The sequence below is a fragment of the Vicia villosa genome, linkage group LG3 (assembly GCF_029867415.1).
Source record: "Vicia villosa cultivar HV-30 ecotype Madison, WI linkage group LG3, Vvil1.0, whole genome shotgun sequence".
NCBI lineage: Eukaryota > Viridiplantae > Streptophyta > Magnoliopsida > Fabales > Fabaceae > Vicia > Vicia villosa.
In genome coordinates this window covers 131,816,905-131,888,993 of record NC_081182.1, presented here as the reverse complement: position 1 = coordinate 131,888,993, position 72,089 = coordinate 131,816,905, and the positions used below count along the sequence as shown (strand labels likewise).

Genomic DNA, 72,089 nt, shown 5'->3' with positions numbered 1-72,089 from the left:
AACATATGTTTAATAACATCACAATGAGACGAAACATAAACATCAACTGGCTTTATATAATACTTAAGTTTGATACAAGAGAAATACAAACAAAGGCAGAGTTTTTCTATCGCAGTGTATCTAGTCTCTGCATCATTGAGTACTCTACTTAAGTAATAAATGGCTCTTTCGATGCCATTTTCATCTTCTTGTGCTAACATGCTGCCTATTGTTTTATCTGATGCTGAAATATACAGACGCATGTGTTTCTTCCCATTTGGGGGAGATAAGATTGGTGGATGGATCAAGTATTGCTTGATTTTATCAAAAGCTTCTTGATGTTCGACACGCCATTCGAACTTTCCTTCCCTTAGACGAAGTAGAGGGGAGAAAGCTTGTGTGCGTCCACTCAAATTAGAGATGAACCTTCTTAAGAAGTTTATCTTCCCCAGCAAGGACTGTAATTCTTTCTTCGTGGATGGAGGCTTGGTTTCCATAATAGCCTTCGTTTTATTTTGATTAATTTCTATCCCCTTTTTATGAACCACGAAGCCCAGGAAATCTCCAGCCTGCACAAAGAAAGCACATTTGAGGGGATTCATCTTTAAGCCATGTTTTCTCATTCTTTCGAATGATTGGCTTAGATGATCTAGATGATCGCAATCTGAGAAAGATTTAACAACGATGTCATCTATGTATACTTGCATGAACATTTCTATAAAATCGTGAAATATAGAATTCATTGCTCTCTGGTAGGTTGCCCCAACATTCTTTAAACCGAACGGCATCACAACCCACTCATAGGTGCCTATTGCCCCTGGGCAACGAAAAGCTGTTTTAGACACATCTTCTTCTGCAATGAAAATCTGATTATAACCAGAGTATCCATCCAACATACTTAGATACTCGAAACCTGCGGCTGAATCCACTAACATTTCTGCCACAGGCATGGGATATTCATCCTTAGGAGTTGCTGCATTTAGATCACGAAAATCTATGCATACTCTTAATGAACCATTCTTTTTAATAACTGGTACAATATTAGCAATCCATTCGACATACCTTGTGGTTCTGATGAACTTACACCGTAGGAGTCTTTCGACTTCTGCTTTAATCTTCGAATGAATTTCTGGTGCGAACCTTCTAGGAGTTTGCTTGATGGGCTTTTTTCCTTCCTTTATAGGTAACTTCAATTCGACCAAATCGCGCCCTAAACCAGGCATCTCATCGTAATCCCATGCAAAGCAATCTTTGTTCTCCTTCAGCAACGCGACCACTTTCGACTTCAGCGTTGGCTCTAGTTTCGCACTGACATATGTTACCCTCCTTTGATCTCCATCTCCGAGATTTACTTCTTCTAGTGGATATTGGGCTAACTGATCGGTCACCATTTCTACCTAATTTCTATCATGGATTCGGTCTAAATTTGTTGATTCGGTAACACTTTGATCAATGTTTTATTGTTTTTGTTTAAGTATTTCATGTTTGATTGTTTTTATGTTTACTTTGCATTATTTTTTAATTAAAGTTATTTAGATGCTTTTTATGCCGTTTGGTTAGTTGTGTACGAATTTCAGGTTTGAACAAGTCATCTTAAGTGTCAAAGCAACTATGAAGGAAGGAGAGGCAAGAGAAAGATGAAAATTCAAGGTTCTGGGGTCTAACACGGCCGCCCGTGCTTCCACGCACGGCCCGTGTCAGGAGAATGGCACTCTCCATACAAAATCCAGGGACCACGCACGGCCGCCCGTGCTTCCACGCACGGCCCGTGACAGGATGGCTGGGAGCAAAAATAAAAATAAAGAGCAGCACGGCCGCACGTGCTTCCACGCACGGCCCGTGTCAGGAGAATGGCACTCTCCATACAAAATCCAGGGACCACGCACGGACGCCCATGCTTCCACGCACGGCCCGTGACAGGATGGCTGGGAGCAAAAATAAAAATAAAGAGCAGCACGGCCGCCCGTGCGTCCAAGCACGGCCAGTGCTGCTGTGAGCGTGAAAACTTCCAATTTTAGGGCTTTTTCACTAAATCTCCACCTTGAGGGTACTTTAGACATTTCATTTGCCTGAGATTGGTACCTAGACTATTTAGTTGAGTTTGAGAGAATTATTTTGGGACTTTTTTGCATCATACCATTGAAGATCAAAGTTCCCAATTATCTTTGTAATGTCTAAATTCTTTACTTTGTCTTTCTTGAATATTATGAGAGGCTAAACCCCCCAATGCTAGGGGGGTGGTCTTGATTTGGTTTTGTAATAACGATGAATCTGTGATTTCATCAATACATTGGTTTATGATTTTCAGTTAAATTATGCAATGTTCTTCTTGTTTTCTTTATCGGTCAAATAAGGATTAATCTATGGCTAACAAATACAGGACTGTAGTTGTTAGGGTTTGTGCATAATTTGATTATAGTAGATATCACCTAGGACTAGGGATACCCTATAATTACCACATAATCTTGATTATATAAAAGCTTGGTTTCAATTTAGGTTCCTAAGGACTTAGGATTTAGGTTGGAAGACCAAAGGTTTCCTCACTAAGGACTTAGGAGGAAACACCCTAAAGATGTGGTAACTGAATATTATGAACTTGCTGAAAAGATCTTAATTCTGAAAGTGTTACATGCCAAATCAACCACTCACCCTAGCATCTCATATATTTGATAATAAAACTCCTTTATTTTTCTCATTATTTTTCTTTGCAAGGATTAAATTCCCCAAAACCAAAACATTAGTTTTTGTTCAATTGAATTATATTTTACGAATCTGTATTTCCTACGCAGTCCTTGAGATCGACATTCGGGGAATTTCCCCTATTATTACTACAGAGGCAAACATAGTACACTTGCTATTTTTCCGATCAAGTTTTTGGCGCCGTTGCCGGGGATTGCCAAAATACAGATTTTTAACTTAAGTTCAATTGAAATTTTGTTGCTCTGCGACTAAAATTTTATTTTCTGCATTTTTAATTTTTTTTTGTATTATTCTAATAATTGTCTAATCTGTTTATGCGAGGTAAGGCCTCAGCTGAATTTCTTTTTGACGCAGAAATTGAAAGAACCTTGCACGCAAGGCGCGGACAAGCTCGTCGAGAAAAACTGGAATCTGAAGAAGAGATTATTTCAGTTCATTCTGGTTCAGATTCTGAAAGTGAAGAAGAAGTTATGGGCGAGAATCCACCGCCACCTGAGAGGCTTCTCGGAGACTATGGTGCTACGAACACACCGGGTGGTAGACTAACAATTGTCAACCAACCGGTAAATGCGGCAAATTTTCAACTGCATCCGAGTACAATAAATCAGCTGGAACGAAAACCTTTCACCGGAAAGGTTAATGAAGATGCAAACAAGCACCTACAGAGATTTCTGACCATGAGTACAACTCTAAAAATTGAAGGGCATACAGAAGAGGCAAAGAAGCTGAGAATGTTCCCGTTCACATTAGCCGAGGAAGCAGAAGAGTGGTTCTATTCTCTTCCAGCAGGTAGTATCACATCATGGGAAGAGATGGAGAAGGCTTTCTTGAATGAGTATTTTCCCGCATCTGTATTTATAAGGAAGAGGTATGAACCCTTAGGAGATGCCTACAAAAGATTCAAAAGAATTCTAGTAGCATGTCCCACTCATAATATGGACAAGACTGAACAAATGCAAGTATTTGTCAATGGGCTCAGAATGAAAACAAAGCAGTTGATTGATACAGCAGCTGGAGGCTCAACAAATTTCACAACAGCCTCCGGCATCATCAAAATCATTGAAGCAATAGCTGCAAATGAATAGTTTCTTTCTTATTGAATAATCTAGACCACCGGCAGCCATTTCGACCAATTCATGCTCTGGGACTGTTGTGAAACACCTTGATTTCAATAGTCGGAACCTATTTAGGTAATCATCAATTGGTTCTGTAAACTTCCTCTTAATGTTGGCCAATTCTTTCAGACTTATCTTGGTTTGGCCCATGTAGAACTGTTTGTGGAACAACCTTTCTAAGTGTGCCCAAGCATCTATCGAATTTGGTGGTAAAGTAGTGAACCAAATAAAAGCATTCTTTGTTAGCGAACTAGGGAAATATTTGATCCTTAAATCTTCGTTCCCTGCTAAGTCTCCTGCTTCTGTCAGGTATCTGGCAATATGTTCCACAGTTGACTCGCTAGTTTCGCCTGAAAACTTTGTGAACTTGGGTACTTTAGTGCCTCTAGGCAACTCTGTCTGCATGACATAATCTGATATGGGGGATGTATAATTTGGACGTCGAAGTCCAATACTAAGGCCATTATTGGCCATAACCCTTTCTATCATGGCAGTTAAGTTATTTTCCGTAGCCAGATTTTCTCTTCTGACTCTCTGAACGATTTCATCTGGGTGTTCGTTCCTACCCACTATCCTTAATCTGGGTCTTACTTCCTCCATCTCCTGTTGAACAGGAACAGCTCTTTGATTCGAAGCCTCTAAGTCTATTACTTGGTTCCCTTCGATCGCCGCTGTTCTTTGTGGGGCAACTACATTATTAGTGGTTGTCCTAGACGGAGGGACCACATCTTGAATACGTTCCATAATGGGTTCTTCTTCTCGATACAAGGGCTGCTTGTCCTTTCGTTTAGGGTATGGAACTCCCATGAAATCTGCCATTCGATTCATCTGAGATGATATCTTTTGGAAAATCTCCACATTCTCTCGATTCGTACTAGTAATATTTGTTGCTAGTGGATTCAAAATTGAAGCCAGTTCCTTGGCCAGGACCCCTAACATATCATGGTTGCTTGCATCCATTTCTTGTCGGAACGCTGCTTGATTACTTGTGGTGAAATTGGGTATTTGGGCAGAGAAGCCAGTATTTTGTGCACTTCGACCCACTGAACCAACATTTGGCGAAAACGTCACATTGTTAGTTGCAGTATATGTAGGTCCTGCCCCTCGTACGCCTGTTCCATATGGATATGGCATTCCGTATGGGTAGTTTGGCCTCCATTCGAACGCAGAGTTCGACCCTGGGTTGAATAAGTTATTTGCAGCATTTGTCGAGAAAAGTGGTATCTCGTTTGCGCTTGTAGATGCAGGTGCGGTAGTCGACACTGAAACTGGAATAGTCCCTGATGGTTCTGTATTATTCTCAGGTATAGCCTGGGAACTATCCGTGGGTCTCGATCCATTTGGACCCGGTGTATCCCGCGCTCCTTGAGTTGAAGTCGAAACGTGCGCAGAATTTGCCGCTCCTGATCCTGAGCCTTGTGGGGGATCTTGATCTCCCCCTGCATTGGTCGTGACGACCATTTTCCTGTTGTACCATTGTTTGGGAATCGGTTGTGCACTGTTTGTTAATTTACCGTTCCTAAGGTTCATACAAGGTCTTGATATTGTCTAGACAAAATAAAACAATTGATTAAAAACAATCTGCTTGACACAGTCCCACTGGGCGTGCCAATTTGTTTACGGTGATTTCCAGTAAACAACCGCTAGTCTTCCAAACTATAATAAATATGATTTGGTTACTCGCAGGATCGACTAGATTGATCCTAGGACATAGTCAAAAAGATTTTTATTCGATCCATGTTTATGATTTGTCTTGAAAATAAGAATTACTCAATCGAAATAATAAAGGTTAGCAATCACTTAGTTATACACGTAAATATAACTCCAGCGAAAGGTAAGTCAAGATAAAACATAAAAAAAAAACTGTAAAAGTGCAAGAATCTTAAAGTGCAGAAATGTTAAATACTTCAAAGATAAATAACATGAAAATAAAGAGTGCAGGAATGTAAATGGCAAGATGTAAACGAAATGCAATAATATCGAAAGATACTTGAAAATAAAGGAAAATACACATGTATTAAAATGGTGGTGGTGTCATACGTACATTTCTCAGCGAACTCTTTCTCTTAACACTTGATACTTGAGTAATATGTGAGTGATTTGTACAAAATGAACACACTGAATCCTAACATTAGAACCCTTATTTATACTAGTTTCGACCTTAACGGTCCTACGCTAATCTAATGCCACGTTTCTCATGAGAATCCTCGGAAAGCCATCTGTCTCTGGACAGTTATGAAAACTTCTTCGAATTTCAAATCCTCCCGCCTTAATCCTCCTTCGACGCGTGGCAATATAACTTAACCTTAAAATACAACGAAAAACACGCTAAGTATCAGTACTTAACATATTTTGTAAAATTTGTCTAAGTCTCGAAGATATACACTCCTACTAGCTTCAACATTCACTATCTCCGTTATGACTTTAAAAATTCTTCATCCTCGAAACATGGCCATCAGGAGCCATTTTATCTTCAAAGACGGTCATCAGGAACCATCCTCCTTCGAGTCTTCAACCTTCGAAGGATCATATTTGCAAAACGAAATCTTCAGCTAACACATACTACCCTGTTTCAGCTCCAAGAACTCGATTTCCTTCCTTCCCCACACATCTTCAGGAAAGTACTTCCTCAGAAATTCCCTCTTGAATATGGCCCAAGTGATCGCGATCCCATCAGAATCCAATTCAGTCCTAGTAGTAACCCACCACTCATCAGCTTCTTCTGATAGCATGTGAGTATCGTACCTCACCTTCAGATTTTCTGCACAATCGATCACTCGGAAGATCCTCTCGATCTCTTTCAACCATTTCTGAGCACCATCAGGGTCATGGGTGCCTTTGAACAGTGGAGGGTTGTTCCTCTGAAAGCTGTTCAACTGCCGGTCAGCACCAATCGCAGCTCCATTAGCATTTCCTCCCAGTACACCAGCAATCATGCCCAGAGCCTCTGCAATAGCTTCATCGTTCCTTCCACCTCTTCCAGCCATTGTTCTGCTAAATCACAAAACAATCTCGTTAGGATAAAAGTATCGACAGTGTTTACCTCACACTAGTCGCATACAAGGGAATACTGACACTAAGACTCTGACTCTAACGACCGACTATGCTCTGATACCACTATTGTAACACCCTTCTAAACCTCCGCAGAAATTATAATAAAGATCAGAGTGCTTATACAACCAGGATGTTACAATTAATAAAATAAGTAAAACTTTAAGTCATTTGTCATGCTTTATTAGGAATAATCCAAATTTATCGAAACATGTATTTAGCACAGCGGAAAATCCATCCAACAGCGTTATCAAACATCTCCAATAAAACAACGGTACATAAATCAATAACGGCAAAACAGTGTATCTCAAGTAACTCTAAGACTATCGATCCCAGTGTTACAATCAGATCATGACTCGACACGAACTACGGACTAGCCTATGAGCTATCCTCACCCAATCAAGAAGCCGCTACTCCTTAATATGAAATCATCAAAGTAAGGGTGAGTTTCATTCGAATTAATAAGCATTATGCAGTCATAAGCAATCAAATTTCATAGCAATTATCATCCACTCAACCAGACATGTAGTCGGAATTATTACAACAAGCAAGCATCAATACATAAGTATCATCTATCACATCACACAAACATTCAGCTATATCAGGCTATAATACAATGAATGGACTGACACTAATGCATGTGGTACCAAAATTCGTGAATCACATTCACAGGACTTCTCTCTTCGATACTGCCCTTTAAGTCGCTCACACCCCACATGGGCACACGACTAACCTCATCGCTCACACCCCACATGGGCATACGATGACTGCTTGCTAATCTCCGCACAATGGGAATTAGCCACCAAGGATCCGCTCATCAACGAGTCCAATGTAAATGATTTATGAATGAATGCACACATATCACATACTTATATCATCACCGATCTGATGCTTAACATCGTCTTATTCCTCTTACCAATCACGTCACAACAAGTATGTACATGTCTAAGCATCATTCAATCATTTACATCCGCATACCACAACAACATATTAACATGGACAGCATATTAATATTTACAATCATCAATCATCCTCAACACATTTACATGCCCCAATAATCATATATACTGGCATATATACATATGCCATAATTCAATTCATCAACAATTAACTCGAATAAGTAAAAATAAAGTTGGCCACTGCCCATTTTATCACTTTATCAAATAAAGCATCTAATTAGCTTCGTAGCGCCCAAAACGGCACATAAATCAGATACTCGGATCAAAAGTTATGGGTTTTTAAAATAAAAACATTTTTCAAAAATATACAGCAGAACCCGGTTCGTCCCTATGTGGGAACCGGTTCCTGACTACTTCCCAAAACTCGTCTCTGATTTTTACTATGGGGAACCGGGTTGTCCCTATCTGGGAACCGGTTCCCAACAACCTAGAATTCTCACGCCTCTGTTTTTATAAGGGGAAACCGGTTCCTCCCACACGGGAACCGGTTCCTACGTACCTGCACAGCCAAATTCACCATTTTGACAGCAAAATACCCTATCCCATTTCCCCAATTCATTCACACACGAACATAACCCACAAACATCATCAATTTACACACTATAACACATTCCAAACAAGTTTTAAACATCCAATAACAACATATATCATTGTTATTATCAAAATCATGCTAAATTATACGGATTCATCAAAACCTAACAAAAGTTCCCAAACCCGACACGTACGATTGAACTAAACGACAATCCTAATCAATCCTACTACCTACAATCACATAAGGTTTACTAACCCAAAGAATCCCCCCTTACCTCAGAGTCGAATCTTCGAAGGTCTTCCTCTTCTTTGGCTCTTCTTTCTTTCACGTACTCTTCAGTTCTCAGACTTCTGTCCTTTTGCCTCTAACCTTCTCTTTTCCCCAATTTCCTTTATTTTTATGAAAAAATAAAATATCTTAATAGGCTTACACAGTTAACACCCCCCCCCTCTACTAACTACCACACTAAGCCCAATGCCAATATTTCGTCATTTTCCAAATAATTCCCAACAATTATTAATTCTAATAATTTAATTAAAAGTTTAATTAAATTAATAAACAAGAATTAACGAGGTGTTACATAGGAAATGGGGGATTTTGAAGAGAGTTGCAGAGAACAAGAAGAAGAAAATGCGCCTGAAATGGTAAAGGGGAAGAAGAAAATTGCGTGTATTAATTAACACATCAGCGACGTTAACATCACGTCGCAACTTTGCCACGTGGTTTACACGTCGCTACACTCAAACGGTCATAACAATTATTACATACTCTGCCACATCTGTACAAGTGGCCGAGTTATTTTCCCAAGTAAAAGGTTGCGACGTGGGGATAACGTCGCTACAAAATTTAAAAAAATTTCAAATCTCCCTCCAGCTACAACGTTAAAGTTTGTATTTTTTTTATTTTTTTACTTTGTAGTAGCGACGTGACTCACACGTCGCAACTGTTTAAAAAAAAAACCCTCTGACAAGTCTGATTATAACGTTGGACTGATTTTTTTAATATAAAAGTTTGTTGTGACGTGGGTAACATGTCGCAACCTGTGACGTGTAAAACACGCCGCTAATATATGTCGCAGGAGAACACGTTTTTTATAGTGGGGTATCAATCAGGCGTCATTGAAGAATACATATAATAAATCTCAGTTTTCAACCCTGGTGAATGATCTTTTTAGTAGTGAATGTTTGTTACTGAAGCATAAAATGAAAGTTGGGTTTTTACTAACAAATTGAAATTGTAATATTTAGTAGAAAATAATTATATAAATAAATTACATAAAAATGCATAAAAATATATTATAGGGTTTAATATATTAAGCCCCCCGTCATTATATCTTGGATTTACCACACCCTTTTACCTTATTTGCTGACTCGGCTTTGATTTAATTGGTGATGTGGCAAAAGCTACTTGATGACATGGAAGCCTCAATAATTGCCAAATACCCATTTCTCTCATGTTATTTTTAACTCATATGTTAACATATCTAGTTGGTATATAAAGACTAATTCTGGTTTTATAGCAAACGATGTGGGACTAAGCTACATACCAACCCAACTTTTCACAATCTGCATTGCAGGTAAACCTTATCACTACAAAAATTTAATCTGAAGAGTGAAACACCTCAGGCTACCCTACACAACACGAAAAGGTACCATCCCCAAGCCATTGCTGAGAGTAAGATTGTATGTAATTTGAGGCTAGAAGCTTGCTTCCACATATTACTTTATTTGTTTTTCTATTAACAGTTGAATATGGATAGTATGTGATGTCAAGCGATTCTTTCTTTATTCTTGTTTTTTTATATAATGGAACCTTGCTTGGCATGCTTTAAACAGGTGTTTCAAGAATAATTAAATAATCAATATGAGTCAAGAGTCAACATCAACTCAGCATAGAAAGTTGCCACTTGCTTGTCTGTATTTTTCTAAGTGACACAATTAATTCATGAATTTGTAAGTTAAGTAACATACTGATATGTATATGTTTGACTATTTGGGAATACTATTTTAGAAATTTTATTGAAAGTCAAAGGAAGTGGAAACTCACTGCAAATTTTACATTCTCTTGTTCTTGGACAAGCATGCCACCATATTCCAACAGCTTTTCTAGGGTCATCTTAGGCTGGTCAAATTGTGGTGGTCCTTCCTTTGAGTTCACAAGCCTCTTTCCAATTGCATCAACACCTATCCCCGAAATCCACTTCCTCACTTCGTCGTCATACACTCTAGCCCTCAATGCACCAAAGAAATCTGCACTAGCAGCACGTGAATGATATAGTGTTTACAATGATTGTTAATATCAGACACACCGATATATAAAACAGACAGATAGATAAACAGATATATAGATTACCTCCAAAACAATTCCCTCTCCCAAGCATAACTAGTCATTTTGATGACAGACAGCAAACTGATAAGTGAAAGCTTCATGGATGAAGAGGATAAACATGAAGTGAAACAAACGAAGAGTTCACTTGTGCTACTGTTGTTACTTGTTGTAAGATGTGTTTTTCTGCAACTCATAAGTTAAAATGATTCTAAATAAAACTTGAGTCCCACATCGAAAATAATATAGCTGTATAACAAATTCAACCAATAACTAAAAGCATATACACTTTCACTTTATGGTTTTTCTTTCAAATATAATTAATTCTTATTATTAGAAATATACATATGTATAAGAATGGTGAATTGTAATGATTATTTTATAATTTTATGAATATCATTTAATATTTTAATTATTTCCATTCTCATCAATTAATTAATATCTCATACCTTATTCAAACTTAATTTATTAATATGTTTTAAAATTGAATATTTAAGATGGATTTTCATAATTTCACTAAAATATAAAGGTACTCGTGAAATATTGGTCTTTTATATTTTTTAATATTATATTTTTATTATTATATTTTTATTATTTTGAAACCTTATAATGTAATTTTTTATTGTTTCTATTTTATAAATTTACTTTTAATTATTATTTTCTTCCTTTTTATTGTTAATTTTTAATTGTAGTTGTATTTGGTAATTGTTAATTATCTCTAAAGTGTATTTATTGGTTAAACTTTAATATTGTCTATCCAATTTAAATGTCAATGCTACGAATTTGATAAAAAAAACAAAAAACTTAGGTCTTAATTTTTTTTCATTCCATTCTTCATTAACGACTCTTAAATTTCCTCTTAAGATTAAAAAATTTTATTTTGAATATGAAAAACATAAAAAAAATTAGTAAGTTAATTTAATTTCAAACAAAAACTCTTGATAAAATTCATAATTTTTCTTGTTGAAAACCTTAAAGTTGTTAATGTTCATGTAGAAATTTTTAATTTGTTTATCATGGATTTTTTATTAGATATTAGAATCGGGCCTCCAAATTGTTTGAGACGGCTCTGCATATAGTATTTAATTGGCAACATATATTTTTGGTCCCTTAACTATACCCCAAGGTCCATTCTGCTCCCTTATCTCTAAAAAGTGTTAAAGTAGTCCTTTAATTGTTCAAAAATTAAAGGATCACGTTAGTCCTTTTTGTCAGCTCTGTTAGTCAAAGTCTGTTAAAAGTCTACGTGGCAGTGACATGTGGATCTGACCAAATACTGTGACGGATTTAGCGTCTGAAAAACAGACGCTAAAGCTATTTCTAGATTTTAATTATTTTTGTTCATCTTCTTCTCCAAATTTTTCCTTAAAAAAACCCAAAAATTTAAGGATACAACAAAAACCCAAAATTTCTTAATCAAAATACAAAAATCAAAGAGATCTCACACTGTTTATTCAAAATTTCAAACAACAACAACGAACAAACACTGAGTTCGTCATCATCATCACCACCGAACCATCCAACATCATGTTCATCATCACGTTCAGCAAACAACAGATTTGATATGTGGGTCCAAATTCAATAACCAACACCAACTTATAATAATTAATAAACCAAGAACTGTTTAAATGATGCTCTAGACAATCTTAACACGTTAAATAATCTATAGTATTTCATATGAAAAGAAACAAAAAAAAATAACTTTTTTGGTAACGAGATCTAGCTCACAAAATTCAAATCCACACAAATCCAGAAATTTCAGCTTCAAAGATCACTTTTTTCAAAAAGAAATTGAGGAAAAACTAAAAAAATATTTTTTTTCTAAGGTAGATCTAAAAATCCCAAAAAATAAAACACTATGAGAGACAATAAGAGTCAGAAAAATAAACCTTTAGAAATAGCGTTCTGGATTTCAACACATTTGAGAACAACGTTATGGTCGTTAATCCCCTCCTCTTCCTCAATATGCGAATCGTTGTACCCATTCTTCCCCGGCGTTTCAGGAACCGTCTCCCTTCCAGCAGTGTGAGATCTCTCTCTGATTTTTGTATTTTGATTAAGAAATTTTAGGCTTTTTTTTGTTATCTTTAAATTTTTGGGTTTTTTATAAGGAAAAATTAGGGGAGGAAGATGAACAAAAATAATTAAAATCCAGAAATAGCTTTAGCGTCCGTTTTTTCGACGCAAAATCTGTCATAGTACTTGGTCAGATCCACATGTCACTGCCACATAGACTTTTAACAGACTTTGCCTAATGGAGCTGACAGAAAGGACAAACATGGTCTTTTTTGAACAATTAAAAGACAACTTTAACACTTTTTAGAAATAAAAGACCAGAATGGACCTTGAGGTATAGTTAAGGGACAAAAAGGATATTTTGCCTATTTAATTTTAAGGGTATCAATCAAGCGTGACTGAAGCATATATAATAAATCTGATTTTCAATCCTGGTGAATGTCATCTGTTTAGAAGTGAATGTTTGTTACGGAAGCATTAAATGAAAGATGGGTTTTTTTCTAATAAATTGAAATTGTAATATTTAGTAGAAAATAGTTATATCAAAAAATTACGTAAAAATGCATAAAAATATTTTATCTTAAAACAATTTTACCTATATTTTTATAGTATTTTTATTTTTATACTATTCACTTTAAAATAATAAGTTGATGTTTTAAATCACTTTAGAAGAGATTATATCTTAATTCTCTACCAGTACTTTATATAACAATTAATTTAATATTTCTTTTAATAACTACTCATTAATAAAATCATAAGATTGCACAAACTTTTTAATACTATCTATAATGTATGGGAAATGGGATGAGAAGAAGTTGGAAATTCATATGACCCTTATCATACATCACAGTTTCACAAAAAGTAAAATCGTATCATCTTTATCACACCTTAGGCCATCTCCAACGGCCTTTTTAATGGGTGCCGTACGCCAGGTGTCTAAAACATCGAAAATTAAATTCCTACACGTAAGCGGACCGTGCAAGTGCAAAGCAATGGTTCTTTTATTAAAATAATAATAAACTTTTTAGCTGTTACTCAATGTTCCAATGAAATTTAATATACAAAGTAAAATTGTGGGACCAATATGAGTTCTTTAAAATTGTACCATTGGAGTAGAAATTGAATGAGTTATTTTAAGATGATGTAGTTTAATGGGTCCCACAAAAAACCCAAAAATGAGTTGCACCATTGGAGATGCTCTTATATTAATAGAAATTAGTAAAATCACACTACATTCACACCAATACTCATAACATAAAAAATCACAATTATCAATTACAAACCAAACTCATTAGTATCAATTCACATAGAAAAACAAAATAACAAACACTTCTATAGATGAACACCCTTAACACTTGGTGGTGGAACCTTCTTCAAAATAACAGTAACAAGATCATTGAATAACAGAAACTCAACAGCTGCGTAGAATACGACGGGCAAGCAAATTAAAATATATAAATAGAACAAGATACCCCCCTTTGGATATTTATCTGTAAGCACAAAGAAATGTCCGGAACAAAAAGAAACAAACATAGCAACAATGGATACAAAGAGAGAACTCAAGCCAAAAAAAAGCTTTATTGGCAATTTTATACGAAAATCTTCAATTTCTTTTCGAAAAGTGAGTATAGAAAGGAACATGATGAGTGATATTCCAGAGAAGTAAAGTCCAATTAATGAAGATATAGAGAATCCTTCAAATGCAGGTTGTCCTTGTAATATTGGTTCTCCTGTTTGCTGATAGCCACCAGGTACACTGCCTGATGTCGCAAAGGAAACACCGACAATGAGAGCTGCTACAACAGAGCATGACTCTGATGTACCTTTCAACCATTCAACACTTCTTTTTAGAATTTCTTGGTGGTTTTCCTTAAATATCTCACTCGGGGTTTTTCCTTCTTTGTTACCTCTATTTTGGAAATGCTTTGGTACTATTCCTTTTATGTACTACACCAAAAAAATATATATTAATGCAACTTAAAAAATGTGACGAATAAAGATAGAGTGATAAGTAATAATTAAACTCATAACTCTCTTAAGTTTTTGAAAATTCTATATAGGTTAGCCACAATTCAATTGTCACAAAACAACAAGAGATCCTATATAACTATTATTTAACTGTGAAAAATTATATCAGACGATACTTAACAACAACTTAACCATGGAAAATTTAGAGTTCTATGTTGTAGACCACTTTACACACTTTCATAGAACCTGATTAAACTATAAACATACCTTATACCACTTAATGTCCAACATCAATTGCATGGCAACACCAGATATCCTCCAAATATTTTCTCCCCCGGGTGAGGTATATGCTGCCAAGTGTAACATGGTATTTTCACTTTTATCAATTTGTTGACTTAGGTTATCAAATACTCCTTTAGGTGATCTCTCCAGGAAATGTTGAATAACATGCGGTTGCCTATTCTTTACTGCCAATAGCAATGCATTTTCATTTTTTGAGTTAGTGTCATCGATCACACTAGTAATATTTGATTCAAGCACAATCATCATGTCAACTATTCCATGACATGCTGCAATCAAATATGCTCTGTCCATTACATCACTTTTCACTTTCTTATCATATGTAATTGCTAATGTCGAAAATGTTGTATCTTGTCTATCATTATTTTGTGAATTTTCCATTTTTTCATTTTCTGGTGTCTCTTGCATTGAGGTATCATCTGCAAATATTGAAATAACGATCATTTCATTCTTTACATTTTAATTATATAGTTATCTTGATTAAATTTTTGTACTTAGTATTATTTACCTCCTAAGAGTCTCTCTCGGATTATTTGAAACTCTTCGCGATCATCTTCTGTGAAAATTAGCGGATCATCCTCACCACCCACGTATGAATCAATAGGTATTTTCATAAATTCATGCAAGAGCTTATTACCATAAATGAGTTTCTTCTTAATAATCTTTATTTCCTCAAAGTCTGCAAAAATAAGTAAGCAAAAGAGCACTTATTGATCAAGTTATGGAAACTAACTTATAAATGCAACATCTAAATCAACGTGTATTATAAATGTAAACGGAAATCAAAGCATGTAAAATTAAAGTTAGAAGCGTTGAATATACATACGAAATAGTGACGGGATTGACCATCCAAATAAAGAGTCTTGAGAATTTGGTATTTTGTATGCTTCTTCTAAGTCTTCAACAGTGTAAAAAGGCATATTTAAATAACAATGCCTTTCTCCCTCTGCACTAAAGACAATTCTTTTGTTATTTTTGTTGAATAAAATTCTCATAAAAATGAAGAGAAAATGAATTTAACTTAGCTCGATCCAAAACAAATGGTTACACCTAATTATAACTGATCATAAATCTAACTTATTTTATTATAACATAAAATAAAACTGTAAAATAACTTCAACAATATTGTTATAAATAATTTGTGTCAATAATATTTGCAAAGGAAACGTGACTACTATTTATAGTTAATAGTGGAAAAGTGATTATAAGGTCTATTCATCGGAAACATACCATTCTTTGTGTTTTCTTGAGCTACATTCTCCCGTGGATACAATTTCATCGTAATTTTTGCATCGTCGAGGCTTACAGGAAAACCTTTGACACCAAAATTTTTAAACATTAATTGTTTTTTTTCATGACATTAGATATTATAGTTAAAATAATTCATGAAAATGACATTTGGACTTCCAAGCTATCTCATTTTTCCAAAGAAAATGAATTTTAAATATATTTTTTTATAATATCCATAAGTAATTGTCACTTACAGTAATATAAAATTTTCTTCCACCATGATAGCTTATATCTAGCCTGGAAGACTGATGACCTAGTAGCAAGAATTTCTAGAGGAAGGGTGCCATATTTGTCCTTCATAGCGATAAGTTTTTGGTAGAAATACATTATTATATTTGCCAAATCTGTTAGCACAAGAAACTTAAATTATTATTATTATTATTATTATTGACAAGATGTAATGTTCGATAATGTTTTTATTTCACTGAGATTTAATTTGTTAAAAGAAAGTCTAATAATATGAAAAAAAAGAAAGAAAAGATGAATAAATAAATAAAGAGATAAAAAAAACTTACCAAACATTTCTCTCTGAATGGCAACATGAAGGATGCTAGTTTTATTTTTATTGATAACAATATTGAGATCAAGTGGATGAAACTGTTGTAGGTAAACAAACACTAATTTTTTATGTCCAAGGACAGCCCAAAAAAGTGGAGTTTCTCCATCACCATTTTCCTCTTTAATCAATTCTATCCTTTCACCTTTTTTTCCAATTATAACTTCACATAAATCAGTGAACCCTTTATATGCTGCAAGGTGAAGAGGAGTGGCACCTCTTTCATTCTGTATTTTCAAACTCTCTTCATTATGAAGTGCTATTATTGCTTTTACAAGATCTTTCACCACCTTTTTGTTTTCATTGTTTACTGCCATGTTTACTGCCATGTGTAATGCTGTTCCTCTTCCGATAATATTTATGATGTGATAGTCAATACTTTGTCTGTATTTCTCAATTACATCTTTCCATTTGTGTTGCATTACTAGATTTCGAAACTCCTTAACTACATAATTTCATTTTGCAAATTGCGTTAATTAAAGACAAAATATGGAGAAGCAATTGAGTATCAATATATAAGGAAAGTTTAGACATACCTTCGTCATCATTCAATTCTGGCGGACTTAACTCCACACCTACATATATTCATTTTGCAACATGCGTTAATTAATCACAAAATGTGGAAAAGCTATTGAATGTCAATATATAAGGAAAGTGTAGACTTACGTTCTTCAGCAGGAGAAAATTGAGCTTCGCTTAGAGAGGGCATATTATGTGCCATTCTTAAAGATTGAAATGCAGAATGAAAGTAGGTAGTGTTGCTGCAATGTACAAGTGAAAGTGTAATTCTCTTATATAAGAAAAAAAATGAATATGATACTTAGGAAAAACATTGAGCATACACGAGTTTCACATTTGGAGTGTCCCTAAGTTAGTAATATTTTTATTCCTTTCTTCAACTTTGCAGCTTTTCAAGTGTGTAAGAAACATATAATATAAGGCTTCTAGTATATTTAGGTTGGTCTAAAGTAAAAGCTGCCTTCTTTTTTTACTTTAGCCTAATATAAGGCTTCTAATATCTGAAATGGAATACATACGGACTCGTTGCTATTTCTAATATTAAATTCAAACTAAATGCGGCATGTTTTTTCGTTTTTTACTTTTTCAAATTAAGCTACCAACCTGATACTTCCGCACCATAATTAGTTAAAAACGAATGTGTATGTTCAACTTTAATTTTCATTTTTCAAGGCATATAGTAAAATTTACTTCCTCTCTTCAATTTTGCTTCTTATCGTATGCATGAGCGAGACATTTCATATTCTGTTAAATATGTTTTTAGTCCCCGTAAATATTTTAAATTTGATTTTTAATCTCTATTAAAAAAATTCATATTTTAATTCTTATAAAATTATTTTTGCAAGACGTTTAGTCATTCTACAAGAACTAAAAATTAAATTTAGTAATTTAGTAGATACAAAAACATATCTTTAATACCAATTAAAAATCAAATTCTATAGTTTCAAACTTTATGGAAAAAAAGTATACAAATTATTACAGGTAGCAATATCGTTTAAATACCAAATGCAAGTCGATGAATATCTCTAATTTTCTTGTTTATTAATACTGTATTGAATACCAAAAGCAACATTGTTGATAAATATTTATAATTTCCTTGTTCATTAATATATATAAAAAGAACTAATATGTATGTTCCACTTTAATTTTCACTGTTCAAGTCAATTGGTAATATTTTATTCCTTTCTTTAATTTTGCTGTTTATCATTGCAGCTTTTGAAATGAGTGAGACATATCATATCTAAGAAAAGCAAAGTGCAATATGTTCACAAATTGTTCACTTCTAAGTGAGACTCAAGCTTAAGCAAAAGCTACTTAACTTCTTTTATATGTTTTTTTCTTTAGTCTAATATAAGGTTTCAAATATCTCTCGATGAGTAGAATCCTACATATGAAGTACAAAACAGAAATCTTATACAGTACAGACATGAAAATCGATATTTCTCGTATATTTTAGCTGAGCAAATTTATTGAAGCAAGCCCAAGAATACTTACTATAAATTTATTACAAAAATCCGAATGCCCTACACATTAAATACAAGCTAGACCGTTTATAAATAAACTAATAAAAGACTCGTGCGGATAAATTTATTAGAAGGATATTTACTACAAATTCATTACAAAAATCCGAATGCCCAACACATTAAATACAAACTAGAGGATTCATAAATAAACTAGTAGAAGACTCGTGCGTCCGCCAAAAAAAAGTTCATGCATATTTTCAATCATTTTATAAAAATGTTGTTATAAATAAATGATATACACATATTAATTTAAGACTAAAAAAAAGTTAATTGAGAGATATGTTTAGGATTTAAGTAAAATTATGAATTATGTGAGTATTTTCCTTCACATGAAAAAGTCACCTTTAATAGGAAAATTTCATTACTGTCATAACTTATATATTATTCATCTTATAAATTGTAAATCCAATGATTTTGTATATTTGGACATGAGATTAGCAGCAAGTTTTAAATTTCTCATATATATTTCGTGTGTATTAAAATAATAGCATTTTCTACATACATATATTAGCTCATCAAAATTAGATTTGAAAAATGTTTATATATATATATATATATATATATATATATATATATATATATATATATATATATATATATATATATATATATATATATATATAGTTATGAAATTAATCAAAACAATATAGAGATGAAGGAGAGATGAATGAGAGAAAAAGTAATATTGTATTATCATCTTCTTTCAAGTTACCTTAACATTGTAACATGATCCATATTTATAGTACATGACCAATAAAAACCTTTAACTCAAGGAATACACAAAAGTTAGGAACTTAATTTATAAGAGTTAAGGAATATAGAAAGATTGGGGAAAATGAACATCCACATCTATTTACTATTATTCATAACACTCCCCTTGGATGTTCATTGAGGATATGCCTCGTTAAAACCTTACTAGAGAAAACCCAGTGGGAAAAATTCTAGTGAAGGAAAAAGAGTACAATATCCTTTAAATGTGAATTGCCTCGTTAAAAACCTTACCAAGAAAACCCAGTGGGACAGAACCACGATGAAGGGAAAAAGAGTGCAAAACATATGTATTTCTCCCCCTCATGCCAACATTTATATGTGTGACGATATTCTTTGTAGTTGTTGCTTAAAATGTCTTCTTCGAAGTGACTTTATGTAGTGCTAATAGTTATGCAGGATTTGATGAAGTTGTTACCATGAGTTGTTTCATAGATCTCCATGAAATGGTTAACCATCACATGTAAACAAATAACCTGTTTCTGATATACTATTGTGAGAATCTGACAAGTAACCAGCATCTCTAAGATAACGAAGTATATGTTTGACTCCGTTCAAATGTCTTCATGTAGGCGAATAATTGTATCTTGGTAATAGATTGACCACAAACGATATATCGAGACGTGTATAATTAGAATGGTACATTAGTGCTCCAATTGCACTAAGATATGGTACTTCAGGACTAAATAATTTTTGTAATCATTTTCTTGAGGCCTGAAAAGATCTTTCTCTACATCTAATGATATAACAATCATTAGAGTAGATAATGGATGATATTTGTCCGTATAGAAGTATTTCAACACTTTTTATATAACCTTCACGATGTACAAATATTCCATTGTCCAAATTCTCAATTTGTAAGCCTAGACATAATTTTTGTTTTTCCTAGGTCCTTCATCTCAAACTCTTTCTTTAAGGAATTTATAGATTTTGGAAGCTCTTCAGGAGTTCCAATAATATGTATGTCATTCACATAGATAACTAGTATTACAAATTCTTTTCCACATCATTTTATGAAAATACAAGTACAAATTGAATTATTTGTATAATCATCATTTAGTAAATATTCACTGAGGCGATTATACCACATGCATCCAGATTCTTTCAGCTCAAACAGAGACTTGTTCAATTTGATGTAGTAGTTTTCTCGAGATCCATAATTACGTGCCTCTAGTATATTGAACCCTTCATGGAGTTTCATGTAAATGTCACTATTAAGTGAACCATATGAATAAGATTTCATTACAACCATCATGTTCAATTTAAGCCTTTCATGTGTTACAAGGCAAATTAATTATCAAAAATCGATTGAATCCACTACAGGTGAGTATGTTTTTATCAAAATAAATCTTAGGTCTTTGTGAAAATCCTTAAGCAATAAATCAAACTTTATATCATTCTTATTTTTCTTTTTCACAAAAACTCATTTATATCACATTAGTTTCACACCTTGAGGTGTTCGGACTACAGGTCCAAAAGTGAGTTACTTGTAAAGTAAGTTTAATTCTTCAATTGAATTTATTTATTTTGGCCAATTCTTACTTAGTCTATAATCTTTAATAGACTTTGACTCATGATCCTCTTTATCTTTGATCACTTTTAGCGCTATATTGTATACAACGATATTGTCAATATTGACTTTATTTGGTTATCTCAATTTCGGTTCCATTCCATTTCATCCATGACATAATTTATCGAGATCTCTTTATTTCATATTTCAAGTACTTGATTTTTTCTTCTGGAATTGAAAATTAAATTAGGTCAAAGTGCTCTTAGAATTTTCATATCCTCACTTGGGTCATCTTTAGTTTCTTTTCTTAGTAGAGGACTTTTAACATTGGAACCGACTTTCATACCACGCTTCAGGCGCCACAACATCTCAATTGCAATATTATATTATCCAATAGGAGATTCCACTTTGAGTGGAGTATTATCAGCTGATAATTTATTTCATAAACTTTGCAAATGAATAATATTTTGAACTGGGTGCAGTTACCGTGCATAGATAAAAATCTATGCACCATGCATAGATTATTATGGACCCTTGGATCATTGGATCAAATTCTAGACATCAATTGTTATTACTCAATACTCAATACTCACCACTCAATACTCAATACTCAATATTCAATACTGGATTAAAAACATGATCCAATGGCTTATGTAGGCTTATGCATGGTGCATGAGTAAAATCCTTATGCATATTAGCCAAAGCCTTTTGAACTTTTGGTTCATATTTATTTGTACGAGGATCAAGACAACAATGTATTTTAAATTGTTCATTTGAACTTCTTGTTCATGATTTCATCTATTCATTTGAACTTCTTGTTCATGATTTCATCTGTTCATTTGAACTTCTTGTTCATGATTTCAGCTGCTTATTCCCTCCCCCTAATATTGGGAAAATTAATTTATCAAGTGATAATCAACCTACTGGGCTGCAATCAAGTATTTGATTATTTTCTCAAATTATATCCTCAAAATTGAGAGTAAATATATTTTTCCAATATTCTTTCACGACTCATCTTAATGTATTATATTGGAGCAATTGGAATATACACAACACATCCAAATGTTCACAAATATGAGAAGTATTAGCATATATTAGGGAGGACTAAGATATAGTATCTTGTTGGCTTAATGCGAATAAATATCTTAATATCATACTTTGGGTGTTTCAAATATTTTTTTTTCAATAAGCTATTGATTGAAAGGAAACATCGCACTAGGGGTGCAACCCTTACAAAAAGGAAAGAAAAAACAAAAGGCTAGAACACTAGATAGGTAACTTGTACCAATCATAGAAACTAGATCGAGGTAACAAAAGACTACACTCCGACCAACGCCACGACAAGAACATAACACTGTTAAACACCGACTCGAAGCTAAAAGGAACATTATCAAAAACAATGCCATTCCTCATAAGCCAAAAACTCCATATAGTTGCCATCCAGATGATATTAACTTTATTTCGGGTAACTGAGTTCCTCACCTTCACTTGAATGTCATCAAGACCCATGAACTCCTCTAGAGAAAAAACGGAACTGACCCCAATCCACGAAAAAACCTTTTCCCAAACATTCTTAGAAGCTTGACACAAGAAGAACAAGTGGGTCAAGGTTTCCTCCTGGCCGTCACAAAAAGGACAGTTGAGATCAATGATGTTCGCAGCCATTCCTCTACGCACCAGCATGTCTTTCAAGGGCAATCTGGAAATAAACAACCTCCAAGCAAAGATTTTTATTTTTAGCGGTATGGTCATCTTCCATATGATGCTCAGTCTCTTGTTGATGTAAGAACTCCAAGCTGTCTCCTTCTGCTCATCAAACAAGGCAGCCACACTAGCCACCGTAAAAATACCGTCTTGCTTAAGAATCCACGCAAAAGAGTCCTCTGAGGAAGGATCCAACGGAACTGTGTTAACCAAGGACAGCATCTGCTGCCACTTAGTCGACAGAACGCCTCCCGCTGTGCTTAAGGCCTGAAAATAAAAAACAGAATCGAATAAAGTGTCCAGCCTCCAGCATTGATTGCCATTATCCCACTCGACTATATCACCAACAGTGGCATACTTTTTGGTTGAAAGATCAAACAAATCCGGAAAAGAGACTCGGAGCAATTGATTTCCCAACCAAAAGCTATGCCAAAAAGAAATGTTAGTGCCATTGTTAGCTATACACTGAACACACGAGCTGAACCCTTCATCAGAATCATCCCTTTTAGTATCAATGGAAAGAACGTCACGCCACCACCTCAAATCATTCGCATTAATCCCTTCCCCTTATGGCAGAAAAACTTTAAGCTTAATGTTCTTATATCTCCAATGCAAAAAGCTCTTCCACACTGCCCGATCGTCCTTAAGAAACCTCCATTTCCATTTTAAAAGTAGCGCCCTGTTGAATTCTCCGACGTCTCTAACTCCCAATCCCCCTTTTTCCTTCGACTTACAAACCGTGTCCCACTTCACCCAATGAATGCTCCTTTTGTTTGCATTCCCGCTCCACAAAAAATTACGTTGGATTCCTTTGATTTCGTTCAAGACTTTAATAAGAGCTTTATAAAACGAGAACGTAAAGGAGGGAATAGCATTTAGCACCGCATTGATTAGCGTCACCCGCCCACCTATAGAAATATGCCTCCCCTTCCAAGAAGCTAACCTTTTCTTAAAGTTATCCAGCACTTTTGTCCAAACCTTCTTATCTCTAGGACTAGCACCCACCATTATCCCAAAAAAAATAAAAGGAGTATTACCTCTCTTGCAAGCGAGAAAATTTGTTGCCGCATCCAAAATCCAATTACCCACATTCACACCCATAACATTACTTTTTGTGAAATTTATTTTCAAACCTGAAATTAACTCAAACCCTCTCAAGATAACTTTCAAATTCCACAAGTTCGCGGTTGAGGCTTCCTCGAAGATAACGGTGTCGTCCGCAAATTGGAGAATATCCACACCCTCGTCTATCCCAAACTTAAACGGTTTGAACTCACCCAAATCAACCGAACTTCTAACCAAATATGTGAGACCTTCCATAGCGAACACGAAGAGAAACGGGGACAGCGGGTCTCCTTGACGCAACCCTCTTTGAACCTTAAAATCATTAGTAGCACTCCTGTTTACAAGCACAGACAAATGGCTGGAGAAAATGCAAGCATCCATCCACATCATCCACTTCTTGCCAAAACCCATCCTCACCAAAATGTCTCTAAGAAAATTCCACGATAAGGAGTCGTAAGCTTTATCGAAGTCAACCTTAAGGAGGAGACAACTAAGCTTATTGCGTTTAGCCCAATCAATAACCTCATTGACCAACAAGACACCGTCCAACATATTCCTACCGGGCACAAAAGCTGATTGGTTACACGAAATAAGACTCCCTAACACATTTTTAAGCCTTGCTGCCAGCATTTTGGATAGAATTTTGTAGAGGCACCCAACCAAGCAAATGGGCCTAAACTCGGATAAAACTTGGGGATTGAGATTTTTAGGAATCAAAGCTATAAACGCCGAAGTAATAGACTTTACCAACTTGCCTTTGGAAAAAAAATCAGTACAGAACCTAAATAAATCATCCTTGAGAAGCAACCAAAAGCTTTTGAAGAATTCAATCGAAAAACCATCCGGTTCGAGACTCTTATTTCCATCACACTCCCATAAAGCCTCCTTCAATTCTTCCATAGAAAAAGGACATTCAATCTCCAACGAATCAAACAGAGATAAGGATTTCAAGTTAGAGAAATCGCAAACTGGTCTACCCTGCTCAGGCTCCATAAAGAAGCCATTAAAATGATTAAAAACAGTCTCCTTGATATCGGTCACATCCTCTAGCCTCCTTCCATTATATTGTAAAGAACACTGATTATTCTTGCTTCTTCTTCCTCTTAAAGAACAGTGGAAATACCGGGTATTATTATCTCCCTCAACGAGCCACGATTGTCTGGACTTCAGCCTAAGCAAAACTTTCCTTCTTAAAAAGGTTGTCCCAAAAATTTCCACCACATTCGCCCTCCTTCTCACCTCCTCATCTTGAACAGTACCTGCAAAATTAGCAAACGTGTTATCTAAAAAACTCAGCTCTTTATGCGCACTTTTGATGTTTAAGTCAATCCATCCGAAGACAGTTTTGTTCCACCAAGCCAACCGGCCCTTAAGGATCTTCAACTTCTCAACCATACAGAAGTCCCCTCTCCCTTTAACGTCTATCTTGCTCCATTCCTCCTTCACAAATTTACCAAAATCCGGATGCTTAATCCAACCATTATTGAACTTAAAGGGTTTCAGCCCCCAATGCTTCCTGTTGTTTAATCCAAATCGGAGCGTGGTCAGATATGTCTCTAGCTCCTATAAATTGCTCCTCAATATTCCAGTCCTCCATGAAACTCTCCGATAGTAAGAACCTGCCGATCCTGCTCATAGATTTGCCGTTACTGTTGAACCTGGTGAATTTTCCTCCTATTGTAGGAATACCCACCTAATTCATCTCAACTATAAAATCCTTGAACTGAGAAATCTCCCTCCTGTGACTTCTAGCAGAAACCCCCACCCTTTCTTCTTGGGCTGACATAGAATTAAAGTCACCCCCTACACACCAATCTCCCTGTTGAAACTTTCGACTACACTCAACAAGCTTCTTCCAAGTGATCATTCTAATCGAATTATCACAGGAAGCGTAGACATTAACGGGATATATCAGCTTTCCATCTCTCTCCACGCACTGCCCTAGAAAACCTTTGCCTATAAAGTTGAACACTAACTTGAAAAAATCCTTTCTCCACATTTTTAAAATCCCTCCTGAAGCCCATACTGCATCCAGATAAGAAAAATCAACCCTGTCCTCTCCCCACATCTCCTTTACCATACCCTCATTTATGCCTGTCAGCTTAGTCTCCTGAATAAAACATACGTCCGCATCCCCTGTTCTGTTATGATACCCGATTCTTTTCCTTTTCACTCTACTTCCCCCTCCTCTGATATTAAATGATAAGACTATCATTTAAACCTCAGTGTTGTTCGCCTTAGGACTCCTACCTTCCTTACGGTCTCTAGTCTCAAGATCCACAATTTTCTGAACAGGATCAAATTTCTCCTTTGAATTTAGAACGATGCCCAAACTATTCATAGACTTCCACAGACCTTCAGACGCCAACCCCATACCTCTGTTGTTTATTCTTTTGTTGCAATTCAAGATGTCTGAGTGTGTAAGAGACTCACACGACAATTGAACACCAGCAGGCAAAAGATTGATTTTAGAGCAAAGAGGAGCAGAACCTGGAAAATTGTCGTCCTTATCTTGCTCTGGCGGTATCTGGTTTTCGACTGGATAGCAGAAATCCTCCACCATGATACCAAGGTCTAAGACCTCTCTCAGATTCTTCCTTACAACCTTCGAGTTTTTCACCCTAGCACACTGTTCATCGAAAGAGACACCTTTTTTTCTTTCTATCTCATCCACCGTTTCAAACTCCCTGGGAAAATTAGAGTCCGAACTGAAAGAACTAGATTCTCCTTGGGCCTTAACAACATCTGGCCCAAAGCCACTAGCCTCCCCGTTGCCACATACAGGCCCAATAACGTGATCTTTGGCAAAAGAATGGCTTGTCCCTGTTACCGGATCTTCTAAAATAAAAACTCCTCCTGGGCCCCACTTTCCTTCCACTTTGGAAACTGAGGCAACGCTGTTAGCTGACTCTCCTTCTGTGGGACATCCTTAGCCAATCGCGAAACAACACCCTGCCCCCCGTCTCTCTCCTCGAATAAGACATCTATCGCCTTTATGCTTCCTCCAATAAGACATCAATTCTAAAACATATTTGAAACAGCTCCTTGGACATAAAAAGAAAATGGACCCGAAGAATTGATGATCTCTCTCTTCAGGTCCATTTTCTTTTTATTAACATATATTATATGATATTCAATATCAATTTTAATAATATATGTGATACTTATACAGGAATTTTGTTTTAAAAAAATCCAGAAAACAAGATCTTAGTCTAATTAGTTCAGAAATAATTTCACAAACTTCTGGTTGTGAGTAGAGACATATGCATGATATTTTAGTCGATGCAACAATTAATGTCATAAAATCGTAATTTCTCACATTTTATTTTCCTTTAGAAACACACAAAAATTGAGTGGATTGAAGAAACACATGGTTCTTCAATACAAATTATTCGCATCATATTAAATCCGAGATGACCCAACCGGTTTTACCAACGACACATTTAAGTGTAATTTGTAAACTACTGATTTACAATGACATGTACTTAAATTGTACTAATATAAGTGTAGTACAAGCCCGAGGGAAAAGCCGATAGCTTTTCTATAATACATTTTATGTCCAAATTCATTTGTGTAATACAAAGATATTCAATACCTCCAATATAATTCATGTGAATTATCTATGACGAAAAAATATTTGGCAAGACATAAAGAGAACACACACAAAAAAATATAAAGGATTAAAGTTCATTCGAATTTCGACTCTATCAAAAATCGTGTGCCTTTAAGATGGACTAACAAATGTCACCCATACACTATACTTGTAAAAAGAAAAGAATAGTATAATTAAAATTTATATGAGAAATCTAAGCACTATTATAATAACTTTAAAATATGTAGCAACTTTAGACTATTGATATATTCGTTAATAGATTGCAATGTTTTAATTCTCTTGTTAAAATATCAATATTTAGAAATAATGTGAATAAAGAAATTGTATCTGCAAACATTGATCATCCTAATAATATCTCATGATTTAACACTTTAATCATACACATGCATATGAACATATTATCATATAATTATCAAAATAATACAAAATCATATCACTAAAAAATATATCATCATATATATATATATATATATGAAATATATTGATTTATAATTCTAATTATGAAATAATTTATACTCTAACAAATTTAATTAACAAATTTAATAAGTTTTTAACATAGCCAAATGTTAGAAAATAATCCAAAAATATAATTATCCTTCTGGGATGTATTAGAGCCACTCATGTCATTCTTATGGAATGACAAACATTTTATGAGTATATTACAAGTTTTTTTTTACATCGAAACACACAAATTTCTTTGTGAAATCCTTCTGGAATACTTCACTATTATTGATCCAATCCATCTAGAATTCGATAATATAGGTGATGCAATCATTTTTCAAATTTTTAACACAACATATGCAATCCTTCTAGGATATGTTATTAGTATAGATGCAATCCTTCTGGGATGCATTAATATCATAATCATTTGTATTATAGATACAACATTTCAAGGTGTGAGAAATCCTTATTTTAAAACTTTAACTCTTCTGAAATTATATATCTCAAATGATCTTCGTAGTGATAAAAAGAAACAATTATTTGCATAATCCTTCTAGGAAGCTAAAAAAAATCCTTCAAAGTCATGTCACAAATATTCATATCGATTAAGAAAAATAAGTCTTTAAGCAATCCTCCTGAGATATCTTAACATTACTTTAAGAGAGGTTTTTTTTTAATGTAGTTCTTCAGGAACTCAATCACATTTTGTAGTTCTTCAGGAACTCAATCACAAATCTTTTACTAATAAAAATAATAATATTTATAATCCTTCTAGGATTCAATGATATTATAGATACGGCCTTTTAAAGGTGATTGAACGTTGAATTCTTCTGGAATTCATCAATTATTGATAAACACAATAATCGATTAAACTCAATTTTTAGATAGTTAAATATTAATCTTTAGTTCTACAAATATCACATCACAAACTATTTCCATAAACAACGGTCGAGAAAAATTATTCTTTGTGCAATCCTTCAGGCTTGAATATTAAATTAACATTTTTATGTGTTAAAATTCAATTCCGGGCAAACATATAGAAATGCCTTAATGTTAAATTCTTCCGGAATTTAACAAGAATGATCAAAGAAATCTAATATTATTGTGCAAGGTAAATCAATTTCTCTACAAAATATATAAAAAAAAATAAACATATTTATATGAAGGAAAAAAATAGTAACAAAAAAATGAATTGTATTTTATTAGTTCAAATATATTAAGATTAGGAAAATAACGTAGAACCTGGCTATATCATCACTCGCGTTGTAGAATATCGTGCTGATAACGTGTTATGAAATTAACCAAACAATATAGAGATGAAGGAGAGATGAATGAGAGAAAAAGTAATATTGTATTATCATCTTCTTTCAAGTTACCTTAACATTGCAACATGATCCATATTTATAGTACATGACCAATAAAAACCATTAACTCAAGGAATACACAAAAGTTAGGAATTTAATTTATAGGAGTTAAGGAATATAGAAAGATTGGGGAAAATGAACATCCACATCTACTTACTATTATTCATAATGATATGTAGCACGAAAGAAGACTTCGTCGAAATCACGCGAATGAGGTTGCAATATACTGTTCATTAGATTTTTTTATTTCTCTCTCTTGATTTTAATTAAAAAGAATCACAATAATGATCACACCTCCATCTTTAAAATTAAGAATAATAAATTCTCTGTTTTTTTGGCCAACAAACACTTTCATTGGATGAGCAGTATTTCGTGACCCTTCGTGATTATTTTTTTTCGGTCAAATAGCATTGCGCATATATATATATATATATATATATATATATATATATATATATATATATATATATATATATATATATATATATATATATATATATATGTGTGTTTGTGTGTGTGTGTGTGATTGTCTACATGCAGCTTCTTAGTTTTATTACCGAGGAGCTGTTTTATCTTATTTTGTGGTACTCTTAGTGGTGGCTTGCATTTGTTGCTAAGGATAGGATTACATGTAATTTTTGTGAGTGGTTTAAAAACCCTTTTGCATGCATTTGATTGTTTGTTGGCTAGTTTTTTCCTTTGTCTGTTTTCTCTTGTAAGAGTTTGAGTACTCCTTGTACTCAACTTATATTACATGAGTTTTGATTATGAAAAAAATGTGTCACACAGTCTTTTTTGTTACCTCTAAGTGTTGCTCAAAACTATGTCACATAGTCTGAAAGGGTTGCCAACTACAGTCGCTTAGAGGTGATTTATGGTGCTTTAGTGTTGCAACTTATGCTCCAGCTACTTGTAATGAATTATCAAAATATTCTATTGAGAAAGCATTTTCTGGAAATAAAAAGGGTTGAATTCTATTGTCTTATCACCCAAACAATTTATTTTTTCAACCACTTACAAAAATGTTACATTGAGTGCATAAATGAGAGATACTACAATAACATGATTACCATAATGAATATTATGCTATAAATTTAATTATGGATTATTTAATATATTATTTGTTAACATTCAGTTTTACCTAAGTAACAAAGTTATCCCAATGATAGAGACATAGATATAGATAGATCAATAGTATCTAAAATACATACCAAATGATATGCATAAACACATGTGTTAAGTGATCCATTATAGATATATAATTCAATAAATTTAAAGAAATCAACTTCAGGCTAAATATTAAATTAATAATATGTTTTTGAGCAAGTGAATTTTGGATATGAGGTGAGAAAAAGCAATAGTAAGAAAAAATTCAAAACTGTATCAAAATAATAGTTCATACAATGCCAGGATTAAAAATTTGTGTCTAAAAACATTTTTCCATAATAATAATAATGGATTATATGTCTGAAGTTTTTGTTACACATTTTAAAACTTTATATACCTGAAGTTAATAATGGATTATATATCTGAAGTTTTTGTTACACATTTTAAAACATTATATACCTGAAGTTTAGCATGTATATATAACTTAAAATATATAACTTGAAAGCAATATATAACTATAACTTGAAGAAGATTGAGTCAATGAGAGAAAGATGAAGGTTCTGAGGCGAGTTCCAACTTTGTTTTCTGTTACGATTCTATTTTCTGATATTTTCTGTTAGACCCTCCTATTAGAATTATGTTGCTGATTTTCTGTTAAAATCTTTTCATATGTGAACTTCTACTATTCCTCCTTTTCTTTTAATGTTACGTCCTCCTTTTCAATATCAGTGGGAATTTCCTGTTATACTAATTGAGTTCTCAATTGAACAGGGTTCGATTCGGTTTTTATGCTGCAGCCTGTGAAGCACGGGTACTTCGTATTAGGTAAATTACCGGTATCGGGTACGTACCGGGTACCGGTGCGCGTATGGTACGCGTACGGTACGCACCGAAGCTGTACCGATTTTACTTTTATTTTTTTTGCTTTGGTACACCAACTAGTACACGTACCCAAAATTTTTTATTTTTTTCGGTTTTACATTTTTTTGGATAACATAATTTAGGCTTAAGTAGAAATTAGGTTATTTATGTATTTTATTTATAAAGAAAACATAAAGAAAAATTAAGAAATAGGCTCATTGAGTGGATCACATATGGATTCATTCACTAAATGAAAAGGAATAGGCTCAATCCAGAAAGAGCTGAGAATTTGGTTTTTGTTCATACAAATCTTCGTCTTCTTTTTAGAAAGAGTAAGATTTATAATGAAGGAGTAACAAAAATGTGGGATATTGGTCGAGATGAATTGGATCTATTTGATGGAACTGGTATTCTTGAAGTTGCTACTCTTTCTTCCGATGAACCTGAACTAGAAGCTACATTCATTGGAGAAGAAAATATTGATATTCAACCATGATTTTATGATTTATTAATACTTTTAAGTGTGATTTATTTAAGCAAACTATTTTTTAATTTTTTAATTTTATCTTTATTTAAATAATATAATGGTTTAGTTATTTTTATAATTATATTTTTAAAGCATTATACTAACGTACTCATACCTTAGTTTTTCTAAAAATGTCGTACCCTGTACCAGTACCCGTACCGGGTACGTACCGGTACTTATGCAACGCAGGCTGCAGTTCGATTTTATGAAGGAATTTATTGGATTTTTATGGGTTGGTTTGTTTGCTGCCGGTTTAATTGTTATGCAGGTTGCGGATTAGCTCTCACTTGTATTACAGGGTGATTCGGCTCGCCATGTGCACAGGGAGTTCTGATTATGTGAGATTAGTAACTAATTTTCCACCAAAACATGATAACTTCCAAATGGGTAGTTCAAGAAACAAGATATTGCAGAACCATGGTTCTCTCTGTCTTCCAATAAGTCCTTAATAACATATAGTGAGCATTAATCCCATGAGCGCGGAGTGCTTCTGTAAATGCCTGGCCCTCCGTAGGAGAAGCTTCTAGTGCATAGGTCTTGTGTAAATTTTAGTGTAATAAATGTGATCCTTTTGTAATGTATGAATCGGTAAATGTGATTTGAACATAGACTTGGACTTTGATTTATACTTTGTAACATCTCTCTTTTATGTAATCTTGGACAAATTATGAATGATACTTGAATGATTTATGAAACTTCTCGAGCTATTTTGAAATGGAGGTCTAATGTCTCTTGTAACTTGCGCTCCCAACAATTCTCATGAAGTGTGTTTAAAAATTTTGATCCCATCAACCAATCTTTGGCATTTTGAATTTACCACATCAAATAATCACTTGAATAAACACTGCACCATAATCTTCGATTCCTAATGAAAACCAACTCACATTCTTAATGACAACTCCGACTTCAATATTCAAACATCCGGCGACTTGCATTACCAACATCAAGTATTTAAAAGAGTAAAAATGCCTTGATCACAAATGAATCTCCAAATCATATCTTGTATCCTGGCCAATATCTCAACTTGATGTCAGATGATCTCGATAGACAAGTAATTCCACTTAAGAAAGTTTGTTGGTGATGAAACTTGAAGACATAATGCCTTAGTCTCATCCTTAACCGGTGTCACTCAACAAACTCAAGCAACGGACAATTAAACCAAACCCTAATCTTTTCAAAATCCTCGAACCCATGTCAGATTATTGATTAAATGAATGCATGAGTATTAGATGACCCAATGGAGAGATGCATATGAATGATAAGCTTAAGCCAGTTAGAGATAAATGAGGAGGGAAAATTTTGGGGTGCAACAGCTGCCCCTATTTAATCATCTTAAACCTGATAGCCAGATTGGCGCGAGCCTTTGAGCGTTCAGGTTAAAGAGGATTAAATACTAAAGAACCAGAAAGTTTGCACTCCAAATGAAGCAAGTGGTGTACATCTCTGAAATTCTCTGACAGGTATTGGATTCGAAGAGTTAACAATCAAGTGATGATTGAAATGCCAAACAGGAATCGGCCGAATTACCAAACAAGTATCATTTCTCCGAGAAAATGCCACCAAGACGTGGGCTTACATGGTCAAACAAGTATTGATTTCTGGGGATGCCAACAAGAAATGGATTAACGACTAGAGGGTCGAAAAACAAGCAAGAGAGGGATTTCTAGAAACGATCACCACGTTAAGGTGTATTTGAGAAGGGTGTCCACATGACAGGACTTAAGGAATACCAAAAAAACCATTGGATCTGAAGGGGTATGCTAGTAAACATTGGGCTTGAAAAAGAAAGGCCAGTAAACAATAAATCTAACTAAGGGATTCCCATAATCACGGGACTTGAAAGAGGTGCCAATAATCAGTGGACTTGACTGAAGAAGACAAGTATCAACTAAACTTAGCTCACGGGTGCTAGTGAACACTGGGTTTTCAAGGAAATAAGGATGCTCGTGAAGCAAAAAGAATTACATAAATCCCACAAGCCAAAAGGTGGGGGTAATTCTTCAAGAGTGGCAATTATCAGAAACACCACACACAAAGTATGAATATTCCGATAATTGAGAAACAAGACAGGTTGTACGCCTACTCTCATTCTCACTCTAACTGCAAACAGCGAACACGGGTAAATAACCAAGGAGACATCGAGGCTCCTCTAAGGAGAAAAACTACCACCAGACTGTACTGGGGAAAGCATCATTGGGGAATTAATCAGGAGGATATATCAGTGATTTGAACTTTTAAACAATCTTAACTGGCCTATGCTTCGATGCATGATTGATTTTTTTTAGCGCAATGCTCCCTATGGACGAGAATTCTACGTGTTTTGGAGGATGTAATACAAATGCAAATGATTACTGTAACACCCCAAATCTACCCAACAATTATATTAAAATCAGAGTGCGGAAAATTTTTAACATCAAACCTGAGGCATTACAATTTCAACTTAAAAGCCACAAACAACCTGTATTTCATTTATCCTTGATACATAGCATTCGACATCTACAATTTTCAAATTATAATTCATACACAAGTTTATTCAACTAGATCAAATTTCATCTTATAATTATTCGTCAACTTTTATCCGACCAAAAACATCTTAAAACAACAAAAATTACTCCTTATTATTCAACAGTAATAATACAACAACAAAACAACAACTACAATTATAATCCCATCCCGAGTGCTACGTATCAGAGCAAGACACCAACTCGAAGCAACTAAAGACTTCATAAAATCACTTCAAAACTTCCACCGCTATCTTGAGTACCTGTCTGTTTCCCACGGTAAGGGAAACATCATTCAGAAGGGGTGAGATATCGAAAAATATCAACAAAAGTATGATAATTAATATGTTAGAATTAAATCATACAAAATTATTACTTTACAACTTTTAGACGACAGCTATAATAACAATTTAAAACTGTACAGTTATAATAACAAAATCAACAACAACATAATAATAGTTATAACAACTATTTTTCATCTTCCAGGCGGTACCTGTCATAACAAGTCATTAGCATAACAACTTATAATTACAACTTCACATTATCACAATTCACTTCACATCGTCATATTCAACAACAACTCAAGTCACATCACGTCACAATTAAATCACACTCATGCCACATATAATGAGACTCTACAATTACACATGCATGTGGTACCTAGGGCTTCAGCCCCCATCACCAATTGCCAATTAACAGAGGCATCAAGGCATAAACCTTCGTCACTAATTTGCCAATGCCGTCTGTCACCAAAAATGCATATGTATATGAATGCAACAAACACACAACACAAACAACATCATCGTCACAAAGGCATAAGCCTATATCGTTGCTATACCAATAAATAGAGGTATACATTGTCACTGAGACATCCTGCAACTTCGCATAACAACAACAATTATCACCACAACAACAACTAATTTCAATGAATCAACATGACAGAATCACAAAAATAATCCATGGAAAAATTCATACACCATAATCCCACATACAATCATCATATACCCGGTTATATAATTCGAACCCCACCCATACTTTGGTAAATATGGACTCTTTCACCATAGCTCTATGCTTTTCTCCAAAAGAAATCCTTTCTAACATCAACTGGAGACACGCCTCTATGAGTCAGGAACGTTGTGTCAAAGTACCATAACGATCCAACGGTTGGATTGAGAGATATGCCCGATTTGCCAAGGTGACACTATGCGGAAACTTGCTGCGAAAATTAAGGCTTCCTCCATAATTTTCTTCTTCTCTCAAGTGCTCCTCCCTTGTTTCTCTTCTCTCTCCTATGTTTCCTTTCTCCCCAAAAATGAGTTATGAGACTCCAACTCTAAAACCCTAATTTTTTACTCTTACTATCTCTTTTCTCTTAATGGGCTTAACCCATAATCCATCTATTATGTTTCTACTACTAAGGCCCAATTAACTATATCTCTCATACAACTTAATCAACCCAAATAACACAAACACACATACAATTAAATATTTCCAATAATTATTATATCACATAATAACTAAATAAATAAATAATTATTAAAAATACCAAATAGTATAATTACTAATATAATTAATAAAAATATTAATAAAATCGGGATGTTACAATTACTACATGATAGGTGCAACGTCGAGTTGGAAAGCCGGGATGATCTTAAAGATAGGATCCTCACTCCTGATGGGGAATACTTTGATTGGAGAACACGCCCACCTTGTTGGGAAATACGCATAATGTCATACCCTAATTTTTGACTCTAAGATCATGCATCTCAATCATCAATCAAGAGCTTCATCTTAAAGCTTTGTTCTGGTGCGATGCCCACTTCATCTCTGAGGCAACCATCAAGCATCAATGTTTATTTAGCTTGTATATAAGCTATACTAACCAAAATACTAAAAATATTGCTTTGTTCCTTTTGTAGGTTTGCGTTTTGTAGGTACCAAGCCAAGGCATCTATTAAACAAGGCATTTTCAACACCTCTGTTTGGTGAAATCGATTTCCCTCTTAGGTAAATCAATTTCCATTCTGCAATTTTCACAAAGATCACATTCGGAACAGGGTGAAATCGATTCTCCTTTTTTACACTAAGGAAATTGATTTCCCTCCTGGGTAAATCAATTTCATGCAGCAAGATGGGCAAAAATGAAGAAATCTCAAGCTTCTGATTCACAAGACCTTCTCTTGGGGTGAGATTAGCATTTGTACGTGTGTTATACAGTGGGAGATTTTTTTTGTTTTGTTTTTTGCGAAACATGATGTGGTTAGCAAGAGTCGCCACCAACTTTTATTTTATCCAACAAGGAAAGGAAAAAAGAATAGGAAAGACCTTTTTTAAAGATTTTGAGTTCGGGGGGTAGGTTATACAAAGAGAAGATATTAGCACCCTTTTTATCCATGGTTATCCATAGGCTCTTAATTGCTTAGCTCACTTTTGTTTAACTTATTTGATTTGCTTGAAATGTGGTGTGTGTTTAAAAAACATTTTTTTAAATGAATTAACTTTGTAATAGTTCTAGTATGAACATATGTCATACCCTAATTTTTGAACCCCCCTGAGAAGTCACATCTCAATTTGTTCTTTCAACTCAAAACAGATACCTAGAGTAGTCACTTGTTCACCGGGTACTCAAATAAGGGTTTTCAAGGATAGGGAGTTCAGGCTAAGGGTCAATCAATTAGTGCAATGATCCTCAATACAATAATAGGGCTCAATATGTTTCATCCAATCACCTATCATCATCAATCTCTAGGCATCAGGCCTAAGACCCAACAAGGTCACCAGACTATGGTTTTGAGCCTATCAAGGACTAAAATCAGGGCTCACATTTGGGAAACCTTACCAAGCTTCAAAGCATGATCCAAAAGGCCCAATCATCTCCAAATGATTCTTATTTCAATATTCAATGGAAGATGTACTTTAATTCAAGATCCACAATCATCAATTTCATCTGGTCCACGATTAGGGTTTTTGACCTAATTCACCTGAATAGTTGACTTTTGACCATGACAAGATCCCATGGCTCAAATCATAGCTCAAGATCCTCGAATGATTCAATATGATCCATTCATATCATTCATTTAAGGAGGAGAGCTTGATTCATATGAAATCTCCAAAAAAGTCAGTTCAATAGGAAAAGTCAACTGTACAAGATCACCTTTGACTTTTTGGATTTCTGGTCAACCACGGACTTTTGAGGATCAAAATCATCAATATATGATTATTAAAGTCATTTGACCATGAAAAATCAAGAAAATCAATAAGGGATCAAAAAGTCAAAGTTTGACTTATTCATACTTAGCAATTTTTCCAATGTTTTAAGGATTTTCTTCAAACTTTAAAGAGGAATAACTCAAAATTTCAAATACAAACTGAAGAAAACTTCCAACAAGAAAGTTATAGATTTTGGTCTAATAAACAACTTTGTAACTTACGTAATTTTTTCAAAAGATCAACCATTTGAGAGATATGGGAATCCATTTTAATAGTTATTTCAATAAAATACTAATATCTATAAGATACAATTTAAGGATTCATGACTAAAATATAATATTTAAAGTTAAAATAAAATTAAATATTAGTAAAATATTAATATAGGAGATAAAATAGCGTTGCACCCTTAAAGGTGCTCTAAGTGAGCAAGCCCTACATGCAGTTCAATACCCTAAACACCTTAGATAGTGTGTCAAACACATGCCTAATCCTAGTGTACTTATTTTAGCACATATACATAACATGCCTAGCTATCAACTATCTTTCTACAAAATTCCTAGGAGTGTTATGAAAGATATTACAGCTATACAAAGAAGATTCTTATGGAACGGTGCTGGTGACAATAACTTTATTTCTTGGATAAGTTGGAATGACATTTGTAAATCAAAGGAGGAAGGAGGAATGGGAATTAAGCATGTGGGGAAGTTTAACAAAGCTTTATTGTCTAAATGGCCATGGAGGATTCTAAGTGATGAAGATGCAATTTGGAAGGGAATCTTGAGAGGAAGATATGGAGATGTTATCAAATGTATGCGGGGGTGCAATCCTAAATTGGCAAAAGCAAAGGAATCCCTCTGATGGAGGGATCTAATGGATTTATGTGGTGAGGATAATAGTGTGGTTAAGAAGATCACGACAAAATTAGGAGAGGGGTCAAAAATCTTGTTTTGGAAGAATAAGTGGCATGGTTTAGAAGCTTTGGATAATCTTTTTCCAAACCTCTTCAATGAGGTGATGCAAAAAGACTTATTTATAGCTAATGCTGGAAGGTGGGAACGAGATATATGGGATTGGGCACACATTAAAGGAGAGGAGGTTCTTGGTAGATAGGCTACGAAGGAGTTTGACGACCTAAAGATTTGTTTGACTGGTTTTCGTTCGGTCATTTCCAGTGGGGACAGACTCGTGTCGCCGTATGATGGTTCTTGTTACTTCACAGTTAGGTCATGGTATGACATGCTCAAAGCTCAGTAGCCTTTGGTGTTACTGCCTATAGTCCATCAAAGTCTTGATTTAGTCTGGAAGGCTGCTGTTCCATCAAAGATCGAAAACTTTGGGTGGAGGTCGTTAAGAGATAGGATCTCAACTAAGTGCCAACTCTTGAAACGAAACATTAACATTAGTCTTCCGCAGTCAAGGTGTGTTTTTTGTGACTTGCAGGTAGAGGACTTGCAGCATCTACTTTTGTTTTGTCCTACTTTGGTTTCTGTGAAGAATCGCGTGTTTACTTGGATTGATTTTCAACAATCCGTTGGTGTAGACTGTTGCTTTTTTTTGCTACTTTGGAATGATTATTTTTAGGGACAGATGAAGAGCAAGATTTCTACAGCAAGATGGCTTTCCTTTTGTTGGTGTATTTGGAAGGTGCGCAATGACATAGTTTTCAATAACGCAATGTTGGACACCGAAGAACTCTTTTATATGATTTTGTGGTTCTCTTGGTGGTGGAATGTCTCCTCTTTAACCATTAAATGCAATTTTTATGAGTGGTATAAAAACCCTCTAGTTTGTCTTTGATGTTATTGTAAGGATTTCTTTATTTCGTCTTTGATGTTATTGTGAGGATTTCTTTTCTTTGCCAGTATGAGTTGATGTATCCCTAGTACATTTAATCTTAATACAAGAAGTGTTTATGAAAAAAAAAATCAATGCAACTTTTAGTCATTCATACTTTTATTGATATAATTAACTATCAATAACTAATTTAAACTATTAAAATAATTTATTTTCCACCCATTATGTCACATCGTTTGTTTAACGGTGAAAAAATTAAGAAAATTTCTACAATTAAATAGAGTCCTCTTAAATACTCTTACTACCATATTCGTACCTCCTCGTCACTTCCTCATTGAAGTTTAGTTTAACATAATGAAAAAAACAACGGAAGAATTTCACTTTTTCGTTAAATATAATAGTTTCTTTTGTTACTTTAAAATAGAGTTAATAGAAAATCGAATATTAAAAACTAAAAAGAATAAATGAATAAATAAGTAAATAAATAAATAGTGTCAGATAAAAAAAACTAACCATATCCTTCTGTGTCAATGGCAACATGAAGGATGGTATTATATCTAAATAATTGGAAGGAACATGCGCGAGAACGGAAACGGACGGCGACAGCCGGCCTGAATTTCCCTTGTTCAGGAAGGTTCCGGTGGGGTTTTTTGGGGGTTTTGTTTAGGGTTAACTCCCATCTCTTCTTCTTCGGTTTAAATTCCTGGCTTTAGGGTCAGGGACCTTGTTGGAGAGTTGAATCGGTTTTCTCTACCAAAGCTTCGCGAGCTCCATCTTCTTCTTCTCCGATCCATTTTCTGTTTCTGGCTACGTTCGCAGGTTTTTTGGGTTATGTTCTGGTTTTGTTTCTTCAGCTGGGTTGGTTTGTTTCCAAATGCAGCGTGGTGGTTGGACGAAAGTTTCGCACAGAAAGCGTTTTACCCCGAGGTGGGATACGTTTCCTTTCGGTGGGCGTAATCGCAACGCTTCTGACAGGAATGGAGAGGTAACTTCTCTGTTCGTTTCTGAGTTTCCGGAGGCGACTACTGCAAGGGATTTGTTTGAACTTTTTGGTTGTTCTGGGAATGTGGTTGAGGTAGCGATCTCCCCGAGGCGAAATTCTTTGGGGAAAAGGTTCGGGTTCGCACGTTTTGTGGAGGTTACAGATGGAAGAATGTTGGCGGTTCGCTTGGATAATGTTATTATGGGTGGAAAGAAGATTCATGTTAATTTGCCTAGGTTCCGCAGGGATCAATCTAGGGTATCAAAGTTTTCTGGCGGTCCAGTTAGGGGCAACTGAAGGATAGAAAAACACTTAGAAAGGGGGGGATTGAATAAGTGTGACTTTAAATCTTGGACGATAAAAATAAATTGCACAATTATTTTTATCCTGGTTCGCTGTTAACGAAGCTACTCCAGTCCACCCCCGCAGAGATGATTTACCTCAACCTGAGGATTTAATCCACTAATCGCACGGATTACAATGGTTTTCCACTTAGTCCACGACTAAGTCTTCTAGAGTATTCTGATCACAACTTGATCACTCCATGAACAACTGCTTAGACAACTTCTAAGACTTTTCTAGAGTCTACTGATCAACCTGATCACTCTAGTTACAAACTGCTCAGCCAACTGCTAAGACTTCCTAGAGTATACTGATCACACGATCACTCTAGTTCCTTACAACTTAATGTAATCTATACAAGAGTTTACAAATGCTTCTTAAAAGCTATAATCACAAACTGTGATATTTCTCTTATCGTTTAAGCTTAATCTCACTAAGATATTACAACAGCAATGTAGTGAGTTGATGAAGATTCTGAGCTTTGATTGAATAGCGTTTCAGCAAGTTTATTTTCGTTCAGAGTTGTTAAGAATTGGTAACCTTGCTTCTCATCAGAACTTCATATTTATAGGCGTTGAGAAGATGACCGTTGAGTGCATTTAATGCTTTGCGTGTTCCGTACAGCATTGCATTTAATGTTATACGCTTTTGTCAACTACCTCGAGCCTTGTTCACGCTGTGTCTACTGACGTTGCCTTTAGTAGCTTTAACGTTCCTTTTGTCAGTCAGCGTAGTCTGCCACCTGTACTTCCTTCTGATCTGATGTTTGTGAATACGACGTTTGAATATCATTAGAGTCAAAACAGCTTGGTGCATAGCATCTTCTGATCTTCTGATCTTGAAGTGCTTCTGTTGCGTGATACCATCTTCTGATCTTCAGTGCTTCTGATCTCATGTTCTTCTGATGCTTTCATAGACCCATGTTCTGATTCTGCTTCGACCATCTTCTGATGTCTTGCCAGACCATGTTCTGATGTTGCATGCTGAACCATTTGAGACACAACTTCTGAGCGCTGAATTATGCGTACTCTTTATATATATTTCCTGAAAGGGAAATTGCATTGGATTAGAGTACCATATTATCTTAAGCAAAATTCATATTATTGTTATCATCAAAACTAAGATAATTGATAAGAACAAATCTTGTTCTAACAATCTCCCCCTTTTTGATGATGACAAAAACATATATAAATGATATGAATTTGCGATCAGAAAGAGTAGACGGCAAAAGACAAATTACACAGCTATAGCATAAGCATATGAATATGTCTCCCCCTGAGATTAACAATCTCCCCCTGAGATAAATAATCTCCCCCTGAAATAAATACTCGAAGAACTTTGATAAAAGACTTCCCTGATTATTTCGGTAGAGACGATCATATAAGCTTCTGCCTTCAGAGAATTCATGGCTTCTGACTTCTGCTTCCATTGGACAGCTTCAGAACATGAATTTCTTTAGATCCTTAGAACACTCACAGCTTCTGATTCCTGCTTCCATCGTGGACAGCTTCAGAACTTGAATTTCTTTGATCTTCAGAACATTCACAGCTTCTGACTTCTGCTTTCATTCAGGACAGCTTCAGAACTTGAATTTCTTTGATCTTCAGAACATTCACAGCTTCTGACTTCTGCTTCCATTCAGGACAGCTTCAGAACTTGAGTTTTCTGGATCTTTTAGAACATTCACATCTTCTGATTTCTGCTTCCCTCGGATAGCTTCAGAACTTTGAATGTCTACCAATCATCACTTCATGCTAGATTTGTATCAGAACATTGTTGAATGTACCAGAGCATCATCAGAGCATCTCTACATCCTGAAATGTTACAGAACAAAAACTAAACGACAAAAGTCAGCATGAACGAGTTAGAACATAAAATGTATGTTTGAACACATTATATGTATCAGAGCCATATAGGCTGAAATAATGTATCAGAGCAAATAATGTATCAGAGCCATAACATTATATGTATCAGAGCAAATAGAATTTTGTCAGAACAGGATAGACAATGATATTCAAATTCTATTATCAGTGCTTCTGATTCATTCTTCTTTCTTGCTTCTGATCTCTGAAGCTTGACAGCACTCAGCTTGCTTCAGTTTCCAAGAGCTTATTCCTTTTACAGAATAACGCTTCTTATGGTTTTGCTTCTAGTGTTTGCTTCTGAAGTCTGTACCTGCAAAACACTTAAACCATATAGAACTTGCAGTTCTTGTTAGTGAATGTGTGGGAGCCTCTTTACCCAGCAACTGATTAAATCAAATCATTTATCACAGTATTTCTCCCCCTTTTTGTCATACCATCAAAAAATAGAAAAGATTCAGATGAATAAAACAGAACACATGGAGGAAGAAGATGATGTCATTAAGGTTCAACCATTGGGTACAGAAGTACAAAATGAAAAGATCAGATGCACAGAAACAAAACAGATGCAAAGAAAGAAACAGCATAGACTCAATCTAAGATGGCCCTAGTCTTGACAAGATCTTGGCCAGCATCTCTTTCATCTCGTTGTTGTGTCCTTCTTGCCTCTCAATGAAAGCATCATACTTGTCATTGCGTGAGCTTTGCTCATCCTGTCTCCTCTGAATTTCTTCTAGCGTTTTTGCAAGACGAGAAGGTTCATCAGAAGAAGCTTCACAGCTTTGATCCACAGGAATGACAACTTGATCTGCAGCTTCCATAGAAGTATCATTTGCTGGGATATCCTCAACAGGGTCTGATTCAGCAACATGATCTTCAGCATCTGCTTCTTGCATAGAAGCATCTCCATATTCTGCAGCAGGAATTTCCGAGTCTCCATTCTCAAGTGCCTGAAGAATGGCAGCTAGATTCCTTGGAGCAGAAGGACCTTCAACTTCTGGTGGGTCAACAACTTCTGGAATGACCAAGTTTGGATCTTTCTCAGACGGGTTTTCCCTCAGATAGTCAAAGAGAGTCTTGAAATCTCCTAGCAGAACAGGATAATCAGGAACAAAGATAACCATATCCCTGCATGGATTTGCTTCCATTTCAGCAGCCAGTCTCAACTGTTCCATCTCATCCACAAAGGGCTTCTCCTCAGCAGCAACACAATTTCTGAGAGGATGGTAGTATATACCATTATCTCCCTCCAGAAGGTAACCAGGGTAACCAGGGGCAGCAGCCACTAGTCTTTTCTGTACTGCTATTGCTTCTACTTGAAAATCCTTGCGAAATCTTCTCCAGAGATTTCTTGTAGAAACATCATCCAGACCATTTAGGAATGCATCCTTCAGAAGGTCTAGACTGCTAATCACCTCAAGTCTGAAAAGTTCCAGGTAGGTATAGGGTTCAGGTTCAGGCGGATTGAAGGTGAATTTGTAGTCAGGATAGAGAAGACAGTAAGGTTCGGAATTTTCGATAGGTAAGGGATGAGATATAGAAGTTGGAAGTACGGTGGATGAGGAAGAAGGGATATCTGAGAGAATGATTGATGAGGATGGAATATCAGAAATGATGGATTGAGACGAGGATGGAGTGTTTGTAAAGGGAATTGGTGAGAGAGATTTATCAGACGGAGTTGGGGGAAGAATACTTAAAGGTGTGGGGTTTAGAATGGGAGAGGAGGAGGATGATGGAGAAGGATTTGGTAGAGTGAAGTTTACTTTTGGTTCAGATGGAGGTGATTGGAAAGATGGTTTAGGGACAGAAGGAGGTGGAGTAAAGACATTTCTGGAGATTTGTACAGAAGAAGAAGAAGATCTGGTTCTGCGAAAGGAATCTCTGATCCTTTTATCTCTTCGTTCTTTAGAGTCCACCTTGTCAGGATCATAGGTGACCCTCAACTTCTTGGCTCTCTCAGCCTCATCTTCTTGTGCCTTTCTTTTTAGCCTTGCCTGACGTTCCTTTTTATCCTTCTTCAGAATATCATCTTTGGATAGAAGTACTCTGCCACGGATCCAAGCAGGATCAACGTCTGATTGCTTCCTCACACAATCTTCCAAGTAAAACTTGACAACTTGATCAAGTTCTTTATGATACAAAGATATGAATCCTTCAACAGCAATTCTTCTTGACAGAATGTCAGGAAAGCTTGTGCACATAACAGGTACATTCTTAATGACTTCCAGTCCGAACAGATCAACACCATTGAAGATGGGACCTTGAGTTACTCCAAGAAAATGCGAGGCATTACAATTTCTGATGGAGTCCACCACTTTGCTTTCAATCAGAATGTCTGAAATCATCCTTCCGAAAGGAATGGTTGTTCTTGGAATATGAGGGTACTTCGCCCTTTCATCTTCTCTTGAATCAAAGATAGAGGTTTTCAGATTCTCAAATAGAATATGAGAGATGTTGATCTCTATCTTTTTGCCAATGCAGAAAAGAGTATACTTGTGAGTCGGACTGATGTAGGAGGAGCAGCGCATCTTTTTTCTATGGTGAAGAGAACCCAGAATAATCTCAGCCCATACTTTATAAATAGGCTTTAAGTTGCCCGTAAAATGAGAATCAGTTCCAACAACCGTAGAGATTTGTTTTTCAACTAAAGTCCAGTCAACTGTATGGGGTTGAAACTCAGACCAACCTTCTTCATCATCAAGATTGTACAGCTTTCTGATGAGTTTCTCAGTGATAGTCACTTCATGCCCTAGCACGAATGAAATGATGGCAGTTGGGGTAACTGTTGCATGTACCCAAAACTCCTTTACAAGTTCAGGATAAATTGGACCAACCAATCTATCAAGATATTTAGACCATCCTTGCTCAAAGATTCTTGCATCACACTGAAAGCCATTTGCTTTAAGGTTGTTGACGTCCACAGCCGATTCACATAGAACTTCCAGTTCTTTCGTGGGTATTAAGCATGTTTTCAACGGAGCATCATTTTTGCTTAACCGGTTCTGTGTGGAAGTGATACTATCTTTAGAGATTGATGAACGAGAAGATGGATTCATTATGATAATGCTTTGAGATCAAATCAAGAACTAGGGTTTGAAGAGAGATGCAACGAGGTGAATGCACAAAAGAGAGAGAAAGAGAGAAAAAGTGGGAATGAAGATGAAGCGGGTTATTTAAAAGATTTAAAAAGAAATCATTATGCATTTAATGAGAAATGACATTAGGAGAGAGAACACAGTAAATGAAATGATTTAATACAGTTACCTAGGTCGGCGTCTTTTCAACTGCACGCTTTGTACAAACCGTACAGACACGTGTTCATCATCAGATAATAGATGACAGCTGTAAATATCAGAGAGATTTTACGCCTTCAAATTCTGATTACTGCTTCTGAATTGATCTAATTTCTCTTCTGGAAATACTCCTTCTGAAGTGTGCTGATATAAGTCTGAATGATCTTCTGATCCATTACTTCTGATGTACACAGCTTCTGGAGGTTTACTTCTTTGTTCTGCAGCTTCTGATAAGACAAAACTGTATCTGCAGAAATTCTTAAGCTCTTTGTTTCATCAGAAACAAGTTTATCATCAAAACAGATGTTTATTGATTTGTCCACAATCAATGTTTCAATGTTGTATATTCTGTAGCATTTAGAGCATTCAGAATACTCAAGAAAGAAACATCAAAGCCTTAGAGGCAAACATCATAGATGGTTCCAAGACTAATAAGCTTCTTTTCTGAATTCCTACAAACATAGTTTCTTCAACAGATTTAAGAACCAGAACTTGGAAGACAATCTTTCTTCCCTTCAAGTGTTGAGAGCAACTTGAGTCCAGGTGTCATGTCATGTTGAATGTTGTCTTCTTTGTTATCAAGAGAATCTGCAAAAGAAATAATCTTTTTCTTTGGTACCCACATCTTCTTGGGTCCTTTCTTGTTAGATTTTCTCAAGTTCTGATTGAACTTGGGTTTGACATTATAAGCAATAGGAGGAACAGCATGATAATTTTTAATATGAGTTTCGTGATATTTCCTAGGTTGTGTCACATGCTTCTTGGTGTGTGTTATGTGAAAACTTTGTGCATGTGAAGTGTGCCTAATATCATGAGAGTGGCCATACTTGAACTGATCATACAATGGCTTGTATGTGAGTTTCATTTCATCAACAGGTTCAAGTTTGTATGGGGTTTCACCCTCATAACCAATGCCAACTCTTTTGTTTCCAGATACGGCATATATCATAGAAGCTAGCTGACTTCTGCCAATACTTCTAGATAAGAACTTCCTGAAACTTAAATCATATTCTTTCAGAATATGGTTTAGACTAGGAGTGGATTTTTCTGAATTAGAAGGAGATCCAACATCATTGGATAATTTTAAAAGTTTATCTTTCAATTCAGAATTTTCCAATTCAAGCCTCTTTGTTTCAAATTCAAATAGCTTTTTCAGCTTTTTGTATTTGATACAAATCTGAGACTTGGATTCCAGAAGTTCAGTTAATCCGGAAACTAACTCATCTCTAGTAAGTTCAGAAAATACCTCTTCAGAATCTGATTCTGATGTAGATTCTGATCCGTCATCTTCTGTCGCCATCAGCGCACAGTTGGCCTGCTCATCTTCTGAATCATCTTCTGACTCATCCCAGGTTGCCATAAGACCTTTCTTCTTATGAAACTTCTTTTTGGGATTTTCCTTCTGAAGATTTGGACATTCATTTCTGAAGTGTCCTGGCTCATTGCATTCATAGCACATGACCTTCTTCTTGTCAGATCTTCTTTCATCAGAAGATTCTCCATGTTCAAATCTCTTTGAACTTCTGAAGCCTCTGAACTTCCTTTGCTTGCTCTTCCAGAGTTGATTTACCCTTCTGGAAATCATGGACAGTTCATCTTCTTCTTCAGATTCTGATTCTTCAGGATCTTCTTCTCTAGCCTGAAAAGCGTTAGTGCATTTCTTGATATTTGATTTTAATGCAATAGACTTACCTTTCTTTTGAGGCTCATTTGCGTCCAGCTCTATTTCATGACTTCTCAAGGCACTGATAAGCTCTTCCAGAGAAACTTCATTCAGATTCTTCGCAATCTTGAATGCAGTCACCATCGGACCCCATCTTCTGGGTAAGCTTCTGATGATCTTCTTTACATGATCAGCCTTGGTGTATCCTTTGTCAAGAACTCTCAATCCAGCAGTCAGAGTTTGAAATCTCGAAAACATCTTTTCAATGTCCTCATCATCCTCCATCTTGAAGGCTTCATACTTCTGGATTAAGGCAAGAGCTTTTGTCTCCTTGACTTGAGCATTTCCTTCATGAGTCATTTTCAAGGACTCATATATATCATAGGCTGTTTCCCTGTTTGATATTTTCTCATACTCAACATGAGAAATAGCATTCAGCAAAACAGTTCTGCATTTATGATGATTCCTGAAATGCTTCTTTTGATCATCATTCATTTCTTGCCTTGTCAGCTTTACGCCACTGGCATTTACTGGATGTTTGTAACCATCCATCAGAAGATCCCATAGATCACCATCTAGACCAAGAAAGTAACTTTCCAGTTTATCTTTCCAGTATTCAAAGTTTTCACCCTCAAATACCGGCGGTCTTGTATAACCATTGTTACCGTTGTATTGCTCAGCAGAGCCAGATGTAGATGCAGGTGGATTTGTCGGAGTTTCACCAGCCATCTTTTAAATGAAGCGTTTTTCTCTTCCTGAATCTTTTCTAAACACGGTTAAGTGCTTGCACCTTAGAACCGGCGCTCTGATGCCAATTGAAGGATAGAAAAACACTTAGAAAGGGGGGGATTGAATAAGTGTGACTTTAAATCTTGGACGATAAAAATAAATTGCACAATTATTTTTATCCTGGTTCGCTGTTAACGAAGCTACTCCAGTCCACCCCCGCAGAGATGATTTACCTCAACCTGAGGATTTAATCCACTAATCGCACGGATTACAATGGTTTTCCACTTAGTCCACGACTAAGTCTTCTAGAGTATTCTGATCACAACTTGATCACTCCAGGAACAACTGCTTAGACAACTTCTAAGACTTTTCTAGAGTCTACTGATCAACCTGATCACTCTAGTTACAAACTGCTCAGCCAACTGCTAAGACTTCCTAGAGTATACTGATCACACGATCACTCTAGTTCCTTACAACTTAATGTAATCTATACAAGAGTTTACAAATGCTTCTTAAAAGCTATAATCACAAACTGTGATATTTCTCTTATCGTTTAAGCTTAATCTCACTAAGATATTACAACAGCAATGTAGTGAGTTGATGAAGATTCTGAGCTTTGATTGAATAGCGTTTCAGCAAGTTTATTTTCGTTCAGAGTTGTTAAGAATTGGTAACCTTGCTTCTCATCAGAACTTCATATTTATAGGCGTTGAGAAGATGACCGTTGAGTGCATTTAATGCTTTGCGTGTTCCGTACAGCATTGCATTTAATGTTATACGCTTTTGTCAACTACCTCGAGCCTTGTTCACGCTGTGTCTACTGACGTTGCCTTTAGTAGCTTTAACGTTCCTTTTGTCAGTCAGCGTAGTCTGCCACCTGTACTTCCTTCTGATCTGATGTTTGTGAATACGACGTTTGAATATCATCAGAGTCAAAACAGCTTGGTGCATAGCATCTTCTGATCTTCTGATCTTGAAGTGCTTCTGTTGCGTGATACCATCTTCTGATCTTCAGTGCTTCTGATCTCATGTTCTTCTGATGCTTTCATAGACCCATGTTCTGATTCTGCTTCGACCATCTTCTGATGTCTTGCCAGACCATGTTCTGATGTTGCATGCTGAACCATTTGAGACACAACTTCTGAGCGCTGAATTATGCGTACTCTTTATATATATTTCCTGAAAGGGAAATTGCATTGGATTAGAGTACCATATTATCTTAAGCAAAATTCATATTATTGTTATCATCAAAACTAAGATAATTGATAAGAACAAATCTTGTTCTAACAGCAACCTGGGATCCTACGGGGCTCGGGTTTCAGGTGTGAACAAGCCTCAGGTCAGGCAGGTGTTTGTGAAGAAAAACCGCTCGTTCGCAGAAGCTGTTTGCCCTGTTCTTTCTCCTACCGGCGCGAAGGTGAAGGGTAACATTCCTTTGGTATATCAATCCTCTGCTGAGATCAGAGGTAGATTAGCTAAAGCGTATGTCGGCAACGTTTGTGTTCCGGGGTCGGCTCACAGGATTCAAACCTATTTTGAAATGGAAGGTGTGTATGCGATCAAAGTCTCTCCTTTGGGCAGCAATTCTTGTTTGTTAGAGGAATTAGAGGAAGGTTTTATAGAAGACTTAATCGGCGAAGGTGAGGTTTGGTGGAAGAGTTGGTTCTCGGAGATTAAGAAATGGGAGGCGGTTGCGGTGGAAACGAATAGGGACGTCTGGCTTAGTATTTATGGCATTCCGCTTCACGCTTGGAGTCCTAATTTCTTTATCTCTTTAGCGGAATGCTGGGGAAGATTTATTTGCATTGATGAAGCCACGGCGAAAGGAGATGTCTTCGACGTTGCAAGAATTTTGGTTAGTCTGCCCATCGCATCTGTGATTCCCGTTTCGATCACTTCTTCTATCGATGGGCTGGACTTCGAGTTGTTTATCAGAGAGGAGGCTCAGGGTCAGTTTCGAATTTCGCCCAAGTCTTTGATGGGCAAGTCTTTGGCCAGTAGTTCTTCTGACTCGGGGGATGTTTGGCTGAACGAGAACGACGGTGTGGAGGGAAGTGTGTCTGATAGCATCGAGCAGTTCTCCGATGAACATCCTCTGGACGGAAATGGCATTGCTGAAGGTGGAGCGAAGAGGAATTCCGTTGAGGAAAACCCTACCGTAGCGGCTGATTTTGTGAATGCGAAGGGCTCTTATGCTGGTATGGTTGGACAGTCCGCGACTCAGGCTTTAGGCCTTTTCGATTCTGCTGTTAATAATTTCAGGAATCTTCCGCGGGCAGCTGAGCGCCGGAAGGTTGTATCCGGCAATACAAATCTGTCTTCTAATGGAGTGCACCCAGCGATTGCTGCATCTTCTGGTCACAGTGAGAAGGATGAGGAGACGGTTTTGGAACCGTGTTTACCGCTTGTTATGCAGAATGGGCTGAAGGTTCGGGGTAGTGCTAAAGGTTGTTTGGCCAGGGAAACTCTTATTTGTTCTGGAAGTGATGCATCAGCCGGTTTTGGTCATGTTATGGGAGGGCAACCCGAGAATGGTTCTAAGGAGGTGGGGCCAATTTTATCTTCTCAATCCAGGGTGTTGTGTTCTTTGGGTGGATTGGGGTTACATTCAGGACATAAAAAGGTGCGGTACAGGAGGGTGGAAGATATTGGGGTCAGCTCTCTGAGATGTAGGCAGGGGGGCGGAAGTTTATTTCAAAACCTTCGGGGCAGCATCTTTGCAAAACAGTAGCGGCACAGACTGGGGGCAGTTTTGGTTCGGTGTGCTACGGGAATCACCCGGAGGAATCGGACATTTGTAGGAACAATGGCAGGCAGTGGGATTTCCTTAAAAAGGATGTTGGAGAGAAATTATGGGAGGCTATAGTGGCATTGGGAGTTGTTGATGAGAAGGGGAGGAACAATCTTGTTTGTAGAATTGAGGAGTTGGAAAAGGGGCGAGAGGCATTATTGGATAGAAGGAAGGAGCACACTAAACCGGGACAATGATTATCGGTTCTTTGAATATTAGAGGGGGAGCTAATGCGCTCAAGAGAAGGCGTATTAGTACTTTGATTGACAAAGGAAATGCGGATATTTTTTTTCTTCAAGAAACAAAAATCATCAATATGGATGAGAACTTGGCCAAGAGTTTGTGGAGACATCCGGAGATAAATTTTTCCTTTTCAAACTCGGTGGGTAGATCGGGCGGCTTGATTACTATGTGGAAGAAGAGTAATATGGACGTTCTTTTTAGCTTTAAAGGTGAAGGCTATTTGGGTTTGAAGCTTTGTTGGAAGGATGATAGTTACTACGTTGTGAATGTTTATTCATCTTGTGATTTACGTAAGAAGAAGGCTTTGTGGGACAAATTACTTGACTTGAAGGATAAGTATAGTGATGGGGAATGGATAATAGGAGGGGATTTCAATGCAACCAAAAATGGTAGAGAAAGAAAAGGGAGAGGAAGTGGTTGTCTCAAGAAGGAGATGGAGCTTTTTGAGGAGTTCATCTTCAAGAGTTCTTTGGTTGATATTCCGTGCAAAGGGAAGAAATATTCGTGGTTTAGTGGTGACGGTAAGTCTATGAGCCGGATAGACCGTTTCTTATTATCTAACACCGTGGTGAATAGGTGGGAGGTAGTTGGTAAATTCATAGGGGATAGAGATGTTTCGGATCATTGCCCCATATGGATCATGACGGATAAATATAATTGGAGGCCGAAACCATTCAAATTTAACAATGAATGGTTTTCTTTTGATTCTTTTATCCCTTTTGTTGAAAAAGAGTGGAAATCTTTGAAGGTGGAAGGAAGAGGCGACTTTGTTTTGAAAGAAAAGCTTAGAATCCTAAAAGACAAACTCAAAAAGTGGAATTCCGAAGTCTTTGGTAAAATAGATTTGGAGATAGCGGAGGGAGTTGCCGAGATTAACCATGCCGATGATAGGTTAGCCTCTTTTTCTAACTCTTTTTCTCCTAATTTTCTTGATGAGAATGTGGATATAAGAAAAAAGGCAACTAGTTGTTTTTGGCGGAACTTGAGAATTAAAGAGAACATGCTTCTTCAAAAATCTAGATTGAAATGGCTTAAGGAGGGTGATTCTAATAGCGGTCTTTTTCACAAAGTCATGAAGAATAGAAGAAGACTTAATCATATTGGTCCGATTTGTGCATCGGGAAGTATGGTGGAGTCGGTGGAGGATGTGAGGGAGGAGGTGTTTAAACACTTCGGGAACAAATTCATTGAAGCGGAGGAGGATAGACCGGTGTTAGAAGGCATTCCTTTCAATTCAATAAGTAGGGAAGAAGCGATGGATATTGAGAAACCTTTTCTAGAAAGCGAGATAAAGGAGGCGGTGTGGGAATGTGGTGATTCTAAGAGCCCGGGGCCGGACGCCTACTCTTTCCTTTTCTTTAAAAAGTGTTGGAATGTTGTCAAAGAAGATTTTATCAAGTTCTTCAATTACTTCTACCTTGGTAGACCCATTGCTAAGGTAATCACTTCATCTTTTTTAACTTTAATTCCGAAATCTAATAATCCTATTGGATTAGACGATTATAGGCCCATTTGCTTAGTGGGATGCCTTTACAAAGTGGTGGCGAAGCTTTTGGCGGGGAGATTAAAAGGGGTGCTTAATTCTATTATTTCACCGTGTCAAAGTGCTTTTGTCCCCGGTAGGTACTTGTTGGACGGTGTGGTGGTGGCTAATGAGGTAGTGGATTATGCGAGAAAGGAAGGAAAAGAGTGCATTTTATTTAAGGTAGATTTTGAAAAAGCATATGATAAGGTGAGTTGGAAATTCTTGAGATACATGTTAACTAAGATGGGTTTTGGCGAGAGGTGGTTGAAATGGATGGACTCTCTCGTGTTTAAAAGCAACATGTCCGTTTTAGTTAACGGTTGTCCTACGAAGGAGTTCGAGGTGAGTAGAGGGTTGAGACAAGGAGATCCTCTTTCCCCCTTTCTTTTTGTTTTAGTTGCGGAGGGCCTCTCGGGAATTGTTAAAAAATCTATAGAGATGGGGGATTTTCAAAGTTTCAAGATTAATGGTAATTGTCCGGTTGAGATGCTTCAATTCGCGGATGACACTTTAATTGTGGGTGAGAGTAATTGGAAACACGTGTGGGCTTTGAGAGCGGTGCTTCGGGCTTTCGAGCTTGTGTCGGGTCTTGGAATTAATTACCAAAAAAGCAAGTTGATTGGGATTAATTCTAATCATCACTTTTTGGAAGCGGTTTCTCAATTCTTTTCTTGTAAATTGGAAGAGAGCAATTTTTATTTCCTTGGAATCCCCATTGGGTTCAATCCGAGGAAAGAAGCTACTTGGAGTCCTCTTTTGTCTAAGTTAAAGAATCGTTTGGAGGGGTGGTCGAACCGTTTTTTAAACTTGGGTGGTAGGATTACTCTTCTAAAGTCCGTGCTAAGCTCTTTGGCCATTTTTACCTTATCTTTTTACAAAATTCCGAGAAAAGTGGCAAAGAAGATTACTAGTATTCAAAGTAAATTTTTATGGGGAGGCGTTGAGGAAAGAAGGAAGATTCATTGGGTTAGGTGGGAGGAGGTCACGCTTCCTTTGCATAAAGGGGGGTTAGGAGTCAAAAATTTATTCTCTTTTAATTTGGCTCTTCTTAACAAATGGAGATGGCGGATTATTCAAGGGCAAGATACTTTGTGGTTTAAAGTTTTGAACTCTCGGTATGGTGACGTTACTTCCAAAATGTTCGGGAGTGAAGGAGCTAATAAAGCCCTTTCAAAGTGTTCATTTTGGTGGAAGGATATCTTAAAAATTAATTCTTCTTCTTCTCTTGATCCAATTGTTGATTTGTGTAGGTTTTCCGTCCATAATGGTTTTTCCACTCCTTTTTGGGAGGCGAGGTGGTTGGGTGACTTTACTTTGAAAGATTTGTTCCCGGATTTTTATGCCATGACCCGGTTGAAGTTTGTTTCGGTGGCGGCCATGGGAGGGTGGAATGATGGTGTGTGGAATTGGGGGGATTTCGGTTTATCCGAGGTGGAGGTGGAAGAATTGCGGTTGGAGGAGACTTTGGCGGATTTTAAAGGGAAGGTGGCGGATTTTAGCGGTTGGTCGGAGGGAAAAGATTCCGTTGTGTGGAATAATGCCGATGATAAGGTTTTTTCGGTTGCTTCTTGTTACGATTTCTACAACAAACTCCGCTTTCGTTTTGGCCCCCCATTAGGAACGATGGTGCTTTCATATTGTTGTGGAAATTGGAAGTTCCTTTTAAATTCAAGGCATTCGGTTGGAGACTATTCCTTAATAGGCTTCCGGTGAAAGATTTGTTGAATTTCCGAGGTATTTCTTTTTCTTTAGAGGATTCTAAATGCTTGTTTTGCGGTCTTTGTTTAGAGACTTGCAATCATTTATTTTTTGGTTGCTTGGTGGTGAAAAATATTTGGAGTGAGGTTGCGTGTTGGGTTGGTAAAGGGGACACGGTAGATGATGAGTGTTTATCGAATTTTATGGATTGGCACTCTTTTTTTCGTAGTAAAAAAGTTAAGCATAGGAAGTTGGGAGTGGTTTGGCTAGCTACCACGTGGATAATTTGGATGGTTAGGAATGGTATTTGCTTTCGGAAGGAAGAATGGAATGTGAATAATACGGTTTGGAACATTAAGCACTTGGTTTGGAGGTGGTCTTTTTGCGGGAAAATTACTTACCCCAATTATTCTTTCTACGAATTTTGCATGGATCCTTTGCATTTTTTGTCGTAGTTTTAATTGGTTTGTAATCTTTCTTTTTTGTCGGGTTATCCCGTTTCTCTGTGTAATCAGGTTGGAGAACCCTTAGTTCTCCGTTTTAATATATCTTGCTTACACAAAAAAAAACATGAAGGATGGTAGTAACATTGTTATCGATAGTAATCTTGAGATCAAGAGGATAAAACTGTTGGAGATATGGAAACACTGACATTTGACGGGCATTCACAACCCAAAAAAGTGGTGTTTCCCGTCAAAATTTTTCACTTGAATCAAATATTTCCTTTGATCTTCTTTTCTAATTATAAGTTTACACACATCTAGGAATCCTGCATATGCTGCAACATGAAGAGGAGTAGCACCTATTTCATTTCTTATTTTCAAACTACTTTCATCCCCAAGCTTTTCGATTGCTTCTACAAGACTTTCCACTACTTCTTTGCGTCTGATGCTTACTGCCACGTGTAATGCTGTTCCTCTTCCCACGATATCTATCTTGTGAAAATTACTATCTTCCTTGTCTACTTTTAATATAATAAAGTAGAAGACATATGAAATTCTATCATTATCCCTCTAATCACCAATTTGAGGGTGATAAACGGGGACATAGATGTAATTGCATCTCCTTTACTACTTTAATTAATAAATAAATTTTTTAATCATTTGGTAACCTTTCAATTATCCATTTTTTCCCCTCATTATTACTAACGTGATGCCTTTTTTTGGAATTGTGAAATCTTCCTTGGAATACAGCAAAACCTCCTCCACGCTTCAACCAACAAACCCTAATCTACAAACCATTACTATCCTATAACTACCGTAATTACTTCTTCCGTCCAAAACAATTAAACACCCTTTGAACAAATCAATTTGCAGCATGCTTTTTTCAGAAACAACCTTGGAACGGTACAAAATATTTTCATTCTTCACCCTCTTAGACTTCTGCAAAATCCTTCAAAACATACTCTCATAAATCTATAAATTTTGGCATTTGATGTCCACCGAGTTTCAGATTTTCTTCAATCAATTCTTCATTACGGTATTGTTGCTTTTCATCTTCAACGTGTTCCCATCGAATTATTAAGATTTTCTACCTTCTATCTTCAACGTGTTCCCATAATTTTTCAGATTTTCTCCTTCTATCTTCAACGTGTTCCCAGAATTTTTCAGATTTTCTCCTTCTTATGCAAACTAGGGTTAGAATTTCTATTCGCGTTCGATTTGGAACAACATGCTATTTTGTTTAAGTTTGATTTGGTACAACATGCGATTTCCAAGTCGTTCTTAATCCATTCTCTTTTCTCATGTTTTCCATACTTTGTTGAGATTTCCGCAAAATCTAAAACTCTGTTTCTGATAAGTTAAACACAACATATGTTTATGTTGTTTCTGATTTATTTACAGTTATATCATATTTTTATAATTTGATTCATATTTCTTTTTGTGTTTTCATATCAATTCAGTTTTTGTTGATTTGAACTTATGAACCAATCATAAAAAATTTGTTTTTGTTTAGTTCACACTAAATCACTTTCATTTTTGCTTTAGATCGTTTTTGCTTCTAAGCTGTTTAAAAGGTTCTCACTTTGCTTAACAATGTTGCAGATTGAAGAGATGGAGCACAGGGAAGAATGATGACAATATTTTATCTAAGCTTTTCGAGTTACCAAGAAATCCTAAATAGAAAAAATGTTGATTATATTGTTTTGGTTTAATATAAAAAAAATATGGTTACTTTATTGTATTTTTGTTTTCAATTGATGTTTTTCTCTTTCTTTTTTTATTTTAGGACATTGTTGAAAAAGTTATGGCCTTTAGTCAAGAAAGAGTTGAACCTTATAAACCGATCTACAATGTTTCTGCTACATGTTTGATTAGCACCATTTGTCTCAATCAGGCGACGGAACATTGTGGTTTTTGAAGTAGTTTTAGATCTATTTTGTTTAGAAACCATTTAATATGAAAATTGGACTCACTGTTGTTTACCATTTTATTATTCATTATATCACTGGAATGGATATCTTTTAGACTTCTCAATTTTAATTATTATATTTCCCATTTTGTTTTGCAGCAATAATTAAAATATATTTTTACTGATTCAAAATTATAATACATTTTTCCTGATTGATCTAATAAAGTATATTTAAGATACACTAATATTTTATTGAATAGATCTAATAAAATGTTAGGAATATTAATGATATATTTTAATTTGGTGTTAGGAATATGTAAACTGATACTTAATAATATAATTTTTTAAATATACTTAAAAAATTTCAAATATCTTTGGTAGTAAATAATTTCAAAGGCTAATGTAATTTTACAATAATATATAATTTTTTATTGAATGAGATAATATAATTTTTTTTTGGGTAAAAGAGAGGGCCGAAACTCAAAAAAAAAACTACAAAGCTTTATTATTATTATTATTTATTATAAAATGTTAATATTTATTCTAAAGAATGAGATAATATAATTTTAATACATGTAATATAACTTTGTATTTTTTATAATAAAATGTTAATTTTTTTTAAAGAAATTCGAAAAATATTTGTTTTTGATTAATATCGTAAAAAGAATTTATTTACTTTCTATTAAATAGAATAAATTTTTTTGTGTCATATCTTTTTTATTCCATTTATGACTATATTTTTTTATTATTAAATACTAATTATAAAATCATATTTAATGTTAGGAATATTAATGTTCAATATATTTTGAGTTTTACGGTATATATTAAGGATTCAATTAAGTATATTTAAGATACACCAATATTTTATTGAATAGATCTAATAAAATGTTAGGAATATTAATGATATATTTTAATTTGGTATTAGGAATATGTAAACTGATACTTAATAATATAATTTTTTAAATATACTTAAAAAATTTCAAATATCTTTGGTAGTAAATAATTTCAAAGGCTAATGTAATTTCACAATAATATATAATTTTTTATTGAATGAGATAATATAATTTTTTTTGGGTAAAGGAGAGGGCCGAAACTCAAAAAAAAGAAACTACAAAGCTTTATTATTATTATTATTATTATTATTATTATTATTATTATTAATATTATTATTATTATTATTATTATTTATAATAAAATGTTAATATTTATTCTAAAGAATGAGATAATATAATTTTAATACATGTAATATAACTTTGTATTTTTTATAATAAAATGTTAATTTTTTTAAAGAAATTCTAAAAATATTTGTTTTTGATTAATACCGTAAAAAGAATTTATTTACTTTCTATTAAATAGAATAGATCTTTTTGTGTCATATCTTTTTGATTCCATTTATGACTATATTTTTTTATTAAATACTAATTATAAAATCATATTAGTATTATTGTCAAAGTTAATATAATATTATACCCTTAATTATAATGGCTTTGGTATAATTTCCTTAATTGTAATTTTTTACTAAATTTCTAATTAATTTTTAAAATAATAAACATTATAACCTATATATAAGGTAAATTTTCCATATATGGTAAAAGAGGGGCTAATATTGTATTCCAATTAATGTATTTGATAAACGTAATTAATACCTGTATTCAAAATGTAAATGAAATTTTTTAATACATATATTCCAATTAATGTATTTGATTGTTGCAACAACTCTCCGTATTCAAAATCCAAAATAATTAAACTATAATTTTAATACATGATTATGGACCATTGATTTTCCCAAAATTTAGTTCCTATCTTTATAAAATCATTAGTTCCAATGTCCATTTATCATTATAATTTTGTCTTAGAAGACGTAAAGTCCCCTAATTTTTCCTGAGGCTTGAAGCTGAACATTGTTAATTTTTTTATTGATGTATTCCAATTTAAAATAATAAAAAAAATCTTTTTTATTTTTTAATACATGTATTTCCATTAATATATTTCATTATTACACTTCATAGTCAAAATCCACATAATTCATCCTTATATTAATTGTCGTTACCTTAACATAACGTAATTAATCAAAAATTTATTTCGGTGTTTGTTCCAACCTTAACCAGCCGAAAATATAATTTCTTTAGGAAGGATAAGATTAAATTACAATTAGGGACATAAAAGTTTAAAATTGGGATTAGATTTTTCTCACATAAAAATGGAAGGATAAGATTTTAGTTTAAAATTGAGATTAAAATTTTCTCACGTAAAAATTAATTAATTTACTTACCAAATTCGATTTTATTTTATTTTTTATAATTTACTTATCACATTCAATTTTTCAAAAAAATTTCTTTTAGTTTTTCAACCATTGTTATTTATACAACTTAACTATGTTTAAATTTATTTTATATTAGATGATAAAATCATATAATATCAACAAAATCCATAAATTTACAATACATAAGAATTTAAAATTATTGCCATGCTCGATGGGCCGAACCTATTTTTCTGACCGACTGACAAAATATTTACTTAAATTGAACAGATATTAGAGATCATATGTTTAATAACTTCTGAATTACTATAGCCATGCTTGATGGGCCGAACCTATTTTTCTGACGGGCCGACAAAATTTTTACTTAAATATATTAGAGATCATATGTTTAATTACTATAGCCATGCTCGATGGGCCGAACCTATTTTTCTGACGGCCCGACAAAATATTTACTTAAATATATTAGAGATCATATGTTTAATATCTTTTGAATTACCATAGCATATAACTTCTAAATTACTGCACAAATTTAACAAACATAATATTATTTAATTTATTAAATCTAATCAAATTATTAAACCAATATGTTTTTTTGGTATATAATATATTTTATTTTATAATATTTGTTAATAAAAATTGTAAAATTAAAATTATAAATAATTATAAAAATTACAGGCATGCCCGACGGGACAAACCTGTTTTTCTACCATATATTTGGTTTAATAGCAATTAACAAATCTATATATATCCTGACAACTACTACAACTTAATAAATTAAATTAATATTTGTATGACAATCAACATTAAATTTTTTTTGTTAATTCGTATAAATTAATATACATTTTTAAATCATAACTATATAATATTTATTTAATATTTATCGACTTTACGTGACCCGTGCGAATGCACGGGTCCTTTACTAGTATTTGTTAATTACTTCAACCCAATCATCTCCTAATACTAGGTCCCAGAACTTAGCTACATATTTTCATATTGTAACATGTGTTAATTAATAAAAAAATGTGGAGAAGTTACTGAGTGTTAATATATAAGGAAAAGTTTAGACTTACCTTGATCATCTTCCATTTCTTGCTCCGGAACTACATATATTCATTTTTCAACATTTGTTAATTAAAAACAAAATGTGGAGAATCTATTCAGTGTTAATATATAAGGAAAATTTAGACTTACATTTGTCATCTTCCATTGTTATTCCAATGATTTCCATAACTACATATATTCATTTTGCAACATGTGTTAATTATAACAAAATTTGGAGAATCTATTGTTAATATATAAGGAAAGTTGAGACATACTCTGATGATGTGCAGAATATATTGCCATTCCTGAAGATTGAAATGCAGAATGAAAGTAGCTTGTGTTGGTCCAAGGTACTAAGCAGATAGTGCAAGCGTAACTGTCTTATATTATATAAGAAAAGAAATGAATCTGATACTTTGGAAAAACCTTGAGCATACTCTCTTCCAAACACGAGTGTCACTTACTAATATTTTTATTCCTTTCTTCAACTTTGCAGCTTTTCAAGTATGCAACAAACATATCATAGGATGAGAAAAGCAAAGTGCAGTATGTCTGTTTCTGAGTGAAACTCAAGCTTAAGTAAAACTTTCTTTTGTATTCGACGCAGAGAAAAGCAAACTGCAATATGTAATCGTTGGACATGCAGGTCGATAATTTTAATTAAAAACATCTTACCATTGTTAACAACGCTGATTGATAAGAAAGTTATTAACTACCAACCTGATATTTCCACTCCTAACCAATTAAAAATCAAATTCCATACTTTCAAACAACTTTTCATTAAATAAAATATTATTACATTCTAATTTCTAATTAAATAACAAGTGTGTGTGTGTTCAACTTTAATTCACATTTTTCAAGTTAATTAGAAATATTTTATTCCTTTCTTCAATTTTGTTTTTCATCGTTGCAGCTTTTGAAGTGGGTGAGACATATCATATCATAAGTAAAGCAAAGTGCAATATGTTCACAAAATGTTCACTACAGAGTGAGACTCAAGCTTAAGCAAAAGCTACTTACCTTGTTTCACGTGTTTTTTTCCGTGTAGCCTAAGAGTATGTTTTTTTTTTAAGCAAGTTTCATTAATGGAGAACAAAAATCCCAAACTCGATTACAAAGGGCCGAGGTAAAACACTCGGAGAAAGAAAAATTACACACCAAATGAAATTTAAGAGATATAAAACAAAGGGTTTTTACAAAACTCGTAAAAATTACAATTGGTATGTGTGATTTCCGATAATGATTTTTCCGTTTGGGGCTTTCCGGTAGCCTCACGGTGTGATCCCTCGAGCGTCTTTTTTCTGCTTCTTCGGCGGATACTGAAGGGCTCTAGAGTGGTATCGTGACTCCTATCATCTTCGGTTTAAATTCCTGGCTTTAGGGCTCAGGGACCTTGGTGAGAAGAATCAACCGATATTGTTTTAGGGCTTTTGGTATCACCGGGTTGTTTCGCTCTGCTTTGTTGGTTCTTCGTCTTCGTCTTTCTGCAAGTGGATTAGCTTTGGCCTCAGCTTTGGAGCGGTGGGTTTTCCGGTTTTTTTAGGTTCTCTGTCGGTGGCTTCTCTTTCTGGGGGGTTTAGGGCATGAGTGGATTCCGACAACACAGTCAAATCGGAGGTTGGAAGACAGTCACTGGGCGTCGATTGCTGAGTAATCGGGGGCTCAAATGGGACACTTTTCCTTTGGGGGGGGGGCAACAGTAATCGCTCTTCGACGGTGGGAGACATTACGTCTTTCTACGTGTCTGAATTTCCAGACTCATACTGTGCGAAGGATCTTTTCCAGCTGTTTGGATGTGTAGGGGATGCGGTGGAAGTTTCTATATCCCCAAGGAAGAACAACAGGGGCAGGCGATTCGGTTTTGCGCGATTCGCAGGCGTTCAGGACGGGAGGCTCTTTGCGGTCAGGCTCGATAATATTCAGATTGCTGGGGGAAAAATTCATGCGAATCTTCCGCGTTTCATCAGGGGCAAGGTGGGAGGAGTCACTGGGAGTTTTGGGGTGGTGGCTCGGAATAGTGGAGTCCGAGGAGGGGTTTTAAAAGGAGGCAATGAAGTGGGGGAAGGGAGCGGCAGAGTTGGGTGGAATGCTAGCAGGGGATCCAGATCGTTCGCGACGGTGGTCAAGGGAGGTTTGGCCGTTGACGTTGATGTCGCGGAGACGAACCCAACTTTATGCTTCAATTCCAAAACCGTTGTCAAAGAGAGGCTTAGGAAAGCGTATGTCGGCAGAGTTCTTATTCCAGGTTCGGCCTTCAACATTCAAACTTATATAGAGATGGAGGGTGTTTTTGCTGTTCGTGTCACACCGATGGGAGGCGGCACTTGTTTGTTGGAGGACAGGGAACCGGGCTTCATTGATGCTTTGATTGCGGAGGGCGAGACTTGGTGGCAGTCTTGGTTCTCCGAGATTAAGAAGTGGGAGGAAAATATGGTGGATGGGAGTAGAGAGGTATGGCTTAGAATCTATGGCATCCCTGTTCATGGGTGGAACCCGGAGTTTTTCATCGCTCTAGCGGAGGTGTGGAGGATTTTCATTTGTGTGGATGAAAGGACTTCTAAAGGAGAGGCTTATGATGTGGCTAGAATCAGAGTGAAGATTAAGTTGAGTTCCAAAATACCAGAATCTGTTACAGTCAACATCGATAACAAATCCTTCATTCTTCTGGTGAGAGAGGATGTCGTGGTCGTGCATTCTAATAATAACGAGAAGCCGCAAATCAATGAACATGAGTCTTCTTCCACTTCTTCCGATGGAAATTGGCAGGATGATAATGGTGGCGATGACATACTATTCGAAACTGGGGATTCCTCTGATCCAATTCGGCAGTTTTCCGAACCTGAGGATTTGGATAAGGCGCTATTTCCGGAACAGCTTGATAAGGCCTCTCGTGTGGCAGCTTCAGGCGGAGTTGCAGATGAGGGATTTTCGCAGAAAGTCAGTTCTGCTCCGATTCTGGCGGAGGTAATAATGGGTAGTCATCCGGCCGGTAATTTTACGGGAGAGGGTAGCTTTGACGAGGCCATTTCTCAGTTCCGTGCTGAATCTTCCGTGCAGGTTGTTGCGCAGACAGATGCTGGGAGGGAGGAAACAGAGGGGCTGGTTGCTTCTTTGGCTGCGGTGAATTGTTCTCCCGCGGTGGCTGTTTCTGTTTCGAACAAAAAGCTGCGTTCTAAGAAGGTTAAAATGAGATCTGTGAATAGGGTAAGCAGTGCTGGAAAGGGCGGAGGTAACACGCTATGTTGTGGGGGAGGTAGGAAGGCCGAAAAGAAAGAAAACAGTAGTGGGAAGGGATTAAAAACAGGTTCTTTTTTGGTGAATTACAAATCTGGTTTGGGGAGTTTGGAAGGGTCTCAGTGCTCTGTTTTTTATGGGGAACACATGGAGGAATCCGACATTGTCAGAAGTAACGGGCGGCAATGGAAATTCTTGAAAAACGACTTTGACGGGAACATGTGGGATGCTATTGCGGCGTTGGGTGTGGTAGACGTGGAGGGACGTGGAAAAAAATTATGTTTGAAGAATGTCAATATAGAAGACGAGAACGGGGAAGGACGGAAGGAGTTTTCTAAAAGAACCTCATGATTATTGGTTCATTAAATATAAGAGGGGGGATGAATTCTCTTAAGAGAAAGAGAATTAGCGCTATCATTAAGAAATCTAAGGCGGACGTGTTCTTAATTCAAGAGACCAAGATTACTAGTATGGAGGACGGATGGGCTAAAAGTTTTTGGAACTCTCCGGAGATTGGTTTCTCATATTCGAACTCTTTGGGTAGATCGGGAGGCATTATCACTCTATGGGATAGAAACAAAGTGGAGGTTGTGAGTAGCTTTAAAGGTGATGGGTTCTTGGGCACAAAGGTGGAGTGGAAGAATAGTTTCTATTACATTGTTAATATTTATTCTTCTTGTCTCTTGAGCAAAAAGAAGGAATTGTGGAAGAAGCTTTTGGAGTTACAAGACGCTTTCAAAGATGGTGAGTGGATTTTGGGAGGGGACTTTAATGCCATAAAAAACTCTAACGAAAGAAGAGGGAGGACGGTGGCGGTGAATCATGTTGAAATGGATCTCTTTTCGGAATTCATTGATGAAAGTGGTTTGGAGGATATCCCTTGCAAAGGTAAAAAGTTCTCTTGGTTTAGTGGTGATGGTAAATCCATGAGTCGGATTGACCGCTTTCTTGTTTCTAGTAGTACGGTAGCTAGGTGGGGAGTGGTTGGTCAATTGATTGGCGATAGAGATATCTCGGATCAATGCCCGGTTTGGATTTTGAAAGATAAATTGGATTGGGGACCGAAGCCATTTAGATTCAACAACGAGTGGTTCTCTCATGATTCTTTCCTTCCATTTGTGGAGAAAGAATGGAGAAGCTTGAAGGTGGGAGGAAGAGGCGATTTTATTCTTAAGGAAAAACTTTGTTTACTAAAAGACAAATTAAGAAGGTGGAATAAAGAGGTCTTCGGGAAGATAGAATTAGATATGGAAGAAGGAGTTCGGGATTTGAACATTGTCGACGAAAGGTTAGCTTCCTTTGATGATGCTTTTTTTGACGAAAATCTAGCTTTAAGGAAGGAATCTAGTGCTAATTTTTGGAGGAATTTGCGTCTAAAAGAAAATATGCTTATTCAAAAATCAAGAGTAAAATGGATTAAGGAGGGAGACTCCAATAGCGGTTTTTTTCATAAGATGATGAAACAAAGGAGAAGAATAAACCATTTGGGTCCCATTTTCACCTCGGATGGTGTGGCGGAGTCGGTTGAAGATGTCAAAGACGCGGTGTTTAGTTACTTCGAGCACAATTTTTTAGAAACGGAGGAGGATAGGCCGGTCTTGGATGGAATCTCTTTTAATTCCATCAACGGTACGGAAGCGGCGGATCTTGAGAAGCCTTTTCTAGAGTCCGAAATTAAGGAAGCGGTGTGGGAATGTGGTGGGGATAAGAGTCCGGGTCCGGATGGCTATTCTTTTCTCTTTATAAAGAATTGTTGGCACTTTATTAAAGAAGATTTCTTTCGGTATTTTGAGTATTTCTTTGAAGGTAATGCAATTTCGAAGGCAATCACCTCTTCTTTTTTGACTTTGATTCCGAAGAAATCTAATCCGGTGGCTTTGGCCGATTATCGTCCCATATGTTTGGTCGGTTGCATGTACAAAGTTGTGACTAAGTTATTGGCCGATTATCGTCCCATATGTTTGGTCGGTTGCATGTAAAAAAGTGTTGACGTCGATCATTTCTAATTGCCAAAGTGCTTTTGTTCCCGGTAGGCAATTGCTTGATGGTGTCTTGGTTGCTAACGAGGTGGTAGATTATGCAAGGAAAGAAGGTAAAAATTGTATTCTTTTCAAAGTTGATTTTGAAAAAGCATATGACAAAGTGAGTTGGAATTTTCTTCGGTACATGATGAGACGGATGGGTTTTGGACAAAGGTGGTTGAAGTGGATGGAACTATTGGTGTTTAATAGTAACATGTCAATTCTTGTGAACGGTAGCCCGACTAAGGAATTCACCGTTTCTAGGGGTTTGAGGCAAGGAGACCCTCTTTCCCCTTTCCTTTTTGTTTTGGTTACCGAAGGTTTAACGGGATTAGTTAAAAGATCTACCGAAGTAGGAGACTTCCAAAGATTTGAAGTTATGAGTTCGTGTGGGGTTGATATTCTCCAATTTGCGGATGACACCCTTCTTGTCGGCGAAGGTTGTTGGAAGCAAATTCAGGCGATTAAGGTGGTTCTTCGTGCATTTGAAGTGGTTTCGGGCCTCGGTATTAATTTCCAAAAGAGCAAACTTATTGGAATTAATTCCAATGCCCATTTCTTGGAAGTGGCTTCTCATGTTCTCTCTTGCAAATTGGAAGATAGCAATTTTTTCTTTCTTGGTATCCCTATTGGCTTCAATCCTAGAAAGGAATCTTCTTGGAATCCTCTCATAAAGAAGTTGAAAAACCGTTTGGAGGGGTGGACCAACCGCTTTCTTAATTTAGGAGGTAAAATTACTCTTCTTAAGTCCGTGCTTAGTTCCTTATCCATTTTCACTATGTCTTTCTACAAAATGCCTTCGAAAGTGGTTAAAAAAATTACTTCTATCCAAAGCAATTTTCTATGGGGGGGAGCGGAGAACAAGAGGAAAATTCATTGGGTCAAGTGGAGGGATGTCAATCTTCCTTTTGAGAAGGGGGGTTTGGGCGTCAAAAACTTAGCATTGTTTAATGTGGCCCTCCTCAACAAATGGAGATGGAAGATCCTTCAAGGTACCGACGCTCTTTGGTATAGTATATTGAAAACCCGTTATGGTGACTTGTCTCTTAGAATAATGGGTGGAGAAAAAGGGGCGGCCCACCGTAGTGGTTCTTTTTGGTGGAGAGATCTCTTAAATATTACTCATAATTCTTTTGATGATCCTATTGGTGAATGTAGTAGGTTTTCCGTTAACAATGGTTTCAATACTTCTTTTTGGCATGCAAAGTGGATTGGAGATTTTTCTTTGAGAATTCTCTTTCCGGATATGTATGAGGTTTCCAACTTGAAGCACGTTTTCGTGGCGGCAATGGGGGGTTGGAGCGATGGAGGGTGGTCTTGGGGGGATTTTGGTCTAGCGGGGAGCGATTTCACGGATGGCGTGGAGGAGTTGAGAGATTTGGTGGGCGGGGCGGAAGGGATGAGTGAGGGGAGGGATGATGTGGAGTGGCACTACAAGGATGATATGGACTTTTCGGTGGCTTCTTGCTATTCTTTCCTTATGAAGAGTCACATTCCTTTCGGCCCTCCTAATAAAGACGATGAAGCTTTCGGTATTTTGTGGAAATTGGAAGTGCCTTTCAAAATTAAAGCTTTCGGATGGAGACTTTTCCTTAATCGGCTTCCTACAAAGGATTTGCTATTGCTTAGTGGTATTCCGCTACCTTTAGATAACATTTTTTGTTCCTTTTGTAGTAATGACATAGAAAAGTGTAGGCATACTTTTTTTATTTGCGACGTAGTCAAAAAGATTTGGAATGAGATTGCTTCTTGGGTTGGTTTGGGAAATAGGATGGAAGATGAGTGTTTATCGAGTTTTATGGAGTGGCACTCTTTCTTTAAACTCAAGAAAGTCAAGAGGTGTAAATTGGGTGTGGTTTGGTTGGCGATTACTTGGTGCCTTTGGATAGTTAGAAATGATGTGTGTTTCCGGAATGATGGTTGGAGCGTTAACAACATTGTTTGGAACATTAAATTTACGGCGTGGAGATGGTCTTTTTGTGGGAATATTACCGATACCAATTGTAATTTTTACGATTTTTGTAAGGATCCTTTATGCTTCCTTTCGTAAGGGCAATTGGTTGGTAATTTTCTCTTTTGGTTAGGCTTGCTCCTTGTATTTTGTATTTGGGCTTGAGAACCCCTAGTTCTCCTATATATATAATTCTTGCTTATGAAAAAAAACAATTGGTATGTGTAATATTCCCAATGAACGACCACCTCCAAAGCAACGTTTTAATGTTCCAAACGATATCCGAAACACTCCAATCTTCCTCTCTAAAAATGATACCATTCCTTGTGCTCCATAAGCACCAAATCGTAGCTAACCAAACACATCCTACTTTTCCTTTTTTAACCCTCTTTTGTATACAAAACCTACTCCATCTCATAAAACTATCCATGAGGTCAACCATTCCCGTATCAATAAAATTAATCCACCCGGCCACCTTCTTCCACACAAGAGAGGCCACAAGACAACCAATAAACAAATGATAGCAAGATTCGGGATTGACTCCACAAAAAGCACAAGTAGAATCAATAGGATTAGAAAGAATACCTCTACGGAAGAGCGAATCTTTTGTAGGAATCTTCTCAATAAAACATCTCCAATCAAAAGCTTTTATTTTGAGAGGTACTTTCATCTTCCAAATAAGACTAAAAGCCTTATCATTCACATTATCTGGCCCAAACGGAATAGAAGAAGAAATAATAAAATCATAACAACTCTTTACCGAAAAGGAATTAACCGCTAAATCCTTCCAAACCACCTTGTCTTTCCCTTCCTTCTTCGGAGAAATGAGATTCAAGTATCCTTGAATCAAGACCCAATCCACAATTAACACGATCATCTTTCCAAGATCTAATTCAATTACTACGAACAGTGCTGACACGATCGACCTTCCAAGATCTCATTTACCACGAACGGTGATGACACGATCAACATTCAACAACCACTTCTCAACACTTCAAGTTCAGATATAGTCTAACGTGCGACTCATTATGACTTTCAAAAACTTATCAAGACATGTGGCATCTTAAAGCCCACTTCATATATATATATATATATATATATATATATATATATATATATATATATATATATATATATATATATATATATATATATATATATATATATATATATATATATATATATAAGAGTATGTTTGGGTGAAATAGTTTAGTAAGGGGAAATAATTTTTTTTGAGAGAATTTAAAATGACTTGATCAAAATTTATTGATTGGATAACAAATATGGAGAATTGTTAAAATGATGTAAATTTATAAAGTATTTTATTCAAGTTATATTTAAGAAATTTCAAATGATAAAAAAAATTTAAAAAATTTCAAATTTTACAAGATGGTCCTCTAATTTATAAAAATTACAAATTTATTGCAAAAAACTCAAAAAATTGCAAATTAATCCCTAATAATTTTCAATTTTTACAAATTGGTCCTTTGAAATTTACAAAAATTGCAAATTGGTCCCTATTTTTCATTTTTTAAATTTGGCTCAAATATTTTAAAATTTATGAAAATGACCCCAAAAATTTAGCAATTAAATATTTTAATACTCTATCTAAACAAAAGAATTTAAAATTGTATTATTTGTAATTGAATTATTTAAATTGCTTATTAGAATTTTGAATTCCTTAAAAATTCTTAATTACCTCATTCGAAAACTTTCTAATATAATTCTTCTAATAACTTCCACTACAAAATAGTTGAGTAACAGATTTCTTTCTTCCTTCCCTTACAGCGATTTCTTTCTTCCAAATAATGACGGTTTTGACACCCATACTTTACAGCGATTTCTTTCTTCCTCAAATCTAAGGCTACCAACAGATTCATCTTCACCAAACTTATGCAGCGATTTTGAATAAGAATATAAAAATTTAATCACTATTGGATAAACCATTGTGGTGATATCCCATTAATTTTATTGAACAAGAAGTTTGAATTATTCCTTAAGATTGATCTTGTGCATGAATAAGTTAGAATTATTCCCTTCAAATCACTTAGACTCCAACCAAGTGCTTCTTTATTATCTTGCAATACTCCACAAAAGCTTTTCTTCCTCCAAAATAGACAGTCAAATAATGATAATAGTTGGTTTCAATGACTTCTAACTCAAGAAGACATATTTCAAGTCAAGAGGGGGTGAATCATCTACTACCATATGCTTATCTAATGGTTCAGAATATGGATAGTAATAAGTCAAAAGGGGTGAATAGATCTCCCAATATAAAAATTCCTTTTAAAATATTTTGAGAAGCTTCTATTCTTTTATTGTTTGTTGAATTTAATTTTGTTTTGTTTGGAAAAATATATTGGCCATTCCAGAACATAAATCCTAGGTAAATATAATTGATTTTTCACTTCATGAATTGTATTTGGTAACTTATAGCATTCATGAACCAGGAAATCCCTAGGATGATAATATGAGTCTTCTTCTTTATTGTTTATTTTGATTTTTTTGGGGACATTGTACCTGACATTCAGTTTTTTTATTATAATCTTTATAAGATATCAATAATGGAATTTTTTTTATACCAATATTAATTTTTATAATTTTCTATTTACTCTTGATTTTACAATGGTTTATCCTTTAATATTTTCTCCAAATTTAAATTATATTGAGATTATAAACTATTAACATGTTGATAATTTTATATAAGAAATGCAATCAATAAAAAACAAATCATATTATTATTTTTATTTACTCTTAATTTTATTATGGATATAACTATTAAATTCTTGTTAATTTTTTATAAGAAATGCAATCAATATAAATCAAAATCATCTTATTATTTTTATTTACTCTTAATTTTACTATGGATATAAATATTAAATTCTTGTTAATTTTTTATAAGAAATGCAATCAATATAAATCAAAATCATCTTATTATTATTTTTTCTTTTTTGGTAATAATCTTATTATTTTATTTACTCTTAAATTTACTATGTTTTACCCTTTATTATTTTCTCTCATTTTAAAATTATATTTAAAATATAAACTAATAAATGATTGTTCCTTTTGTATAAGAAATGTAATCAATATAAAAAAAATCATATTATTTTCTTTATTCTCATTTTTTTATGTTTTATCCTTTAATATTTTCTCCCATTTTAAAATTATATTTAAAATATAAACTATTAAATTGTTGATCCTACAAGAAAATTGGTAGATCGCGACGGTTATTTTAGCAGATTACGACAGTAAAAACTCCCTCAATTTTAAAACTACAGCAGTTTCAATACCATCGCAGAATCGTGTGTCCCAACCTGTTTCGCGATGGTTGCAAAAACCGTCACACCAACTATCGCACTAGTTCACGACTGGTTGGACCTTACATAAACTGAAAATGGCGACAGTTAAAAACCGTCGTGAATATGCCTTTCTTTTTTGTTCGCGATGGTTGGAACTATCGAAAGTATGCCTTTGATTTTTAATTTTCGTTTTATGCGACGGTTTAAAATTGTCGTGAACGTGATATCGTGATAACAGTTTAAAGCGCTATTATTTATTTAACTCTACATTTAGCAACAGCTTAAACCGTTATTAATTTTTATATTATATTTTTTATTTACATTATTTCTACTATAATATTTTTTAATATAGTATTACTTTTTTTTAATATTATATTTTTCTTTAAATTATTTCTATTATAATATTTTTATTTATAGTATTATTTTTTACTTTATTTAACATGATAAAATTAATTTCAATAAAAAACATTTAAAATCAAATAAGCATCATAATATAAAAAAAATATGAGTTCCATTATCATGTAAAATGTGAGTTCCATAATCATGTCATGTAGTACAAAAAACCGAAAACATATCAAATCCTAATCTTATAATAATAAGTATCAATATGCTAAAAATACATAATAAAGTTCATAATCTAATTAATTACTCCGAAAGCTCATCTCTAACCATCATCCGATACTCTTCATGATCTTCATAAGTTAGCACATTAAAAAAATAGAGAGCTAGGATCTACAGAAAAATGTATAAATTTGACCATTAATTACTATACATATATTGTTGTAAGGTCCAATAGAATGAAATAAATTTAATTAAAGCTATTTGAAATGCTTACAAAGAATGATGCTCCAAAACATATGACAAAGAGCTTTTACAAGTTTATCATAGATATGATGTTCTAACATTTATAATTTTCTACCAATTGAGTTTGCTTTCTCAAATATATTTCAACAAATAAAGATATTTGCATCTATCATACCCCTCTCTATTATTGTATTTCCCCATTTATACAAATACTTTTCTAACTAAACAAATAGTGTTAACTAAAGAAATGTTATCCTAACACCAACACAACAAAGGTGTAATTTAGTCCGTTAATTTGGGACATAGTTGATTGAACTCGGAAAAATAAACTGTTGAGTAGATCAGAGACCCCAAGTTTAGATGCAAAATATACAATGTGAAGACTTATTGTCTAAGCAAATAAAAATTACGTGTAAATTACCTCTAACTCTCAAGTCAAATGTGATTCCTTCATGACCAAAAGTGACTTTCCAATAAATAAAGCTCGTTCATATTTTATTGCCAACATCGGTGGAAGAGTTAACTTAACAACTTCAATTAAGTAGCAAGAAATCTAATAAGTCTTCATTCTGGTCCTTATTATATGGCATACACTATTGTTGACACAATTGTTCTACTCTAGACTCTAAAATAGTAATCCTCCCATGTAAGAAATAAACACTTTAGAACAAATTAATTTTCAAAATAATAAACTTATCATGT

The 72,089-nt window shown here is 35.1% G+C and overlaps 5 protein-coding genes across 5 annotated transcripts; 2 read left to right on the top strand and 3 right to left on the bottom strand.

The window, feature by feature from the left end:
* Nucleotides 1-13,970: 13,970 nt before the first annotated feature.
* LOC131656668 (uncharacterized) lies at nucleotides 13,971-17,538 on the bottom strand. The gene is made up of 9 exons (XM_058926316.1): nucleotides 17,458-17,538; nucleotides 17,328-17,366; nucleotides 16,751-17,236; nucleotides 16,430-16,579; nucleotides 16,176-16,259; nucleotides 15,772-15,891; nucleotides 15,454-15,624; nucleotides 14,913-15,364; nucleotides 13,971-14,624 (listed from the first exon to the last, which is right to left on the bottom strand). Exons 1-9 carry the CDS (start codon nucleotides 17,510-17,512, stop codon nucleotides 14,010-14,012), a joined length of 2,172 nt encoding a protein of 723 aa, XP_058782299.1. The 5' UTR covers nucleotides 17,513-17,538; the 3' UTR covers nucleotides 13,971-14,009.
* A 4,839-nt stretch (nucleotides 17,539-22,377) lies between these two features.
* LOC131658988 (uncharacterized) lies at nucleotides 22,378-26,443 on the bottom strand. Its single transcript, XM_058928234.1, has 4 exons — nucleotides 26,102-26,443; nucleotides 25,692-25,990; nucleotides 23,616-25,396; nucleotides 22,378-23,381 (listed from the first exon to the last, which is right to left on the bottom strand). The coding sequence occupies exons 1-4, from the start codon at nucleotides 26,441-26,443 to the stop codon at nucleotides 22,378-22,380; spliced, it is 3,426 nt and encodes a 1,141-aa protein (XP_058784217.1).
* An 11,582-nt stretch (nucleotides 26,444-38,025) lies between these two features.
* On the top strand, nucleotides 38,026-38,361 carry LOC131658987 (uncharacterized mitochondrial protein AtMg00310-like). Its single transcript, XM_058928233.1, has one exon. The coding sequence runs from the start codon at nucleotides 38,026-38,028 to the stop codon at nucleotides 38,359-38,361; it is 336 nt and encodes a 111-aa protein (XP_058784216.1).
* A 16,729-nt stretch (nucleotides 38,362-55,090) lies between these two features.
* Nucleotides 55,091-60,244, bottom strand: LOC131658986 (uncharacterized). The gene is made up of 3 exons (XM_058928232.1): nucleotides 60,229-60,244; nucleotides 60,108-60,137; nucleotides 55,091-55,386 (listed from the first exon to the last, which is right to left on the bottom strand). Exons 1-3 carry the CDS (start codon nucleotides 60,242-60,244, stop codon nucleotides 55,091-55,093), a joined length of 342 nt encoding a protein of 113 aa, XP_058784215.1.
* Nucleotides 60,245-60,402: 158 nt separating this feature from the next.
* Nucleotides 60,403-63,663, top strand: LOC131658985 (uncharacterized). The gene is made up of 3 exons (XM_058928231.1): nucleotides 60,403-60,428; nucleotides 60,575-60,582; nucleotides 61,880-63,663. The coding sequence occupies exons 1-3, from the start codon at nucleotides 60,403-60,405 to the stop codon at nucleotides 63,661-63,663; spliced, it is 1,818 nt and encodes a 605-aa protein (XP_058784214.1).
* The last annotated feature ends 8,426 nt before the right edge of the window (nucleotides 63,664-72,089 follow it).

Bases quoted from the DNA above. Each gene is read 5' to 3' on its own strand.
- LOC131656668 (XM_058926316.1), bottom strand. From the start codon at position 17,512: ATGGCACATAATATGCCCTCTCTAAGCGAAGCTCAATTTTCTCCTGCT. The intron at 16,580-16,750 runs GTAAGTTTTTTT...TTGTGCTAACAG, and splicing joins CATTCAGAGAGAAATGTTTG to ATTTGGCAAATATAATAATG. The intron at 15,625-15,771 runs GTATGTATATTC...TTATTTTTGCAG, and splicing joins GTCAATCCCGTCACTATTTC to ACTTTGAGGAAATAAAGATT.
- LOC131658988 (XM_058928234.1), bottom strand. From the start codon at position 26,443: ATGGTGGAGGATTTCTGCTATCCAGTCGAAAACCAGATACCGCCAGAG. The intron at 25,991-26,101 runs GTTTAAATGATA...TGTTTTATTCAG, and splicing joins CTAAGGCGAACAACACTGAG to GAGACTAAGCTGACAGGCAT. The intron at 25,397-25,691 runs GTGTGTAGGGGG...ATTAAACAACAG, and splicing joins AAGTTTCAACAGGGAGATTG to GAAGCATTGGGGGCTGAAAC.
- LOC131658987 (XM_058928233.1), top strand. From the start codon at position 38,026: ATGCCTAGCTATCAACTATCTTTCTACAAAATTCCTAGGAGTGTTATG.
- LOC131658986 (XM_058928232.1), bottom strand. The intron at 55,387-60,107 runs GTAAGTCTAAAC...TATTAAAAGTAG, and splicing joins AGAAATGGAAGATGATCAAG to ACAAGGAAGATAGTAATTTT.
- LOC131658985 (XM_058928231.1), top strand. From the start codon at position 60,403: ATGAAAGTAGCTTGTGTTGGTCCAAG.